Source organism: Dipteris shenzhenensis, chromosome 7 (assembly GCF_047967505.1).
Source record: "Dipteris shenzhenensis isolate YYH24624 ecotype China chromosome 7, Dip_SZ_1.0, whole genome shotgun sequence".
Lineage (NCBI taxonomy): Eukaryota > Viridiplantae > Streptophyta > Polypodiopsida > Gleicheniales > Dipteridaceae > Dipteris > Dipteris shenzhenensis.
This window is the reverse complement of record NC_141602.1, coordinates 41,018,011-41,090,099: the sequence shown is the minus strand read 5'-3', so window position 1 is coordinate 41,090,099 and position 72,089 is coordinate 41,018,011. Positions and strand designations below refer to the sequence as shown.

At 43.5% G+C, this 72,089-nt stretch overlaps 1 protein-coding gene across 4 annotated transcripts; it reads right to left on the bottom strand.

Moving 5' to 3' along the window:
• Positions 1-13,377: 13,377 nt before the first annotated feature.
• On the bottom strand, positions 13,378-63,035 carry LOC147900351 (transcription factor E2FB-like). 4 transcript variants are annotated; one of them, XM_087376794.1, is made up of 15 exons: positions 62,514-62,637; positions 60,992-61,145; positions 16,788-16,980; positions 16,604-16,663; positions 16,428-16,513; positions 16,093-16,181; positions 15,877-15,931; positions 15,670-15,722; positions 15,460-15,510; positions 15,236-15,284; positions 14,947-15,012; positions 14,710-14,786; positions 14,332-14,551; positions 14,176-14,242; positions 13,378-14,027 (listed from the first exon to the last, which is right to left on the bottom strand). In XM_087376794.1, exons 2-15 carry the CDS (start codon positions 61,055-61,057, stop codon positions 13,909-13,911), a joined length of 1,251 nt encoding a protein of 416 aa, XP_087232920.1. In that variant the 5' UTR covers positions 61,058-61,145; positions 62,514-62,637; the 3' UTR covers positions 13,378-13,908. The 4 variants fall into 4 exon arrangements, with proteins under 4 accessions (XP_087232920.1, XP_087232922.1, XP_087232918.1 ...); XM_087376796.1 differs by having other exon boundaries at positions 16,788-16,920; XM_087376792.1 differs by lacking the exon at positions 60,992-61,145 and having other exon boundaries at positions 62,514-63,035.
• Positions 63,036-72,089: the final 9,054 nt, after the last annotated feature.

Sequence of the window (72,089 nt, the reverse complement as noted above, 5' to 3'; positions counted from 1 at the left end):
GGCTTTCACAACTAAGAAGAGGAAAACTGTTTTCAGCCTCCACCTATGTGTGTATTCCCCCATTGTGTATGTGAGAAAGCCGCAAGTGAGACTCCTTCCCTCTCTCCCACTATCTTCACATGGTATCAGAGCCTTGTTCGTGGTAAGGAGCTCAAGAAAGCAAACCAAGTTCACGGTGTCCTGGTAAGAGGACCAGTGTTGCTTTCCTATTTCAAGTTTGGGAGCAAATCTCTGCAGGTAGCACAGCCAGAAATGCAAGAGTGCACTGTCTCAGATTGAGACACCCTTCGTGGTGTGGCAAGAGGGCAGTATATGCTATGGGACATTTCGGGGCCCATTTTGAAGGCGGAAGTTCTTCACAGGCACTTAGAAAAAGGCCCTGTTTTTGCTGTGCGACCACTGCTTGGCTGGTTGATGAAAAGTTGCCACAGAAATTGCATCGTATGCCTGTGTGCAGAGATGTTGGAAGTTGCAGAGTCATGCTTGTTGCTTGTTGATGCAAAATCGTCACTAGGAAGTGACTGTGTGGTCAAATACCACTTTCGTCAGTTTTGCAGTTCTGCCCGTGTGAGGCAAAAGCTGTGTTTTTCGTAGTGACAGAATATTTTGCAGTGTTTTGTAATGGAGTCTGATTCTCTTTCACAGATTGTCACAGAAAAGCTTGACAAGAACAGCTTCCAGGCATGGAATTTTAGAATGACGAATTTCCTTATGGGAAAGGCTATTGGGAGTTCATTATAGGAAATGAAGAAGAACTAGTTCTTCCTAATGTTCCCAATCAACAAGAAATGCAGGCATTTAAAGGATGGCATGAGAGAGCCAGAAAAGTTATGTATTGGCTGTCTATCAGTATTTCGAATTCTATGATTGTGCATATTCAGGATGCAAGTATGCCAAAGGAGGCATGGGATACTTTGGCAAAAATGTACAACACAAATACACAAGCCAGGAAAATGCAGCTCAAACAAGAGTTGCACAATGTGCAGAGAGAAAATTTGAGCATAAATGACTACCACATGAAGCTGAAGAAAATTGCAGATGCACTTGCTTCCATTGGGTCGCCAGTGGAAGATGATGATCTAGTTTCTGTGACCTTGAATGGTCTAGGAAAGGATTATGCAAAGTTTCGGACATCCATTGCCGTCCGTGAAAAATTTCATGATTTTGAAGTGTTGTTTGCTCTTCTAATTTCTGAAGAGCAGAGAAATGGGGGTGCATGTTCTTGAGAAGGAACTTCAAAAGAAACTGTCTTCTACTCAAATGCTGGAAGAGGTAGAGGCAGAGGTAGAGGAGGTCGATCTGCAGGCCATGGTAGAAATCAAAATTTACAGCAAACTCAAGAAAACCAGTCCTATGGAGGAGGACGTGGTAACTCTAGAGGCAGGGGGAGCAAAGAGGCCGTGGTGGATGGCAGAGAGGCCAAAATGCAAACAGCAATGTTGAATGCTACTACTGTGGTAAAATGGGACATATGGCTAAAGACTACTACAAAAAGCAGAATGACATTATGAATGGAAAATTGTAGCAAGGCAATTATGCATCTTCTAGTAGACAGGGGGATGACAGAAATGAGCATCTATTTATGGTGCAGCATATGACCAATTCTGTGACAAGTGCAGAAGAACGAAATGATGTGTGGTATGTTGACTCGGGTGCATCAAACCACATGACAGGTCATGCAGAACGGATGCAGGATGCAAGGAAAATGGAAAAACCAGGATTTGTGGAGACTGGTGATGATACTGCACATCCTATTGTGCAGATTGGTAAAATTCCTTTGTCTATGCAGGATGGGAAAAAGAAATACCTATCTGATGTATTTCATGTCCCAAACATCCCAAGAACCTGGTCTCTGTTGGTCAAATGGTTAAGCAGGGCTTGCAGGTCAGATTTAATCCTCATGGATGCTTTGTTGAGGATATGAAAAATAACGGTCGCTTGATAGCAAAAGGAAAGAAGAAGGGCAGGATGTTTACGTTGGATGCAGACATTCCTGAATTAAGTGCAACAATGTTTGCACATGGGACCGGTGTAGTTGCAGATATTGATATCTGGCATAAACGCATTGGTCATGTTAATATACAGCGACTTAAATCAATGCAAGCCCAAAATATTGTTGCAGGATTGCCTAAATTCAAGGTTGCAGAAATGCATAAGGTTTGTGAAGCCTGTCAATTTCGAAAACAGGCAAGGAAACCATTTCCTAGGCATGTTCAAGAGAGTAAAAAGCCATTGGAATTAATCCACTCTGATGTGTGGACTACTAAAGCTGCATCTATTGGAGGCTGTCACTATTTTGCCACTTTTATTGATGACTTCAGTAGAAAATTTTGGGTGTATTTTATGAAAAAGAAAAGTGAAGTTTTTGGGCACTTCAAAGCTTTTAAAGCTATGGTTGAAAAAGAAACAGGCCTACAAATAAAATGCCTAACGTTAGATCGAGGGGGAGAGTACCTCTCAAATGAGTTTGCAAGGTTCCTGCAGGAGCATGGGATAAAGTAGCAATATTCATGCAGTCATACCCCACAGCAAAATGGACTTGCAGAAAGGAAAAACAGGCATATTGGAGAGGTATCTCGGGCCATGCTAAATGAAAAAGATCTACCAGATTATTATTGGGTTGAAGCAGTTGCTACAGCAGTTTACATAATGAACAGGACTCCCACTGCAGCAATACATGGCATGATGCCAGAGGAGATGTACACTGGTAGGAAACCAGACATTTCTCATTTGAAAATTTTTGGGTGCATTGCCTATGTTCATGTGCCAGATGAGTTGAGGTCCAAGTTGGATCCAAAAGCTGAGAAGTGCATCTTTATTGGTTATTCTCTTTAGCAGAAAGCGTATCGATGCTATAACCCTTCTACTCGTAAGTTTACAGTGAGCAGAGATGTTGTTTTTTATGAGATGAGCAGCTGGTATAAACGAGTAAATGTGATGATTGACGTAGATGCACAAAATGGTAATGCTGCACAGAATTCAATGCAGCAGTCACAAAATATTAGTGGACCTGCAGTGTCCTCTAGTAGTGGTTCACATACTTCGCCATGGATAGGCAGATTGAGATCAAGAGAATCTCCTCAAAGCAATGCAGATAGTGGTACGCAGGTATCACGAAAAGGAAAAGAGAAGGTAGATCAGCCCATGTTTGATGTGAATGCAGGTCACTCTTATGTGGATGGTGAATCCAATGGCTCAGAATAGAGCATTGATGATGAGTTGGGCATTCCTTCTATTGTTACACCTGGAGTAAGGAACACCAAGGATGTTTTGAGAGCACCTAGAAGTGAGCCTATTTTGCGCAGGTCTACCAGAGCTAGGTATCCTATGGATAGGCTGAAATATGATGGATTTATAGCCATTCACTATGCCTATATGGTCAAAGTGATACAGGAACCAGAGCCGACTTGTTTTGAACAAGCCATGGAAAATGAAAAATGGGAGAAAGCCATGGATGAAGAAATGGATGCCTTGGAAGCTGCTACATGGGAATTGGTGCCTTTGCCTAAAGACAAGAATGCAATTGGCTCTAAGTGGGTTTATAAGATCAAGCACAATGCAGATGGTTCTGTGAATAGATACAAGGCAGATTAGTTGTCAAGGGGTATGCACAGAATATGGCATTGATTATGAAGAAACATTTAGTCTGGTTGCAAGGATGGCAACTGTAAGAGCAGTCATTGCTATGGCTGCATCAAAGGGATGGTCTTTACATCAGATGGATGTAAAGAATGCCTTCTTGCACGGTGATTTGCAAGAAGAGGTCTTTATGGAGTAGCCAGCAGGTTATGTTCATGCTATTCATCCTGAATTTGTAGCAGGTTGAAGAAAGCCTTGTTTGGCTTGAAGCAAGCACCTAGAGCATGGTCTAACAAGATAGGACAGTATCTTGTCACTATTGGCTTTCAGATTTCCAAGGCAAATTTCTCACTGTATGTGAGAAAAACAGAGAAAGGGATTATGCTGCTTGTCATTTATGTTGATGATTTGATCATCACAGGTGATAGTGATGAAGATATCCTTCATGTGAAAATGCTATTGAAGCAGAAGTTTGAGATGAAGGATTTGGGAGAGCTACGTTATTTCTTGGGCATTGAGGTGATTATATCACCAAGTGGGATACAGCTCTTGCAAAGGTAGTATGGATTGGACATGCTATCCAAATATGGGATGACAGGCTGTAAGCCTATTTCAGTTCCTTTGGAGCAGAATGTGAAGCTAAGCTCAGATGCAGGTGAGCTTTTGGAAGACCCTACTATGTACAGATGCATAGTAGGAAGTTTGATTTATATGACTATTACCAGGCCAAATTTAAGCTATGCTGTTGGATTGGTAAGTCAGTTTATGCAAGCTCCAAGGAAACTGCATTTGGATGCGGCTAGACGCATACTCAGGTATGTGAAGTCCACATTGCAGTATGGACTATTTTATGAGGCTGGGGTTCAGATACAGTTGCATGGATACACTGATGCTGATTGGGCTGGTAGTATTTCTGATAGACGATCTACCAGTGGATATGTGTTCTCTTTTGGGAGTGCTGCAGTCACTTGGAGCAGCAAGAAACAGCCTACAATTGCCTTGTCGAGCACAGAGGCTGAGTACAAGGGTGCAGCAATGGCTGCATTTGAGGTAGCTTGGTTGCATAAGCTACTCTATGATATGCATCAGTCTACAGATGGGCCAGTTGTCATTTATTGTGACAACATGAGTAGTATACACTCGGCAAATAACCCAGTCTATCATGCTAGAACAAAGCACATTGAGGTGCATTATCACTATGTGCGGGAGAAGATTTTACTAGGTCTTATTGATCTAGTTTATGTCAGCACAGAGGATCAGGTACCTGACATATTCACAAAAGCATTGGGTGCAGAGAAGCTGCGCAAGTTCAGAGACCTGCTTGGTGTGTAGGAATTGGGATTGAGCTTGAGGGGAAGTGTTGAGATATTGAGCTCCACTCGCGATATGCCAGGGTGACCGTTGTGCATTTATGTCACCAACTTGTTAGCTACAGATGCGGTTGGTACACCACCCATGAATAATAGCTGGATGATAGCTATCCTTATCTACACTAGTTCGTGGCTCAATTAGTATGCCACCTTAGTTAGTTGAGTTTGGTTTGAGACCCACATATAGGGTTCTTCTATTTCTTTGTACTAGAGTTCTTTTGGCTTTCACAACTAAGAAGAGGAAAACTGTTTTCAGCCTCCATCTGTGTGTGTATTCCCCCATTGTGTATGTGAGAAAGCCGCAAGTGAGACTCCTTCCCTCTCTCCCACTATCTTCACACAGGCAGCCCCTTCAGGTCCTTGTAGGACTAGGCAAAGACATCCACAAATTCTTTAAAGAGGTTGGTGACTACAGCTAGAAGATAGTCATGTTCCTAGACCCAAGTGGCTAACTTCAAATGCCAGGGTTGGTACTCAGTCTCAATGTTGAGATACCGCCAGTTTTGTGCCTCATCAACAGGGGCAATGCATTGGGATGTTGAGGTACTTGGTTCACCCATTCTCGGTCATGTATGTGCTGGAGTATCTTCAAGGGGAAAGTCCCCCTCCACTTCTCTCAACCAAGATGGGGGGTAAGTAACTGGGGGGTTCTTGGGCACTGACTGAGATGTAGAATCAGTAGATGTTGCAGATGTTCCATGCCTTCAACGCCTCAGTGGCTGTTTCAGCATGTCCCGGTAAGGTAAGCCTTCCACCTCATAAGTGGTTTTTGAAAGGTCTTGAACTGAGGGGTGGTCGGCGTCTGATAAGAAAAGGTCGAGCAAAGTGAGATCAGCCATGTCCTCATCTCCATATCCTGTATGCACCTTGGGTCCCCCCAAGACCTCAAGCTGTTGGTGGTGATTCTCCTCAAGTTCAGCAATGTCTATGTCACTTTCTTCTAAATCACTATCACCATTAGTTTCTTCTTCATTAGTGTTACTGTCTTCTGTATGACCATCATTGCACTTAGCAGTACCATGGTTGTACACCGTAGTACCATCATTGTACTCTGGAGTACCATTGGTGGGTTGGGCAATACCGGACTCGTATACAGTAGATCCATCATTGTATCCTAGAGTACTATCAACATCATTTTGACCAATGTCCTCCATGTCGGCTCTGCCACTGGACAATCCTCAATGTTCACTGCAATACCATCGTTGTCCTCAGTACGATTAGTGGTGTCCACTATAGTACCCCTAGTGACCATTCTCTTATACATGTGTGGACTATTGCAAAGTCCACAGGGCATCCTTTTGTAAACTAGTTCAACTAGACCTTGTGCATGTGGTTCTGGGTGGATTTCTAATATTGCAAGTAGGTGTTCTTCAGGATCTTCTTATTGGCATAGTTCCACCATGTTGATGGTTAAGGAGCCCAGGGCTCCCATCCAATCCAAAATGACAGCTTCCTCATCTTTCTTGATCAACCCGATCCAACAAGTCAAACTTTCAAATCCTTCCAGGGTTGTCTCCTCATTGTTTGATATCTTGGTCACCACCCATGGCCCAATCCCCACAAGCCCAATGCTCCTCTTCGGCTATTCTTCAAAATCCTCCTCTCCCAGTTCTATTGGTGTGTGCCTTGGCTATCTTGTGACCATATCTATTTCGAGGGATGTGGATCCTAAGGGCAATCGAACTTCATCAATTGACCAATCTTGAATGGCCTTTGTGGACCGCAACCATGGCCTACCAAGAAGTAGAGGGCAAGTCTGTTCATTTTCGGTCATATCAAGGACAACAAAATTGGAGAGAAAAGTTACTCCCCCAATCTTCATGTGAACACCTTTGACTGCACCCATTGGTTTTACTCTGCGTTGATCAGCCATGCATACTTGAAAGTGAACATCACTTGTCAACTTCAACCCCAATTTTTGGAGTGTACCTTTCGGCATAATGTTCACAGCCACCCCACCATCAAGGAAGACGTCCTTCAGCTCCACTCCATGGATCTCCACGGTGAGCTTGGGACTTTGTTCACAAGTGAGGGCAGCGTAGGCAGAGAAGTGGTCCGGTGTAGACCCATGCTGAGCTAGTAATGTCTCTAGTGTTGGCTCACTCGGAGTAGATCCCTTCTGTCAACCTCCTGGGAGGTGGTTAAGAAATGTGATGGTCTGATGCTTGATTTGGGGGGACAATAGACAAAGTTGTCATAGAGTGAGGTTGGGCTTGAAACTCATAATATCTTCAAACAAGAAGTAGTGGTGGACACTAGCATTAGCCTTCTGCAACCTCATCCTTCTAGCCTCTGGCCGAGGGTCGAAGCTTACACGAGGATGCGGATGTACATCTGAACTGTGAGTCATTGTCTCCCATGGTTTCTCTTCCATCACTCCTTTCCCTTTTTCCTGGGCAGGACTAGGTCTTGTCCCCATAGCCCCTTCTCTGTTGAGTGATGTTGGGGACAAAGTGGAAGGACCTACTTGTGCCTCATTATCCTGGTGTTGTCCGAGGGTTGTCACTTCTATTGCAAACCTCACAATTCTGGACTTGCGGGATGGAAACTGTGGTGTGCTACCTTCATCTTGAGAACTTGTTTGAAGATCTCTCATGACACTCTTTACCACCTCTTGATACCTCAAAGGCATAGAGTGATCACCCGAGGATGAGGCACTTCGAGAGTTAGTGGTTGCCCTTAATGGTTGTGTGCCCTTCGAGTTTGTTTCTGAATCACTACGAGAAGCAAGCATGGGTGGTCTATTCCTAGGCGTACTGTGTAACTTGGAGGGGGAGAATGACCTTGGTGGGGGAACACTTGTGAAACTGATTGGTGCTAAGGTCTCTGGTGCACTCTGAGTTGTCCGTACATTTGTCACCTTTTGTTTGTGACCATGTCACAGTGCCCAACACAGCGCCAATCAAATGGGGGCTGTTGCCCTCCCCCGCCACTACTACATCAACCATATTCAGTTGGGATGCGGGTTCCACTCTTCCATTGGGACAATCTCTGGTGTAGTGGTCGTTTGTGTTGCATTGTGTACAAGAGGGTCCCCCGAACGACTGTGTACAATCATCTTGGTAGTGGCCATACTCACCACATCTGTAACACATGATGGGTCTTCTAAAGTTTGTACCTCTACCTACACCTCCACGTCCACCTTGGAAACCACCCCTTTTACCACATTGATAAGGGGTTCCATAACCACCTCCAGACATACGTGGTTGGTACAGTGCATAATAAGGCTGAGGATAGAAATAAGGGGAACCAATTGAATTGGGCGCAGGAGCTTGGAGCAAAGGGGGATTCGGAAGCAATGGAGGTAGCATGATAGGAGGAGGAGGTGGCTTAGATGCTCGTGCAAGAGGGGGAGCAGGAGTACCTCTTGCTAGGCCAGAAGTTATGGGTACTATTCTGTTGACTGCAGCAACTTCCCCCGAGGTATCCTCTGGAAGAAGCTTTCTTAATCCTTTGAGGTACCTACACTCAGAGGCATCATGTCCATGGATCTCACAAAATGTACAAAATGAGGTAGAAGTAGGTACCTTATGCTTGGAGGGGCACTCCCAGCAACCATGGTTAGAACCCTTGCATTCTATGCACCAAAGAGCACTTCAAATCTTGGACTCAAAGGACGACTGGCCATCCACCTTTATTCTATCTTTCAAGCCTTCTTTGATTTCTTCTAACTCCTTGAGTTGCTGCCTCCTCTCTTGGGAGTTGGGTGGTCGTAGCCATGTGGATGATCCCTCCTCTCTTGGGAGTTGGGTGGTTGTAGCATAACATATGTGGTAGCAGCTTGTCCAGCAGAGGTCAAGGCAGAAGCAGATGGAGTCACCACTTCGACAAAAGAGGTGGTTGATGAAGACATCGTTGCAAGAGGAGGAGAGGGGCTGCCTTGACCTTGATGAGTCCCTGAGGAGCCCTCATCCTTAGTACCCTCTTCTTTCACTTGTTCTCCACTTTGCACTTCTTCTCCGAAGTCCGGATTTGACTACCATGGTTCCTATTGATCCAAGTCAATGAGAGTGTCGATGAAGTTACTTGCTCTGGCTACTGCTCCAATGGGCTCACTTTGTGCTCGAGTTGAGGACTTCACAAACTTACGTCGCACGTAATGCTTCTTATACCGAGTTTGGTCTGCCGGAAGTCTTTTCTCCACTCTCCTCAAGTACCTCCTAGTTCTCTCACTAGCTCCTTCAAATGTTTCAAAACTACTCGGCATAAGACCTCTCTCTAGGACCTTAGATCACCACTTCACTTGTGCTACTCAACACCAGCAGTGTCCCACCATGATCGCCACCATAAACTATCTGAGGGGAGGGGTTCCTATCCTTCCGGAGGTGTTACCGGAGGCCAAAGGCCGCTGATGTGAGAAGCATGAGTGTTGCAATGCTCTAATGCAATGGATCGCGCAGAGTGCACCGTGCAGTGGTGTGCGAGTGTCATATGCTATACTGCAGTGGACAACGACGTACACGAGTGCACTATGCTAAATGACAATCACCTGAGAACTCCACAACATAAGTAGAATAAGAAAATCTCGTCATACACTAGTGAACGTTCCCCATATCAGGAAGAGACAAGAAAAATGAGAAAGTGACCAAGATGGCCAAAGTACATATCACTGGACTAGTGTCTCCAGGTCACAAGTCGCAAGTCACAAGAACACACAAGTCTATCCCCATAGTAGACAGAGGGTACACACAAGTCTCTCCACACTCTCTCCTTAGTGCGCTCGTAGCTCCAGCCTCTATCTCTCCTCACACTCTCGCTCCAATGCCGAACGCTGAATGTCCCCTTGCTGAATGTCCAATACTCAATGTCCCCTCCCCTTCTCCACCTTCACCTTCATCCTCATCCCCCGCCTTGGAGGGTCCCTTCTTCGCTGAGAATCTCCCCCTTTCTTCCCATTGGTCATCCTCTTATCTCCTTAGCTGTTGAGGATAGCCGTTGTGCCACTAGCTCTCTTGATGGCTACGGTGACTTCCTGACTCCCTGATTCGCTAGCCTCTTCTAGTCAGGATGGTGTAAATTCTCCATGTGCAGGCGAGCTAGATCACCGCACCACTGAATCACTAAACCACTGTGTAAATGTAAATACTCCTAACTGCTCCATGTGCTAAGCTCACTCTCCATGTGCGCAGATCTCGATGAGATCGCCTTGGACATGATACTCCTAGTTGACCTGTGTCGACCTGTGGTTGACATGTGTTGATACATGGTTGCCTCAGATAGTACTCCTGGATAAACCCATGTGATTAACTCCTCATGTCGTGTGGCTGACTTGTGTTGACACATGGTCAACATGTGGTCAACACATGTCGTCATGTGGTCAACGCCTGTCGAGGATAGTACTCCTGGATGAACCCGTGTGATCAACTCCTCATGCCGTGTGGCTGACTTGTGTTGACACATGGTCAACATGTGGTCAACATGTCATGTGGTCAACGCATGTTGACAGGTGGTCAACGCCTGTCGTCATGTGGTCAGGGGTGTTTCTATTGTAACAATACTCTCTTCGTACCATAGCCCTTAATCAAGAGACCCTTCCTAAGCCAAGTGTTGAGCAATCCAAATATAAATTCTACCAGGTTAAGCTTTAGTACATGTTAAGCTTTGACAACTTCTACCTTTTTGATTTATCTTCTTTTCTTTGTGGTTCTTTTTGTGATCTCATGTGTCTTCTTACAGTAGAAGACATTTCTTTGCTTCTTGTTTTTACTTCCTTGTGGACAACAGAACTTCTTCAAGTATGTCCCAAAGTAGTCCTTTCCATTTCCTTAGAGTTTGCCATTGATGGAGTTTGCACCCTTTGCCAAAACTAGAAGTTACCACCTAACCATGTGCCTCATCCTTCTCCCTGTTGCACAATACTCAGCACCAAAACGTTCATAAATAGAAGCAAACTTGTGAATAAACCCTAGAAATCATATAAATAGCTCTTCTAGGGTCGAAAGCCAATTTCTAATCCTAATTTGCTAATCAACCACATGAAGTGTAGAGGTTTCTTGAGCCAAAGGTGTTTCACCTTGAAGACATTTCAATCTCATTTATCCAACCTTAATATACACAACATAACCCTTTAGTACTATTAACTACCTTTCATAAATCTCATTTTCTACCTCAAGCCTCCATTTGATTTCTTCAATTAGTCTTTGTAATGAACATGATTTTACATTTTTACTAACATTTTGGATGGTGCTATAACTCTCCCTTTAAGGGCTTTAATGTAGCCTCTTTTATCTCTTATATTTGGTCATCTTACGTTAATTCATGGAATTTTTTATCTACCAAATTTTTTTCTTCAAATAGGCCTTTTGTGATTGTTAAAGAATACAAATGCATGCAAGTACTCTTCCATTACATAAAACTACCCATGCTAGAGCACTTACATGTGCCTTTTCATAGCTTTGTTTCCAACATATACAATACTAAAGAGGCAAGGGATTGCAAAGAGGGGCTCAAGCTAGTGATTGTGGTGAACATGATTTCACATTTTTACTAACATTTTGGATGGTGCTATAGCTCTCCCTCTAAGGGCTTTAATGTACCCTCTTTTATCTCTTATATTTGGTCATCTTACTTGAATTCATGGAAAAGGCTTTGAATTATTTTATCTACCAAATTTTTTCCTTTTTTAATTATTTTATCTACCAAATTTTTTCCTTCAAATAGGCCTTTTGTGATTGTTAAAGAATACAGATGCATGCAAGTACTCTTCCATTACATAAAACTACCCATGCCACAACACTTACATGTACCTTTTCATAGCTTTGTTTCCAACATGTTCAGTACCAAAGAGGCAAGGGATTGCAAAAAGAGGCTCAAGCTAGTGATTGTGGTGACACTTTTTTTTTTTTAACCTCAAGGTTAACTTGTACAATCCAACCATGATAGCACTTTGTCAATATAATAAATTCTTATTTCCATTACTTTCATTTCATAAGTTCAATGAAAAGCTAAAGTAATTTCATAAGTTCCATGAAAAGCTGCATCCCCAAAAAAAATTTATCAAAATTATTTGCAATGCATTCGAATTGAAAAACATACTTTACATAAAATTAAGTCTTAATAGCTCTCGTGTAAATTGAGAATAGTTAATCAAATTCATAATACAATAGAAAATGCACAAATGTATTAGATGTAAAGAAACCCCCCAATATTGTAAATCAACCTTCTCTAAGGGACACTCTTGTGGGTAATCACTTAACCAAACCTAAGGGACGTTGAAATTGACCGTATTCAACAATAGAATCTCAGTTTACACTATTCAGCATAGAATGTAACTATCTAACATTGTGTTGACTAGTGAAACAAAATTATTAACTTCAACAACTTCAAGAATATTTCAAAATTACATATATTAACTAGTTAATTTCCTTTGGGTGCATGACTTTAATAAATAAACTATGACATCAACACGAGGTGAACAAGATGAACATGTCATTTACAAGGATGGATTGACATCAATACAAGAGGTGAACAAGATGAACGTGTCACTTACAAAGATGGATGACATGACCACGGATCAAACTCAAACGTTGATATATAACTTAAATGAGGAAATGACTCTAGCAATAAACATTCTTCAGAAAAATCAAGGTTCTAAGGCTTTTTATTTGATAAGAAGTCTAAGAGAAAAAAGCCTTACCAACAATGTTTGATAGCATCATTCACTAAGTTCAAAATCTTTTGCCAAAACCAAGTTGGGACAAGGTATCATCAATTCATACCAAGATATCAAGTCATACCATGAACTATAATATAATTACATGGCTAGTTCAATGAGGCAAACAAGCAAAGTCAATTATTGAAGTTTCGCCTTGGACCTACCGCTCTTCATATGGATCCACACATCGATTTTCCATCAACAGTTTGCAAGGTGCTCAAAATGATGTCACTACAAAAGTCACCTTACAAGAGTAAGACAATAGGATTATATAACTGTGCTACATAAGAGAATACTCTTCCAAAAGAAAATCTGTAGCATATATACAAAAAAGCATGTAGCTGGCAAACATTGAGACAGTCAAATATGAAGAGTATCAAAGGCTCAAGTACATCCTAGATATCCTAGACCTAAAGCATCAAAAGAATACATGAAATCAAACACACAACTAAAGAGTTCTCAAAATTTTAAAATCATCCAATCTAAGAACAAAGTACTGGTATAACGACAGGTTCTAGGCAGCCTCGTACTGCTTGGAGCAGAGGCAATTGGAAGAGTTGCCTAAGCTCTAAAATGTTATAGCTGATTAAAAAAAAGCTAGCCACCAGGCTTTTGGTTATGGGAAATAGCTTTATGTACACGAGCGAGAAAACAAACGATAGATACGTGTAGTGGACCGTTTGATTCAAGCACAAGTTGGCCAATTCATACAGCCACCTATTTGATTTTGTTTTGCAGAATAAAGAGTTACTAGCGATACAGTATACCCTTGAGTAAATAATAATATTTGGAAAATCTTTACATCTCAGTAGCAAGAATCACAAACAAGCAACAAGTTAGACAAATGGGTCGCTTTTTCGCGCCTTTTTAACCCTATCTATGATTACTGGGTCACTCATCTCTGTCAATCGCCTCACCTCATTTGCAAAGACCTCTCAAGCAACTCTGCTGCCTCACCAATGTAGACACATCCTTAACACAGCTTCTCTTTTGCAAAGCTGAAACTTCACTTGCGAGGTGCCACCTATGGCTCACCATTCTCAAATCGGTCGTTTCACTTGGTCACAAAGGCAAAACCCCTCCCACGTTTTTAGCCTCAATATTGTCAAATTTACTTTAAGAACAAGACGAGCTTTCCAAAGAGTTCCTTATTACCAGGAAAAAAATGTTGTACGCTGTAGAGGGGTGGAAGCAACTTTAGCAAAACCCCATGTCCACGTACAATATGATACAAAAACTTGGGGAATGTCGCCAAATTTCATCTGCAAGAAGGGCCCATATAGAAGCAAATGGAAACCTGCCACATTAGCTCACAGAAGTACGTTCCACTGAGCCAGGTGGTGTTTGTGGATGTGCCCCCTCATTATCAATGCCAAACTCAGCTGCATTCAGCTTCACCACCTCATCCCACATAGAATTAGGAGCTGTACATTGTCAAGATATTCGTCATCAACGAGTACAGCAATTTTAAATATAAAGAGGGAGCCTCGTAAACAGTCTAAAACACACACACACAATGCAGGACCTGAACTACACAAAAAATAACTAGGTATGATAAAACATTCAGGATACGATCTGTCCTCCACATATCAGTTACGCCAACACCTTCATCGGAGAGGAGCCAGTAATCGGCATCAGCCTGCAAATCCAGATTCGTTTTAAGAGTGATAGCAAGGTCAGGTATATTGAACATCATGCTAAAATTTTGACCAGCTCTCATATGCTTACATTCACATCTGCTGGCACAATTCTTAAGATACCGCCACTATCCTGAGGACTCGCAAGTTCAGAGCACAGAGATTGCCCTTCAAGTGTGTCCGTTTCCATTTCAGTTGTGTGGCCAGCTTCTGAAAGCAGTGGTACTGCACCACTAGAAGTCCCAGAGGGAGTGACCATCTCTAGAGGCACTTCAGCAGTATTCATCTCCTCAAATTTCTCTTCAAATCGACTTTTGAAATTGAGGTTGGAATTTGGAGAGCAGGACAGATATTTAGCTTCGAAAATATTTTGATAGCGTGGAATATTTTCTAGAAGAGTACAAAAACAGCAAAACCCACACCCCAAAAGCTGACTGGTCGGTGGTTACACAATATCAAAGGCCGGTACCTGACAAGGTAGACATCGATTGGACCCATAGCACTCTGTAGAAGAATCTGATAGCGCCTTTGAGGATACTCTACAGCCTGTAATTGTCGAAAACATGACCATGCACACCATAGGCTTAGCTCACTCTGTAATACTTTGCGACCATATTTTTTCTTAAAACTAAGCAACCAGCTTCTGTCCAACAAGTGCTGCCCTGAGGATATCATGTGCAGTTTTGAAACTAGATGCAAAAAGTACCTCATCAGGATCCGGAACTTCCAATGTGGTACCATGAGGTGCTTTGATTGCTATCAAAGTTTCATTCTATATCCACAAAAGAAAGGATTCCAACTTCTCAGCACTAGCATATTTTAGGCTTAGCATCGACCTTTTATACAGCTATGTTTTTGGATCGCCTCATTCATTCCAATAGTTAGTTCGAATCTTCATGAAACTAAGAATATTTGGAACAGACAGTCAGAACAAGGCTTTGGCAATTCTAAAAGTACGATCCCTTTGCCAAAGATAATGTGAGAAGAACCATCACCTGAAAGCATGGCAAGTTCTTTATGTCTTCTTCAGTGACATAAAGCCATCTGCAAAAGATGTTGATTAAGTCTCAACATCGCTTAAGATGCTTGTAACCAGCTTACCACAGCTCCCAATACATATAAACATTGAAACTTTCAAAATACAAATGACTGCTCTAAACATACGAGCCTCTTCCACACCAAGCAGGAGAAAATGATGACGCTGATTATTGGAGGATACTGCTTGTTGTTTTCATCCTCACTTATGATCCTCAGCCTCTCCCGTGCTTCCCTGTACAATCATTCTTGTAAGCCTTCGAATGTCGGTAAAAGTTCAACGCACCCGAGAGAGAGAGAGAGAGAGAGAGAGAGAGAGAGAGAGAGAGAAGTAATGGCCTATGATTTCAAAATACCATATTTAATGGACAAACAAAGCAGCTAAAACAAAAACCTGATGCAATTATCGAGCCTCCTCTCTTCGAAGCGTAAGCTTTCTAACTCTGCCTGCAGACATCAATTCATTTATTAAGCAGCCAGACAACATTCAAACCAACACAGGAGTTATTCACTGTTCTTAATTTCCTAAACTTTTTAAAACGTCTGCAACAAATGATGGACAGTTTAACTTGAATGCTAGCATAATCAATAACTGAAAGACCTGGAAGAATTCAGCTTCCTCACTCTCTTCACTTAACCTTGAAACACCCAGGCCCCTGTATCATTAGAAAAATACAGTCGTTTGTCCTTTAGCTCTCTCTAGAAAATTTAATGCGATAAAGTTTTAGTATTTATAGTAAAGAAATATTCAAAGAGAATTTTGGAAAACAGTATTAGAGCCTCAATCCTTGATTTCAGATAAGGATCAAGAGCTTACTTCCAGCGAATTCTGTTTTTAAGCTTCTTTTCAATCAATCCAATACCTTCAAGCACGTTTGTAATATCATAAATTCTGCGCTTCTGGACCTATATCATCAAAAAGAAGAGAGAACGAGTATTTTCAAGACCTTCAATCACTTTTTCCCACCAACTTGCATGAAAAGAATGAAAAGAAAGAAAAGAAAGCGGAGCCTCCACCTTTCCTTCTGAAAGGGATGAGAACAACTGGTAAGATTTCAAGCTGAACTGCAACATGGAGTACGATTATACAATCCTTTCAAAAATTATGGGAGAGAGATGGACAATGGATGTACAAGAATAAAATCAACATACGTGCAATGTATCAGCAGCTTTGTTAAGATCAAGAACTCCATCATCAGCTTGCTTTATAAGATCTATAAACTTTTTGGTAAGCAAACCTGAACAGCAGGAAACTATTAAGACCAAACTCCCTAAATAATGTAATTGTCTCAAAGCATAACTAGAGACATTTTCAAAAATGTCATTACCTAGAGAGCTGTCGTAGCGGCAAGTGCTCAAAGGAGTGCGGACCTTATTGGGAGGTGAGCCTGCACCATCCAGACGCTGAAATCAATTTATGGTACTGCAGCAAAATTGTGGGTACAATCCTCTAGACAATGAAGTCCATACTAAACATGAGCAACAATGCATTATCAATCCCTAAATATTTACCTATGTTTGGTCCCAGTGTCTGAGATCCAACTTTTACGTGTCTAGCAGCTCTAAGACGATTAGCTCTCCTCCCAACCTGTCCTGAGCCTGGAGTAGTCATAGGGCTCCCATCAGCTTCGGCATCAGCACGGCCCTGATCAGAAGGCCACTCAATTGATTCCATATCTTCATCCATCTTGAATGCTTGCTTCACCTGTAGATCCCAGCTCTTTTATCAAATGATTTTTAAATCAATTTTGAAACTGTAGAATAGTTTCCAATGTGAGCAAATCCGAGAGAGAAAGAAAGAAAGAAAGATGTATTTAACGTCTTCAGGAGGCCTCGCGAGCCTATGAGACAAAGTACAATCATAGGGTGACCCATACAAGCCACTATGGCTGAAGCAAGGGAGTCGCTAAGACCCCTGCCGAGTCCTCAAAAAGACTCAAATAAAATCATAACTCAAATACAATACATAGATACTCAAAATACTCAAAAAACATATCCTGGCGCCATGGTTGCTCTCATGTGAGATGCAAGGATATCTTGGAGCTTCGTCTGTCGTGTTGTCTCACACAATGGCGGAGGAGGGCTTTGCATCCGACGAGTCATGTCAAGAGTGACCCCCCGAATCTCACGCTCACCTCAGAGAAAGGCTGTGATAGGCCGGACCTCATAATGCGTGGTCTAGCCACTCTCTACTCTCTCGCTCCTCCCACTAGCCCACTTTTCCCTCATATCATCAATCTCCTCCTTCTCCACTCCGCCATGTCTTGGGGCCAACTCAAAGGCATAAAAATTTGTGACATGTGTCTAGGTTGCATCTATCTCTGGCTTGGGTAGTACTATTGGTGCAGGCTATCTAATCTGTCTCAAAAGGGTCTCTCTATGCTATCGCATATCCATCAGATAAAGACAGACACAGACCTAGTCTTGGAATTGGATCAAGCCAAAGAGTGGTCCAAAGCCAAGTCCCTCCCAGTAAAGGCAATGGTACCGCCCTCGAACCTCATAGTATGCCATACATATGCATAGAGAATTCTCCTCGGTCTCCACCCCCCCAAGTGTACAAAGTCTATATATCCGCTACTCCCTCAGTATGCCAGCAGCTCTACTTGCTTCTATCCCCAACTGCTGGGATGAGACTCTCATCTATCTGATGGCAATCCTCAACGAATGTGAGACACGTCTGTCCTCTAGATATGATGGCCAATCCATCCTCTGATATCCTAAGGAAGTGGTCGCGATAGAATTGGATCTTGGTGCGGAACGCTTGGTCCCCTCCCCAAGTCCTTATCATGTAGAGCTGTAATAGATCCAATCATATGATACGATTGATCTCATCTTGTGGGATCAGGAGGACAGGGCATCCAAGCTGTACCGAAAGGGCAAGAGTCGACTCATCTGGATCCCTTGGCTATCAAACATCTAGAGACACATGCATACCAAGATGTGCTGACCCCACTATTTGCAAGCCGTCGCGATGACTCTAGTACTAGTCTTGGCAATCTCCAGCTAGGCAGATCCCAAACCCTATGGATATATGTCAATGTCTGAAAGATAGCATCAATCTGAAGAGGTGTCATGGTGAACTCTGCCTAAATAATCTAACAAGGGACCGAGGGCTTAATTGTGATCATTTGGGGACCCATAATCACCTGTGGTCTCTCAAACCTTTTCCAGTCTGTCGTAAAGACGTCACCCCCCCATGCATGCCTATCGATCTCACGAGTGTATCAAAAAGACATCCCTTTGTATGAGGGTCCTCGAAGTGCGTTTGAAATCACTGTCGCTCTAGTCGAGCTAGAGCTACCTGGCCATGTGTGGGTCATGCTCTAGCTACGTTGACCATCCTTAAGACAAGGCCTAAGAAAATCGAGGCAAGCCCGTAGAGATTGCCTACACCTATCTCGAAGCGGTAGGTGAAACTATGTCGATGAAACACCCTCCCTGAGGTGTTGAAAATCATAACCTTGGTCTTCCCAAGGTTGATTCTCAGGTCTCTCCCTACAGAACACCTCTAGGGCTCAAGGTGCTTCTAGAGGCATCCTACGGAGGGGGAATAACACCCATGCTAAATGCTACATGCTACATAGCCATAAGAACATCAATATTACAGAGATATTCGTAACATCAATATGACCCTCCCCACCATCACCACAATCATCATATGTCATCAAAATACAAAGCAAAAATCCGGTCCAATATTGCAGATACAAGAGCCTCCCCTCTCAAGGAAGAAGATCATGGTGGACCCAGTAATTGATGGGGCAGTGGTAGTATAAAGTCAGAGAGAGAGAGAGAGAGAGGTTTATTAACATCTGCAAAGGATCAAAAAGCCTATGAGACCAAGAAGAACTGAAATCAACACAAGAATTCACCCCCCATGGGGGAGCTAGAGGTGTGTATCACACCTCCAATCAGCTACTACATAAAAAATAGAAAAAGACGACCCATGTGTCGAGGATGTCTCCTGTCATGTCAAGCCGTGTCCTATATCCATCGTGGGTCAATCTTCACATTGAAAAGTAAAGATTTTCTTTCTGGCAAGATGGGGTCTTTAAATCTGCAAAAAAACTACAGTTTCTCTGGGGTGCTTGGGTAAAAATAGGAACAAAGTCAAAGCAATACCATCAAGAGTATAATGGTATGAACAAAGTACCTAACTAGTGAAACTTTATCACAGATCTTGCTTCTTCCATAAGGCCTGCCGAATCAAACAACCTCATGCAGGTACTTTTCTGTTATTCATGTGAATAGAAAATGCGAGATTATCATGCAGAGATTGCTCCCCAGCGTTCTCCTCTTTACGCAACATTGTGCCTACTAAGGCTAACAAACACTGGTGCTTGTTGCGCCGAGAATGATATCTAAAAGAAGTGAAGATGAGATTATGCAATTGATCCTTTATGTCAGCAATCCTCCTTTTGAGCGTGATCGTCCAATATTACCTCTTCATACCTTCAAGTGTTCGCAAACAATATCATTGGTTGTTACATCGAAATCATGGTTCTTTGCCCATGCTTGGGCAGAGTGTCAAACTGGGTAAGCAGGATAAAAACAAAAACCAAGACTAACACAGCTGCACATGCACCTGTGGTGAGGGTTTTCTTCTATGCTACTGTGAAAAACTCAAGTATTTCCGATAAAGTCATGGTCTACTACCTTCCCAAATCTTGGTTCTTCTGAGGTAGTTCATAGCTCTCTAGCTTGCTTCCAAATTGATGGCTTTGGTGAGAACCAAAAATTGGGCTAACATTTCTTACAAGATTGATGATTTCGGCATCCTCTTCCTTGCAAATTTTGGCATTAAACGCTCACAGGTTTGCAATTTCACATATTAACTCATTCAATTATATAAAGGTGACTTGGAAAAGCTGTCAAACTTCTTCCACAGTTCAAAATAGCATCCAATGTTCACAGGAGTAACTACAATACAGCGTTCCTGGAAGCTTGGAACTTTGAACACAAAAGCAAAGGCCATGTGCCAAAGACTGCTTGGAGTAAAAACTAGCAGGACTCCATGGCGCAACAGCTCCGAAAATGACAACACCACTACCGATATCACCAACGACAAAATTAATGGTAATCTCAATGGCAAACAGAACAAGAACTAAAAGAAAAGACAAAAGGGGCTTTTTCCCTGGACAGAGACGTATGGAACAGGCACAATGGAGAAGGGCATCATTACTGCCACAAGCTTGGACATACCAACCATGACTGCCCTCATGGAAAAGTTAACAGCAGCAAATGTGGGAACAGACAACCAGCACCGTTGAATCAAGTACTCCAAAAATGATTTTATAGTTATCATAGAGGAGCTTGACAATCAGCACAAGGGTGACTCATCAATGAGTACCACCACATTCCACATGTTCCATTAAGTTTGGGGGACAAACTCCTCATATTGGTTACTTCTGGCATCACAACCACTATAGGTACAATGACCAAGGATATCTTTTAACGCCAAGGACCCTGCTTGATCGGGAGGTTCTCTCTGCTGTTTAGCTGAAACAAAAGCTTTACCGAGGAGCACACCAGCCTTTACAGCCTTGGATCCCATTTAAGACAAAAGTCTGCAAAACTATCATGCAGCCTAGTATCAAGTCCTTCAGCTTCTCAAAGACAACCCAACTCTAGATAAATGCCAAAAATTCCATCATTTAGTAGAGGAGATTCTTTTTTTAATTTACTGAGATGGTGTCTCAATAGGTGAGGAAAGAGTTGATGGCACTTGGAAGCTCTCAGTGTACAGAATATAATTCACCTTTGGAGACTGCAGCCTTTGTTTTAGATCAAGAATTTCAAGGGAAAGGGCGAGAATCGGATACAAGGTGGTGCAGGGATGGGAGAGACAACTTGTCTCAAATTGAGATGATAGAAGGAAAGTGTGGGAGGAGCTGTCATATTACAGGCAAAGAAAAGGGGTTGTTTGGTATAGAGGATGCACAGAATGACAGGTAAGATCTCCTCCATTTGAGGGTGAGAAGGCAAATGCTTATTCATGCAAACTTACGTTTGCTTAAGTAGTTTAGGGCAGAGTGCATTTTGAACCATATATTGGATTTCAACTTGAGTAGGAGGATGACAGATGCTCTGAGCATGAGGATGATGATGACGCCCAGGACTATGATGATGAGGCTCAAGAGGGGGAGGCTTCTATCTTCAAAGCATTAGGGCTGACTGCCTGACCCTCTCCTTCAAACTTTTAGGGCTGACTGCATGACCCTCTCCTTTTCTATAAGCCAATTTTCCCTATTTTCTAACCAAGGATTAAGGCCCAAGGTTGCAAGCATGGCCTCCTTTTCTTGTATTTTGCATAATTATAAGATCTCTGATCTATAGTATTCTACACCTCTATGGAATTATGCACTTTGCAAACATCTTCATCAATGTACATTTCAGTTTGGATTTTTGTATGCTTTTCAAAAGTTTAAAAGTGAATGGAAAGTTTAGAGCTGTTAAAAGTGATTTGTTTTAATATTTTGGTATATTTCCATGTGCTTTGATGGTGTGATATGACATGATGTTCCCATCTCCCATCCCAAAGTTACCACCTTTCGTAGAACCTTGGAAGCTAACACACCCTTGTGAAGTTTGGCATACCATTAATGCTAACAATCTCCCCATGAACTAAGAAAGATAAACGATAAAAAAACTGTCGGTACCTCAAAAATGCAAAAGGCATAATCTGCGTCTACATCAATAATCGGTGGTGGTTCTATTGAACCAGTCCTTAAAAATCTTCTCTCTGCTCTTCATCAACTAGACACACTTTAGAGAGAGCTTGGCACCTTAAGTGTGCATGCAAGGGTCACTGACAATTTCCAGAGGGAAACCATGATAGTTAAAGACATGCTCAATGAATTGCCAAGCAACCTGTGATGATGAATATCGGGTCTTAGGGGGTATGAAATGGGCCTGTTTTGTCATTCTATCCACCACAACAAAGATGATGTCCCATCCCATCTCTATAGAAGGCAATCTTGCGATGAAATCCATTGCTATGTGCATCCATTTGCCCTCTGGAATGGGTAATGGATGCAAGAGACCTGCCGGTAATTTGCTGTCCACTTTATTATGTTGGCAAAGCAAGCATTCAGCCACGTATTTAACCACATCTCTCCACATGCCTTCCCAAGTAAAGCTCTGCTTGATTCTTTCATATGTTTTAGTGATATCCGCATCTCCAGCCATGGGAAAGGAGTGCATTTCTTGCAAAACCAACTGTCTATATTTTGATTCTGGCACTAAATAAATCCTATCCTAACACCACAACAACCCATTATGCAATTTGAATTCCGGATACCCTGACTAGAAGGCTTCTGAAAATCTGAAAATGTGGGAGCTTCCTTAGAATTCTGCATATACTCTTCCTGAATGACATGAATCTACTCCTGATATATGGTAGAGATAGCAGACGAATTGCAAGCCCACATCCTGGACAAGGCATCTACAACCACATTTTTCTTCCCTTTTCTGTACTCAATGTAAAAATCATAGGATTGGACTGCAGCCAACCACCTCTTCTACTTATATGACAACTTTGGCTAGGTGAGGAAGAATCTGAGTATCCTATGATCTATTTTCACCTTAATTTTACTCCCGTACAGATAATGGTGCCATTTCTTGAAAGCATGCCAGATAGCCAACATCTCCTCATCATAAACATGGTAATTGAGTTCTTTCGCATCAAACTTTCTACTTTCAAAGGCTATTACCCCATGTTCTTAGAACAGCCCCCAATCCTTCGCCACTGGCATCTACCTCCACAATGAAAAGACGCAAAAAATCACAGCATACCAAGACAGGTGCATGAGTGAGAGCAAATTTCAGGTCTTCAAAGCTGGGCTGTGCTTCCTTTGACCACCGAAAAGCATTCTTCTTCAAGAGGTCAGTAAGATGAGCTTCCCTCTTGGCAAATTTGCGAATAAAGCGCCTCTAAAAAGAAGCAAGACCCAAAAATCCTCTCAACTGGGTGGGATTTTGTGGCTGTGGCCAAGCTTTGATGCATTTCACCTTTGTGGGATCCACCTGAATGCCACGTCTACTCACTATATGCCCCAGGTACTCAACCTCCTTTGCCATAAAAGTGCATTTGTTGGATTTGCATAAAGCTGATGCATCCTCAAAATTTCCAGCACCTGCTTCACATGCTTAATGTCTTTTCTATCCTTTCTGTAAATGAGGATATTATCAAAGAAAACCAGCACGCATCTGAAAAGAAGTGGCTGCAATGTCTTGTTCATCAACGCCTGGAAGATGGCCGGTGCATTAGTCAATCCAAAAGACATCACCTTGAATTCATATAAGCCCCATTCTGTGCGGAAGATTGTGCTCATCTCCTTCTTTCCCCCTGATTTGATGGTAACCAAACCTTAAATCTATCTTCGTGAAAAACTAAGCACCCTTGAGTTCAACCAACAGGTCATCTATCCTGGGGATTGGAAACCTGTTCTTGACAGTGGCCTTATTTAGATCCTTGTAATCAATGCACATGCAATACAATCCATCTTTCTCCTTCACCAAAAGCACCAGGGAGGCAAAAGGAGAAGTGCTATCAGAGATGAAGTCCTTCTCAAGCAAAACCTGCACCTGTACTGCCACTTCCTCCCGCTCAACCTTAGAGAGACAGTATGGGGCTTTGTTTATGGGCTTACTGCCAAGGTCTATAACAATGGCATGATCCACATCCCTCTTGGGAGGCAATTGGGATGCCATATCAGCAAATACATCAACAAACTCCGAGAGCATATGTTGCATATCACAATCCTCAACACGGGGAATGCTACCCCCCTGAGATATTGACACATTCAACGCATAGAGGGCATGCTTTTTCTGAGCTCTCTGGCGAATTGCCTTGCTGAAATGACCTGCAATTTAGGAGTGGCAATGCCATGCAATGCTACGGTACTACCCTTGTGGACAAAGCTGAGTGATAGAGCATTTAAATCCATGCTGATTTTACCCAAGGATTTTAGCCAATCACAGCTCAAGACAGCATCTATTGGGCCCATGTCCAATGTTACGCTCTAGCCGAGGTAGCATAACCTCGGAAGAATCAGTCGACATTTCCCTTAAAGAATCTATCTCTGTAATATATTTGTTTGCCCTTCATGTAAATGATCGGGAGGGAATTAATGTCAAGGTCATGGGTGAGGGTTGATAGCACCAGACTAGGTGGATCTTAGGCTAAGGGCCTAATGCAAAGAATGTGCCTAGGGGCAATGGATTTAATGCATCCCAAGAGAGGGGTGAAATGTTGCATTAGGAAGGCCCTATATGGATGACATGTGGCATCTAGATCCATCTAGGGAGATGGGGCTTGTTGAGGCTAGAGAGAGAAGAGAATAGTGATTTTCACGTATGTTTGATTCGGAATTCTGTCTGCTTGTTTTTTAGCTTCAACAAGGTTGGCTAGGAGGATATCCATGGTGCTGCTCCCGTGATCTGCAGTAGGAATAGATAGTTAGTGTATTACATTTGGTATCAGAGCCCAAGGCTAGGAATTAGAGAGGGGACGGACGAGCAAACAAGAGAGATGATCTGGGTCATCGAAGGACCTGAGCGCCAAATCAACGGAGAGTCCATGCGACGGGCAGACTGTGTTGATGCTACGACGTGACGACGATCTTCGTGGTGACTGAGCTCGAGTTGCAGGCCTAGAGCGTAGGTGGCAAGTCGACAGCTGGTAATCTGCGACGTGTTCCACGAATTAAGATAGGAGGCTGTTGGCGCTCCCATAACTACAACGGAAGGGGGGGATGTAACAAGAACTCGGAAATTAGGGAGAACCTTCGACGTTGATTGCCGTGAGCGGGGAGACCATTTGACACGAATAGACCAACAGACAAAGGAAGAGGCCTTCGATGATTCGGCAAAGGTGACGCAGAACAGCAGAGTTGTATTCGGGATTTGAACACGTAAGCTGTGACCTGGGAGCGCAAAGGTGACGCAACGGAAGCGTGGTGGCTCGTGTGCATCTTCGAGGAGATTTGGGGATGAGCAACTCGTAGCCAGAGAACATCTCGATCAGACATCTACACCTTGGCTGACAAAGGAAGAGGCCACGCAATCCAAGAAGGCTGTGGTGAAATCGTTGATGACCAAGGAGCTCTCTTTGACCTCCATCAATTTCGTGTTTTTTTTTCTTCCTGATTTAGTCGGGTGATGCTCTACTTTCATAGACAAGATCTCGTGAGTGATCAACCTGCATGAGGCTTTGATGTTGTAGCAGGGACAGATTATGCCTGTGCATATGCCTATGTGCTTCAGTAAGAGTCAGTTTGCAAGAATTTCCCTAGTATAGGGAAAAGCGTGGTTTGAGATACATGCCTGTGTTAAATGCCTAGTCAGTGTGCACGTGGGATTGCAGGTATTCCCTAGTATAGGGAATTGTGTCAGTCTGTTAGTACACTGAATTGTGTCAGCTTGTAAATACAGCTTTCTAGCGGTGTTTTTTTTTTTTTAATTTAACAAACAAATCAAAACAAAACAAAACAAAGCAAAACACCCATTGAACTAAATGAAAGCAGAAGAAGGGGCTTCCAAGAGGGACCCTGGTGAGTCACGAGTCCGACCGACCCAGCAGGTGTCGCGCCTAGTAGCTCACACTTTATCTGGCAGGATTGCATTGCTGGAGGATGCCTTGCAACAGTTGTTAGCGCAGCAATTACAAGCCAATGCAGGGCAGTCCGAACTTAGGAGAGCGATACACAGTATGTCTGCCAGACCTTCTCGAGAGGAGAAGGGAAAGGCTCCAATGAAACCGGAGTCTAGTGTCCATACGGTCGAGCCTAGGAAGGCTAAAGTGCCAAATATTGCCAATTACAGACCGAAAAAATATTCTGGTCGGATGAACGACCGTAGCTCCGATGTCATTGAGACCTGGTTACACAAATGTAATGAGGCGTTCGCCATTTGTGAAATCAGAAATGACATCAAGAAGATCCGTGAGGCCACCCACATGTTTAGTGAGGCAGCAGATCGGTGGTGGATTAAAAAAGATGGTATAGCATCCACTACCTGGGAGGGGTTTAAAAGAGAGTTTAGGAAACACTTCTTACCTCCTGACGAAGCATCCCAAGCTTGGGATCAATATAGGAACCTTCGTCAGAGAAATTTATCGATGGCAGAATACACTGATAAGTTTCGAGAGAGTGTAATGAAGGTTGACGAACCCCTACCTCAGTCAATCCAAATGAAAGATTTCATATTTGGATTGAATGATCGAATAAAAATGGAAGTTCGGGCTAAGTATGCGAACACCTTAGATGATGCAATAGCCATAGCCCTGAACTATAAAGATGCCAAGGGCAGCAAGCCAAGTGGGTTTGCACAGGTCGGAACCCAGTATGGGTATCCGAAGAAATCTGGGTTTAAGAAGAAATGGACTAGTAGAGGGAGTGGTTCTCAACCGAGTGGTCAAGCCAAGCAGGCGAAACCGGCTGAAACTCCTAAACCAAGTACCACCATTGGAGTGAAAAGGAAAGTAACCCCAATGGCAGCTCAGGCTTGGTCTAAATCTCCCTTAAACCCAGAACAAAGGAAAAAATCGAGGAGAGAAGGCTTATGTTTTGGTTGCCTTCAGCCTCATCAGTGGAAGGATTATCCACATAACAAAGATCGTCGGATGGCTGAGATGGTAATCTCAGAATGCGACGTGGAGATGGAGGGAAGTCCCAGAGCGGAAGAGATGCAAATTCAGCTAGCGGGATCTTCTCAAAGGTTAGTATCTTGTTTGTTATGTGTGTCTGTTACTAAGCTAGTGACCAGTGCACCTGATAACATCCTATCTAAGCCCGCAGCAACGAGGTATACAACCTTTAATGATACGGAGTTAATTAAAATGAAAGGGCAAGTGGCCAATCATGACGTCATTGTGTTGTTTGACTCGGCGTCAACTCACAATGTGATTAACTCCAAGCTCGTGAAGAGACTGAAATTAAAGACAAGTCCATCTAACTATGCGTATACAGTCAGGATGGCAGATGGAAGTTCAACTGAAGTATGGGACCAAAGGGTTATCCAGTTGGAGCTTCGGATTCAAGACTATGCTGAGAAGCTGGATTTTGAAATCACCAAGCTTGCTCATGCGGATATAGCCCTAGGTATGGCGTGGCATTCTACGAAGAATCCAACCATTGATTGGAAAAAGCACGTATATCAATTCAAGATGAATGATGTGCTTTATGTCTTGCGAGGTGAGAAAGATATACCTCAGGGACCGTTGGTTTCCGTGATGGAAATCCGAAAAGCTCAAGAAGAGTTTTTATTCCTTTGCACAACATCGGTAGAGCCGGTTGATGATTCTTTGGCTAGCACTGATGTTACGCAAAGTAGTGAGATGGCCAAGCTGGCTAATCTTATAACAGAGGAGTTCTCTGAATGTTTTAAGGATGAACTACCTTATGGGTTACCTCCAGGGCGGAAAGTTTAGCATAAGATTGAACTGGTCCCGGGGGCAGAACCTATAAATAGACCTCCCTATAGAATGAGTTTTACTGAAGAGACGGAGGTGCGTAGACAACTGGAAGAATACCTCAAGTTGGGGCAGATTCAACCAAGTTTCTCACCTTTTGCTTCGCCAGTGATATTAAAGAAGAAAAAGGATGATACGTTTCGCCTCTGTATAGATTATAGAGCATTGAATAATATCACTGTTAAGCACAGGTATCCGATGGCTCGGATTGATGATTTGCTAGATGCATTACATGGAGCCGTGATTTTCAGTAAGATAGATCTTAAGTATGGCTACCATCAGATCCGGATCGAAGATGTGCATAAAACCGCTTTCAGAAGCAAGTTTGGTCATTATGAGTTTTTGGTAATGCCCTTCGGACTTACCAATGCTCCAGCGACATTCGTCATGCTTATGAATGATTTACTACGTTCGTATATCGGAAAGTTCGTAGTACATTTTATCGACGATACTCTAATATTCAGTAAAAGTATTACTGAGCATCGTGAACACTTAAGAGTAGTGTTCAGTACTTTGAGGAAAGCCAGTCTGTATGTAAATAAAAAGAAAACTATACTGTGTATGGTTAGGCTTGAATATTTAGGATTCATAGTTACTCCAGAGGGGGTAGAAATGGATCCAAAAAAAGTGACTGCGATACTAACTTGGCCAATCCCTCAGAGTCTGACCGCGTGTTGCGATCATTCTTGGGATTTGTCCAGTTTTATAGAAGGCATATCAAAGGATATTCCGAAATAGTATCGCCATTGACTGATCTGACCTCAGATAAAGTACCTTTTATATGGGGACAGAATCAACAAGAAAGTTTTAACACCATAAAACAAGCTGTGGTCACAGGACCGGTGTTAAAAATAGTTGATCCCCAGAAACCATTGTTCCTGGAAACCGATGCAAGTGGCATTGCAGTAGGAGCAGTCCTCCTTCAAGAGGGAAGGCCAGTAGCCTTTGAAAGCAAGAAGCTTTCTCTCTCTCAAAGGAATTGGCCAACTCATGAATTGGAGTTGTATGTTGTTATCCATGCTTTGAAAACATGGAGGCATTATTTGTATGGTTCCGAGTTTTATGTGGATGTGGATCATGATACTCTGAAACATTTTTGTAAACAGCCTGACTTGAGGGGCCGCCAAGCTAGGTGAGCAGAGCTCATGCAGGAGTTTAATCTAACGATTCGGTACAGAAGAGGAAAAGACAATAAGGTTGCTGATGCGTTGTCTAGCATTATGCACAACCTGAGTTTCACGGTATTAGAGAGTGCTCTAATGACCGAGATTAGAGAAACTCAGAAAGTGGACGAGTTTGTCCAGAGCGTATGGCCTAAAGCTCATGTGTTAAAACCCGGGGAAAATGAAAAGGATGACCTGGCATCCAAAAAAGGCAAACATATGCAAGATATACCATAAGGGATGGTATGCTAGTAAGAAATGGCAAGGTTGTAGTACCTAGTCAGAATGATCTCAGGCAGAGAGTCATTCGACAATGCCATGATAGCCCGTGTGCGGGACACCCAGGAGTCAAGAAGACATGATCTCGTAAAGCGAGATTTCTTTTGGCCAAAGATGAAAAAGCATATTTATGAATATGTGACACGGTGTTTCTCGTGTCAAGTAAGGCCGAGCGGGTGATGCCACCCGGACTTTTACAACCCTTGGAAATACCAATAAGTAAGTGGGAGAGCATTTCCATGAACTTTATTGTAGGGCTGCCTACAACACAAGGAGGGTATGATTCTATCCTTGTGATGGTTGATCGTCTAACCAAGATGGCTCACTTCATTCCGACTGGAGAGTCTGTTAGTGCCCCGCAAGTGGCAGATTTGTTCATTAGACATATATTTCGTCTGCATGGATTGCCTAGATCCATAGTGTCAGACAGAGATGTCAGATTTACCAATCATTTTTGGACAACGGTATTTGAGACACTAAGGACTGAGTTGGGAATGAGTAGTGGGGATCATCCTGAGACGGATGGTCAGACAGAGAGAGTCAACCAGACTTTGAAGGATATGCTGAGAGCATATGTGTCATTGAGGCAACATACGTGGGACAAGTGGTTGCCATTGTTGGAGTTTGCCTACAATGATAGGAAACATTCATCTACTGGGTTCAGTCCGTTTGAGCTGAACTATGGTTATAGACCAGCAAATCCAACTGTAGTTGGAGTACCTCACAAAGTGCCTAGTGCCGCGAACTTTGTAGTTCAAATGCGGGAGATGCTAGCACTTGCGAGAGCTAATATCCGCCAGGCTATGGATAGAGCCAAGGTGTATGCGGATGAAAATCGGTCTATAAGAGTATTCAAGGAAGGAGAAAAAGTTTTTCTCAGAGTTCCTTCGCACTCGAAGTCGTTGACTTCAGGAGAGTGTGCTAAGTTATCACCTCGATACTGTGGGCCGTGATTAATTCTAAAGAGAATAGGCAAGGTAGCCTATAAATTAGAATTGCCACAGGGGTATAAGGTGCACCCGATTTTTCATGTTTCGCGCTTAAAGAAATTTTTACATACAGGTGACTCACTAATCGAAGGTGTGGTTTTGTTTCAAGAGATAGAGGATAATGCGAGGCGCAAACCAACAAGAATCCTGGACTAAGGAACAATGCAAATACAAAATCGGAAGATACCTACGGTGTGGTCAGCCTCTATCCGAAGCTACCTGGGAATCCGTATACCAGTTGTAGAGAGTGTTCCCAGATTTTATCATCGAGAACGCTGATGTCTGAAGAGGAAAGGAATGTTACGCTCTAGCCGAGGTAGCATGACCTCGGAAGAATCAGTCGACATTTCCCTTAAAGGATCTATCTCTGTAATATATTTGTTTGCCCTTCATGTAAATGATCGGGAGGGAATTAATGTCAAGGTCCTGGGTGAGGGTTGATAGCACCAGACTAGGTGGATCTTAGGCTAAGGGCCTAATGCAAAGAATGTGCCTAGGGGCAATGGATTTAATGCATCCCAAGAGAGGGGTGAAATGTTGCATTAGGAAGGCCCTATATGGATGACATGTGGCATCTAGATCCATCTAGGGAGATGGGGCTTCTTGCTTTGGGTAGAAGCAGAACCAGCTTCATAAGCCACTTCTCTAGCTCATTAGGTGTCGTGTGTACCCTTTGAACTTATGCTCTGTGAGTTTGTCCTTCACATCCTTGGCTACATAATTCCTATGTACGTAACCTCCAAAAATGCGGGCATCATCACGCTTGAGGTTCACATAATCAGAGAAGAACATCTCAAGTTTGATGGCCTCAGGTAGGGCCTTATATGAACGCAAGGAATCTACTTGCATTTGATCGAAATTAACCTGCTACCCACAACTAACCCCCTATTGCGTAGTAGTTGTTAAACCTCCTTCGTAAAAGACAACAAAGACACTCTCATTTGCTCTCCCTCTCTCAACAGATACACTAGGGCCCAAGACAATCGTCGGGCTGGACCCCCCCCAAGGTTTTTATTCATCAGAGAGAAAATGGAGTACATGAGTTCAACGTGAAAGCTGTTCATACATAATCAAAACGTGAATGAATCATTACATGAGCTCTTAGGCTCTCTTTCTTGGCAACAAGCCACTTGTCAAACTCTACATAACTTTCCTAATTACATGCCACTAAGGGCAACTCTGGAGTCTTTGAAACACTTGGTCACGCGAACCGCCTCCTAGACTCTTGTTAGGCTTCATTGCACTTAGGAAAATAACTCTTCCTAGTACCTGCAACAATTAATTAAAGCACACCACCATGACATCCATTAATTGTTAGTGTTTTGCATGCAAATAATACACTGTGGACTAATTCTAGTCACGGTGGGCTGAACACATGTGCACACATAACAAATATAAAAATATATTTATTCTCAGGTTGACCAGAGTCAATGCTCTTGATCATAATTAAGGAGCTTTGACCAAGGGTCGAGGCACCTTAATTATAGTCAAGTCACTCCAACCGAAGTTGGCACAACTCTCCAACCGACACATCTTAGTTAACCGCAATTAACCTTCTTGGTATAAACCAAGTCTTCCTGACCAAGATCAAGCTTACTTCACCGAAGTCAAGGATCTTTTACTGTAGTCAATTCTTTGACCAATAGAAAAACTCTTTTGACCATAATTAACCCAGATGGGAAACTCTTTAATTATGATCAAATAAATGGTCAACTGTACTTTGACTTAGGATATTTACATTGTAGTGACATACCCTCGGCTTCTATTCACTTGACCTGAACTGAAAAGCTTCCTTGTAAACATTCAAAAGTTGTGGATGATCGGACAACATGTCTTCATCCATCCACTTGGCATCCAATGCCATATAATTCTTGAATTTTACAAGGTACCTATAAATTTCCTTGCCCTGAGGGCCTTTGCGTACAAAATATGGTACACAATCTGATCTGGCTGAAGGACCTACTCCAGCTCATCCACTTCTTTTGTGGACCCTCTGATATTACCTCTGTACGCTCTGGCCCCTAAAATTTCTTTAGAAGACTCACATGGAATGCATTGTGAATCCTCCAATGCTCTGGTAATGCTAGCCTGTAGCAACCTCATTTATTCTTTCTACAACTCTGAAAGGGCCATAATATCTCGGAGATAGCTTTGCATACACTTTTTGTTTGCGTTTAAACTTGCGGAGCCTAGCTTTCTCGAACTTTAAAAGTACCTAATCTCCTTCCTTGAGATCCAACTGTCTCCGATGCTTATCTGCAACTCTTTTATGCTTCTCTTGAGACCTTTCAATTGCTGTCCGGACTTGACTATAAGTTGTCTCGAGGTCTCTCACACTGATCATCTACAAATATTTCATCCTTGGTCCTCAAGATAGGTGGCAGAATCACCTTTCCATAGATGACCTCAAAGGGGGCTTTTCCTGTAGAGCTGTGTACTGTACTATTGTAAGCAAACTCTACCAATGATAGGTACTTTTCCCAGTCTGAACCTCAATCACCCACGTAGCATTTCAGCATATCCAATGCTGTAGAATTTGCTACTTCACTTTGACCATCTGTCTGGGGATGGAAAGAAGAAGAAAAATTCAGATTCGTCCCCATGTTATCAAAAATAGCTTTCCAGAATAGACTGGTCATTCTGGGATCTCGATCACTGAAAATGGACTTAGGCATACCATGGTGCTTAAGGATCTATGCCATGAAAAGCTTAGCCATATGATCTGCCTTTATGGTTTTGCAAACCGGAATGAAATGAGCTTGCTTGCTGAATCTATCAATGATAGTCCAAATCCCGTCATTTCCTGACTTTGATCTTGGCAAATCAAAAATAAAGTCCATTGTAATACTTTCCCACGGTGCCTGAGGCACTAGAAGAGACATAAGTAAGCCAGGTTCCTTCCGTCTATCATACCTCACTTTCTGACACTTACAGCATTCAGTAACAAACTTATGTATATCTTTCCGCATCCCTGGCCAAAAGAAATACCTCTCTAGTGCTAGAGTTATTGCTGTAATTCCTCTATGTCCACCATAGGGAGGTGCATGGCATTCTTCTAAAATCTTTTTCCTCATCTCCTGGGTGATGCATAGGCAGTCATCTTTCATTAGATACCCATCTTTCAAGGAATAGTGACTGGTGGACTGCCCCTCTTGCATTTTCTGTAAAATCTCACCAAAATTTGCATCATTAGCATATTGCTCCCTCATGTCTTCTAGATCCTGATGATAAGCAATGGTCACATGGTTGACCTAGGATCTTCGGAACAAGGCATCTGCCACTCTGTTCCAAATTCCTGGAGTATGGACAGTCTGAAAATGATACATTGACAGCATATTTGCCCATTTCATATGCTTCTCGGAGAGTTTTGTCTGAGTTAGAAAATATCTCAGACTTTGGTGATTTGTTTTAAGAATAAAATCTGCACCCAAAAGATAATGCTTCCATATGTTCGCAGCATGAACTACAGCCACCCAGACATCTTTCAACATCACGCAATCTTCAGCTCTCGTAAGCTACTACATGTCCATTCTGATGTAATACAACCCCAACACACTCTCCACAGGCATCGCAATCAACATCAAAAGATTGATACAGATCCGAGACTACAAGAATAGGCTCTGTAGTCAACTTCTCCTTGAGTGTATTGAATGCTTTCTTCTGTGACATTCCCCATGTGAAGGCTGCATTTTTCTTAGTAAGGTCATGTAGTGGAGCTATGATATCAGCAAAATGCATGATGAATCTCCTATAGTAGAAGCAAAGTCCCAAAAAACTACAGACTTCATGCACAATTTTCAGCTCAAGCCATTCTTGGATGGCTTGGATCTTTGCAGGATCCATCTATATCCCATTCTTGGATATTATATGCCCCAGATAATGGATCTCTTCCAAAAAGAATTCACTTTTCTTGCTATTGGCAAAAAGCTGAGGATTTCGAAGTTCTTAAAATACCAAATCAAGATGTTCCCTATGCTCTTCTTCTGTCTTTGAAAAGACTAGGATATCATCAAAGAAAGTACTCGTGAAATGCATGTACTTTCGAGAGATGCGATCCATCGTTCTATTGAATGTGACTGGAGCATTTGTCAACCCAAAAGGCATCACTAAGTATTCATACAACCCGAATGTAGTGCGAAAAGCTGTCTTATGCAGATCTTGTGGTTGTATTTTGACTTGATGATAGCCACTCTTCAAGTCTATCCTACTGAAAACTCTTGCTCCTCTGAGCTGGTCAAGCACATCATCTATGCGTGGTATCGGAGATCTATTTTTGATGGTCATCTTATTCAATGCACGATAATCAATGCACATTCGAAAAGAACCATCTTTCTTTTGTATTAAAAGTACTAGTGAGCAAAAGGAGATAAACTGGGCTGCATCAACCCTTTGGACAACAAGTCCTGCACCTGAGCCATAATCTCCTCTCTCTGTCGCACTAACTCTATAAGATGGTCTATTTGGAGGCTCACTATCATGCATTAACTCTATCTGATGATCTTCTGGTCTCTCTGGAGGTAACTACCCTGGCAAAGCATCAAAAAAGCAATCTTTAAAGTTTACAAGAAACTGAAATTTATTTTTGTCTGCATCATTCATTTCAGCATGCATATCATTCTCTTTTCCTTTTACAAAAACCATGTACACAGAAATTGCAAACTTTATTGCTTTACCACATGTAACATCAGATACAATGGGGATAGTCTCCCCTTTATTCCTGGCAACTAAACGTTGGTTTTTTCCCATATGGATAAAACTCAACACCCTCTCACGGTATTCTATTGTTACTTCCTTTCAATGGAACCACGGTGTACCAAGTACAACATCATGATGCTTGAAAGAAGAGATTAAGAAGTCCTCCTGATCTACATAGCTTTGCACATGGACACGAAGCTTTCCAAAAAGGAGCAACTTGCACTGGATTTCCTTGGAACATTTGATCAACATCAAGAGCTTTGCCTAGCTCTTTAGTTTTAATCCCTAATCTCAAGGCTAAATCTTCCGATATAAGATTGTCTGTAGACCCTGGATCAAATAGGATTAATGCTTGCTGATCTCTTATCTTTTCCCATTATAGCAAAAGCTCTTTTTCCTTTGGGTCTGATGGACTACCCAGAACATCTGAGACTGCTCCTACCATTGGCCTCGATGGTAACTTGTGGCTTTTTCTACTCCTTAGAACCTGAAGGCTTCTCAGGGCACTGGGCAGCCGTATGCCCCCCTTTCCCAAATCTAAAGCATTTCCCATCTCTGTGGAATTCAGCTATCTGTTCAGGAGTGAATGGGGATTTGCCTTTATATGACTTTGTAAACTGAGTACCCCTCGGCTTCCAAGGCTGAAACCCTTTCTTTCCAACCTTGGGATACTCTTTCTTTTCTAATTTTGAAAAATCAGTTTTCTTCCTTTCAGCACCTCCTACAACCTCCGTCGTAAAACACAGCAAAGACACTCTCATTTCTTTATGCAATCGCTAGCTCTCTCATGGAACCTCACGCTTAGAAGTTACTGCAAAAACACTCATAAGAGCTCTCTCTCTCTCTCTCTCTCTCTCTCTCTCTCTCTCTCTCTGTGCTAGGGCCCACGACAACATGTCGGGTTGGACCCCCCCGAAGGTATTTCATTTCTTGAAGAGAGAATCTGTTACAAAAGTTCAACGTAGAGCTGCCTGATACATGATCCAATGTGAATCCATATTACAAGAGCTTCAAGCTCATTTCAAATTGGCAACATGCCACTTGTCTAAAATCTAGACTAAGTCCTATTACATGCCACTAAGGGCAACTTTGGAGTCTTCGAAGCACTTGGTCACACGAACCGCCTCCTAGATGCTTGTTAGGCTCCCGTAGCGCTTAGGAAAATAACTCTTCCTAGTACCTGCAACAATTAATTGAAGCGCACCACCATGGCATCCATTCATTGTTAGCGCTTTGCATGCAAATAACACACTATGGACTAATTCTAGTCACGGTAGGCGTCCCCACTGAACACATGTGCACACATAACAAATATAAAAATATATATTTATTCTCTGGTTGACCGAAGTCAACGCTCTTGATCATAATTAAGGAGCTTTGCCCAAGGGTCGAGGCGCCTTAATTATAACCAAGTCTCTCCAACCGAAGTTGGCACAACTCTCCAACCGAAGTCGGCACATCTTGGTTGTTATGCTCTAGCCAAGATAGCATGACCTCGGAAAGATCGGTGGGCATTTTCTCTTAGATGACCGACTTTTGTAATATTTTATGTGCGTAAAATAAAATGGTCGGAAAGTAACTGCCAAGGTCCTAGGTGAGGGTGTATTGGCATCGACTAGGTGGTTCTGAGTGCTCACGCCTAGGTGCACCTAAATGTGTAATAATGCCAAGGGGCAAATGTTTTAATTGTGCCCCAAGAGAGAGGTAAATGGTATACCAAGCTAAAGGTCTAGAATGATGACATGTGGCAGAAGGAACCATCTAGGGAACTAAGGGCTTGTGGATATGCATGAAAAGAAATTGAATTACGTATCTTTTATACATGCGATCCATGAGATAGGCTGGGTGGATATTCGGGATGCCGGCACCTGTGATTTTGGATTAGCTAGTGAATCAACGACAAGCTGAGAGTTAGAAAGTGTTTGTAAAATTTGGTATCAGAGCTCAGGTGGACGAGGCGATTACATATGAAGGGAGCGCGGGATACGTGTAACGTGACGACAAAACAGCCAAGCTCCGGGCTTACAAGCTGTCGCAGGAGCGGAGGGTTCCCGTAAGGCAGGTTGACGAAAAAGTTTGTTGAGGAGCGTATCAACAAAAATACAGAGGCGATACGTGGAGCTGGGTGAAAGATCTATGAAACAAATAGTGAATTAGCCCGTGAATTGACGAAGAGCAAGGTCAAGGACGCCACCTCCACACGGCCACACATCGGCTGTCTTCGTGAACCCGTTGGTTTACAGTTAGCTTGGAGCCAGGGAACGGTGACGCATGAGGCTAACGAGCGGCTGATCAATCCGAAACAGAGAGCAAGCTTCAACGGATGGGTGACAGACGGGATTGTCGAAGGCACGTCAGGGGGTGTTTGTGAACAAAGCAGCTCCTCAAGACGATAAATCAAGGTAGCGCAGGGTTCGCGTGCACAGGTTGCTTACGAGATTAACTTTTTTTTTTTTAAAAGCTCCCATAGCTCAACGATGTGGGAATTTCGTCATCGAACTGGCCAAGACTAATACATCACACAGAGTACACAGTTGGGCAGCGATTCGACAATTTTATTGAAGCGACAGGGCTTGGGAGAAATAGATTGACGGGAACTCGAATTACGTGGAGCTTCCAAGGAGCATTATTTTTTCCTGTGATATAAATTTTAATTTTCAGTTTGCAGTCGATTTGTTCCTGTACAGCAGAGTTTGCAATCGATTTATTCCTGTACAGCAGAAGGAAATTCTAAGTGAAAAAAAAAACTATTTTCCCTTTTTGAAAGAATGGAGGCAGAGGGACAAGATTCTAGGGTAAATCCTTGTGAATCTAGAGCGCGATCTACGCAAGAAATGTCCCATCACACAACACCTACTTTGGTGGGTAGGATTTTTGTACTAAAAGATGCTTTACAGCAGATCATGAACCAGCAGCTTCAAGTAAACGCTGGTCAAAATGAAATAAGGGAAATGGTGCAAGCCTTGTCGGCTAGACCATCTAGAAATGAAAAGGGCAAAGCTCCAGCACAGCCAGAGCCCAATATACACTCATCAGAACGTGCGAAGATCAAGGTACCTAATATTACCAACTATAGACCGAAGAAGTACGCTAGTCGGATGACCGAGCGCAGTTCTGATGTGATCGAGATTTGGTTACACAAGTGGAAAGAAGCCTTCGCCATTTGTGAAATCAGATCTGATCTAAAGAAAATCCGCGAGACCACTCACCTGTTTATTGAGGCAACGGATAGATGGTGGATTAAGCAACAGAAAGATTAAGTTGCCCCTACCACCTGGGAAGGGTTTAAGGCTGAATTTAAGAAACAACTGGAAGAATACCTCAAGCTGCGGCACATTCAATCCAATTTTTCACCTTTTGCTTCGCCAGTGATATTAAAGAGGAAGAAAGATGATACTTTTCGTCTCTGTATAGCTTACAAAGCATTGAATAATATCACTGTTAAGCACAGGTATCCGATGGCTCGGATCGATGATTTGCTAGATGCATTACATGGGGCCATAATTTTCAGTAAGATAGATCTTAAGTGTGGCTACCATCAGATCCGCATTAGAGCCGAGGATGTGCATAAAACCGCTTTTAGAAGCAGGTTTGGTCATTATGAGTTTTTGGTAATGCCCTTCGGACTTACCAATGCTCCAGCTACATTCGTCATGCTTATGAACGATTTACTACATCTATATATCGGAAAGTTTATAGTACATTTTATTGACGATATTTTGATATTCAGTCCGCATTAGAGCCGAGGATGTGCATAAAACCGCTTTTAGAAGCAGGTTTGGTCATTATGAGTTTTTGGTAATGCCCTTTGGACTTACCAATGCTCCAAACGATTTACTACATCCGTATATCGGAAAGTTTGTAGTACATTTTATTGACGATATTCTGGTATTCAGTAAAAGTATTACTGAGCATCGCGAACACTTAAGAATAGTGTTCAGTACTTTGAGGAAAGCCAGTCTTTATGTAAATAAGAAGAAACTATACTGTGTATGGTTAGACTTGAATACTTAGGATTCATAATTACTCCAGAGGAGGTAGAAATGGATCCAAAGAAAGTGGCTGCGATACTGACTTGGCCAATCCCTCAGAGTCGCATCTAATGCCGTATAATTCTTGAATTTTACAAGATACATGTAAAACTCCTTGCCTTGAGGGCCTTTGCGTACAGTATGATACACAATATGCTCTGGCTGAAGGACCTCCTCCAACTCATCGACTTTTGGTGGATCCTCTGATACTGGCTCTGTAGTATCTGGCCCCTGGAATTTCTTTAGAAGACTCACATGGAATGCATTGTGAATCCTCCAATGCTCTGGCAATGATAACCTGTATGCAACCTCATTTCTTCTTTCTGTAACCCTGAAAGGGCCAAGTATCTAGGAGATAGCTTTGCATTCACTTTTAAACTTGCAGAGCCTAGCTTTTTCAAACTTCAAAAGTACCCAAACCCCTTCCTTGAGATCTAACTCTCTTCTATGCTTATCTGCAGCTCTTTTATGCTTCTCTTGAGACCTTTCAATTGCTGTGGAGACTTGGCTGTAAGCTGTCTGGAGGTCTCTCACAAACTGATCAGCTGCAAATATTTCATCCTTGGTCCTCAGGATAGGTGGCAAAATCACTTTCCCATAAATGACCTCAAAGGGGGCTTTCCCTGTAGAGCTGTGTACTGTATTATTATAAGCAAACTCTACCAATGGTAGGTACTTTTCCCAGTCTGAACCTTAGTCACCCACGTAGCATTTCAGCATATCCAATGCTATAGAATTTGCTACTTCACTTTGACCATCTGTCTGGGGATGGAAAGAAGAAGAAATCGGATTCGTCCCCATGTTATCAAAAATAGCTTTCCAGAATAGACTGGTCATTCTGGGATCTCGATCACTGAAAATGGACTTAGGCATACCATGGTGCTTAAGGATCTGTGCCATGAAAAGCTTAGCCATATGATCTGCCTTTATGGTTTTGCAAACCGGAATGAAATGAGCTTGCTTACTGAATCTATCAATGATAGTCCAAATCCCATCATTCCCTGACTTTGATCTTGGCAAATCAAAAATAAAGTCCATTGTAATACTTTCCCATGGTGCCTGAGGCACGGGAAGAGGCATAAGTAGGCCAGGTGCCTTCTGTCTATCAGACTTCACTTTCCGACACGTAAGGCATTCGGTAACAAACTAATGTATATCTTTCCGCATCCCTGGCCAAAAGAAATACCTCTCTAGTGCTAGAGTTGTTGCTGTAATTCCTCTGTGTCCAGCATAGGGAGGTGCATGGCATTCCTCCAAAATCTTTTTCCTCATCTCCTGGGTGATGCATAGGCAATCATCTTTCATTAGATACCCATCTTTCACGGAATAGTGACTGGTGGATTGCCCCTCTTGCATTTGCTGTAAAATCTCACTAAAATATGCATCACTAGCATATTGCTCCCTCATGTCTTCTAGGTCCTACTAATAAGCGATAGTCACATTATTGACCTGGGGTCTTCAAGACAAGGCATCTGCCACTCTGTTCCGAATTCCTGGGCTATGGACAATCTGAAAATGATACATTGACAGCATGTTTGCCCATTTCATATGCTTCTCGGAAAGCTTGGTTTGAGTCAAAAAGCATCTCAAACTTTGGTGGTCTGTTTTAACAGTAAAATCTGCACCCAAAAGATAGTGCTTCCATGTATGGATGGCATGAATTACAGCCAATAACTCTTTCTCATAGATTCCCAGATATCTCTCTGCATGCCGGAGTCTCCTACTCTCATAAGCCACTACATGACCATTCTGATGCAATGCAGCTCCAACACATTCCCCACAAGCATCACAATCCACATCAAATGGTTGATACAAATCTCGAACGATTAAGATTGGCTCTCTAGTCAGCCTCTCCTTGAGTGTGGTGAAAGCTGTCTTTTGAGGAATTCCCCACCTGAAAGCTGCATTTTTCTTAGTGAGATCGTGAAGTGGAGCGGCTATATCCGCAAAATGCCTGATAAACCTTCTGTAGTAAAAACACAAGCCTGGGAAACTTCGAACTTCATGCACAGTTTTCAACTCTGGCCATTCTTGAATGGCACGGATCTTTGCTGGATCCATTTGTATCCCATTCTTGGATATTATATGCCCCAGATAATGGATTTCTTCCATAAAGAATTCACTTTTCTTGCTATTTGCATAGAGCTGATGATTTCTCAGCTCTTGAAACACTATAGCAAGATGTTCCTTGTGCTCTTCTTCGGACTTAGAAAAGACAATTATGTCATCAAAGAAGGTACCAGTGAATTGTCTATAGGGTCGGAAGATACAATCCATCATCCTATTGAAGGTAGCTGGTGCATTGGTCAATCCAAAAGGCATCACCAGATATTCATACAACCCAAAAGTAGTGCGGAACGCTGTCTTGTGCACATCTTGAGGTTGTATCCTCACTTGGTGATAGCCACTCTTTAAGTCTATCTTTAAGTCTATCCTGCTGAAAATTGAAGCTCCATTTAACTGATCCAGCACATCATCAATGCGCGGAATAGGGAATCTATTCTTGATTATCATTTTGTTCAATGCGCGATAATCAACGCACATACGGAATGAGCCATCTTTCTTCTGTACTAGCAGTGGAGGGAAACAAAAAGGAGAAGAACTGGGCTGAATAACCCCTTGGACAACAAGTCCTGCACCTGAGTCATAATCTCTTCTCACTGAGTTGCACTAACTCTGTATGGGGGCCTATTGGGTGGCTCGCTTCCAAGAATGAGTTCTATGGCATGATCTTCAGGTCTCTCAGGGGGTAACTCCCCTGGCAAAGCGTCAGAAAAGCAATCTTTAAAATTTTCAATAAACTCAAATTTATTCTGATCTGCCTCACTTCATTCAGCATACATTTCCACATCTCTCTCTTTTACAAAAATCAGGTAAGCTGAAACTACAGACTTTATTTCTTTCCCAACACAACTATTTGATACAATGGAAATAGTTTCCCCTCTATTCCTAGCAACCACACAATATTCTTTGCCCCTATGTACAAACTCCAGTACTCTTTCAAGAAGAGTCAACTACACTGCCTTGCGATGAAACCAAGGCATACCCAAGACTACATCATGATGTTTCAGTGGAGAAATGAAGAAGTCTTCCTGATCCACATAACTCTGTATATGAAGACGGAGCTTCCCTATCAAGGGGGTGACTGGCACAAGGTTTCCACAGAACATCTGATCGGCATCCAAAGCCCTGCCCAACTTTTCCGTCTTTATTCCCAACCTCAAGGCTAGGTCCTCTGATATGAAATTATCAGTAGCCCCTGGATCAAATAAAATCAGCACTTGCTGGTCTCTGACTTTGCCCCATGATAGCAACAATTCTCGTTTTTTTGGGTTTGAAACATGACCCAGTATGTCAGGAATTCGTCTTGCCATTGGCTTTTGCGGTCCTCGTGGCTTCTCTGCCTCTTTTTCCTTCGAAGTTGAAGGCTTTTCTGGGCACTGGGCAGCCACATGCCCCTCTTTGCCGCACTTGAAGCATTTCCCATCTCTACCGAATTCAGCTATCTATTCAGGGGTGAATGGAGATTTGTCTTTATATGACTTTGAAAACTGAGTACCCCTTGGCTTCTAAGGCTGAAACCCTTTCTTTTCAACCTTGGGATACTCTTTCTTTTCTAATTTTGAAAAATCAGTTTTCTTTCTTTCGGCACGTCCTACATGCAAGGGTAGTACCATAGATGGATCTTGTAATGGCACAAGACTAGCTACTGAAGCTGAATGCATAAGGTCTTGAATGTTCTTTGCCCCCAAAGCATTCACTACTACCTCGATTCTTGGACTGAGACCTGCTCTGTACTTTCTCATTTGGGTTCCTTTGGAGATCTTTTTGCAAGGTGCAACCTGCAAATAAGCATCCCAAAACTTTTGGTTGTACACATCCACTGTATCTCCTGCATCCATATGCAAACTGTCCCAATCTTGAAGAACATGATCTCTAAACTGTTTAGGCATAAATTGCTGGTAGAAGGCTTTCTTGAAGTCCTTCCACTTCTTTGGGGCTGACCCATCTGTAGTCTGTGCACTCCACCATGCACTTGTTGAGACTGGCATCTCCAGGAGTGGCTGGCCGACCAGCTCCCACGCAGCAAGGGGGGCCAGAGGGGGTAGGCTGGCCGACCAGCCCCTGGCTGACCAGGCTTTGGCCGACCAGCTGGTCGGCCCAGTTGGCTGACCGACTAGGCTGGTCGATCTAGGCCATCTGGCCGACCCCCCCCTGGCCTTCCCTATAAAAGGGACTCCCTCCCTTTCACATCCCTCACTTCTCCCTGCAGCTCCTCAAGGCTCATGTATACAGCCTGCTCCTGACCATCCCCATCAGAGCCTCCTCTCAGCTGCTCAATTGGCTGCCCATGCTCCCGCAGCAGATCTTCCCTCTTCGGGGCTCCTGCCTCCTCGCTCCAGGCCTCTACAGTTCCCTTTGTTCCAAGGTTCCTGCCTCTTCGCCCAGGCTCCTTCAGCCTCCTCTTTTCTAGGCTCCTGCCTCCTCGGTTCAGGCTCCTCTAGCCTCTTCGTTCCCAGGCCCCTGCCTCTTCGCTTCAGGCTTCTCCTGCCTCCATGCTCTCAGGCTGCAGCCTTCTTGTGCCCCTTTCTTCTGCTTCAGCTCAGCCCCTTCTGCAGCCTCCTTGTGCTCCCTTTCCTCTGCTTCAGTACAGCCTCTCCTGCAGCTCCTGTTTCTTATCTTATTCAAGATACCTTGTATTTCAGTTGCTGCCCTGGTTTAGGGGCTGGGTTACAGCAGATCAGTTGTGGCACATTTTGTTATCTCTAGTGTTCTCTGTGTGGTTCTATAGTTTCAGTTTGTTTGCATCTTCCGCTGCCATTTTTAATATGGTATCAGAGCACCAGAATACTCTCTGATCTTGGAAATCCTGTATTGATGAAGTTGAAGAAGCTTGTCCTCGTCAGCAACTCTCTTTCCCACTGACTACAAAGCTCTCTTCTTCCCCCCCCTTTTTTTTTTTTTTTTTGGCTGCCTGTCGGCAGCCCTGTTCTAGACTTTGATCTCTCTTCAGCCCTTGGTTGCTGTCCACTCCCTGGTTTCAGTTATGGCTGATGAAACAAAGGATTCTACTCCGGATCTTCGCGTTCCCCCTATGTCCAGTTTCTTTCAAGAGTCTGACAAGCCTGTACGTATTCCCACTCTTCCTACATTTCCAAATGCTCGGCAGTTAGATGGGACCAACTATTCTCTTTGGAAAATTCAGATGGCGTCTGTATTGGAATCTTATGATCTTGCTGAGTTTGTTGATCCCGGGATCCCTCGTCCGTCACCTGAGGAGGAGCCACATGCTTCTCTTATATGGGATAAATTGAATGCTCGTGTACGCTCGTTCATCTTTCTCAATTGTCAACCAAGGGTTCTCAATCATATCAAGCACCTTACTTCTGCACGTGCTATTTGGGAATTTCTTGATGGCATGTATCTTCGCGTCACTCCCATGAAACGTATCTCCTTGGAAGTTCAGCTTCGTCGCCTCGATCCGGCTACTTCCCCTTCCATACGGGACCACATCAATAAAATGCAGAGCATGCATCAGGACATCCTCCATGCAGGCAAGGCTATCTCCTTCGAAGATATGGCTATTACTCTCTTATCTCATGTTATTACTGACAGTCGATATGCAGCATTCTATTCTTCTCTTATTACCTCTGGCCGCCTCAGCACCATCACTTGGGAGGAACTTGTCCCCATGATGATGGATCAGGAGGAACAGTTCATTAAAACCTCTGATGGTTCTTCTGAGGCTCTTGTGGCCCACCGTCCCAAATCTCGATCCAAGAAGGCCCCGTCCTCTGCCAATAACTCATCTCCTTCAAATCCCTCCAGTGACCGTCCTGCTCCCAAAGGTAATTGCAATCACTGTGGCACTCCTGGCCATTATTGGCGCAATTGTCCCTACCGCAAACACAAACGAGCTGACGCACCCCTGGCCGCTGCGGCTGATGCCTCCCTTACCCCCACTCCTGCATTTGTTCACCTTGAGCTCTTGAATTCGGTACCCCTTCCTGTAGTAGAGTCATTGGCTCTCCATAGCTCCGATGCTCGTGAATGGATTGTTGATAGTGGGGCCTCTCGACATATGACCCCCTCCTCCTAGCTGCTCCAGGATCTCACCCCTCATTCTGGTCGTGTCTGCATCGGCGATAAGCACTCTATTCCTGTTCATTCAGAGGGCTCTCTTGATATTATTCCTGATGGCAAAGGGGGTAAACACTCTTCTCGTGTTCTTTATGTTCCGTCTCTCGACTTTCATCTCCTTTCGGTTCATCAGATTTGTCAAAACAATATGAAGGTTGAGTTTGAAGCGGCCTCTGTTACCATCCGCGATCGTGCTACCGGACAGCCGGTTTGGACCGGTCATTCTACTAATGGTATCTACAAGCTTGTCGCCCTTCCCTCCCTTACAGGAACCTCTCTTGGCGACCTTTGGCATTATCGATTTGGTCATCTACACATTGATGCTCTCCATAGTGCTTTCCGTGATCAACTTGTCCTCGGCCTCCCTAACGTCGGCACTCGCCAAGGTCTCTGTCCCTCTTGTATATTGGGCAAACAACATCGCGAGCCGTTCGCCCATCATGCCTCTCGCCGTGCCACCGTTCCGCTTGGTCTTGTTTACCTCGACCTATGTGGCCCTATGCAGATTATGTCACTAGGGGGAGCCTCGTACTACATGCTCCTTGTTGATGACTTCAGTCGCTATTCTTGGATCTATTTTCTTTCCCACAAGGATCTGGCTTTCAGTCGTTTCCAGACCTGGCTAGCCATGGTGGAAAAAGAATCCAACCACTCCCTCAAAATTCTTCGTGTTGATAAGGGTGGTGAGTTCACCTCTCTCGAGTTTGATCAGTTCTTGAGTAGTCATGGTGTCAAACGGGAATTTGCCAACACAGGTACCCCTTCTGATAATGGCCTGGTTGAACGTAAACATCGTACCGGCGTTGAAATGGCTCGGACCATGCTAACTCACAGTCAACTCCCTCAGTCTCTCTGGGCCGAGGCCATGATGACCGCCATCCATACTCTTAACCGCTCTCCGACATCAGCAGTCCCAGGCATGACCCCTTATCAGGCTTACTATGGATCTAAGCCCGATGTTTCCCATTTTAGGGTATTTGGCTGTGATGCTTATGTTCATATTCCTAAATCTGATCGTGGAAAGCTTGATCCTAAGTCCCACAAGCTCTTGTTCGTAGGCTACAACTCCGTCTCCACTAGATATCGCCTATATGATCCTCGCCGCCGCATTATCTCCGTGAGCAAGGATGTCCTTTTCGACGAGCAGGTCCTTCCGCCATCCTCCGACTCTCCTGTTCTTGGAGATCCGTCCGATGCCCCGGAGCCCTCTCTCCCTCCACCTGCCTCGTCCCCCGTTACATCACCTCCTATTCTCTCTCCTCCGCCTCCTTCTCCGGCTCCACCCTCGTCTGCTCCTCCTTTGGAACCCCGCTCGGTACGTGTTCCGCGATGGCTCATTGATACTCTCCGCTCCTCCGGTCTTGAGGATCCCTACTCCGACCCACACCCTGATGATGGGCCTCGTCGCTCTCATCGCCATCCCCCACCGTCCTCTTCTAATCCCCTCCATGTCAATTACGCCCTTATGTCTCGCATCCTCGCCACTCGCGAGCCCACTACCGTTCCTCACGCTCTGGCCCAACCTCATTGGAAACAGGCTATGGAAGCGGAAATTCATGCTCTTCTTCGGAACCACACCTGGGACCTTGTTCCTCGTCCCTCACACCGTTCCGTAATTCGTGTCCGGTGGATATTCAAAACAAAATACGCCTCTGATGGTTCTGTCGACAAGTATAAAGCTCGGCTGGTGGCTAAAGGCTATGCCCAACGACCCGGCATCGACTATGGGGAGACCTTTGCACCTACCGCCCGGATGAGCACCATCCGAACGATCCTTGCTCTTGCAGCCCACCATCAGTGGCCCATCTTTCAAATGGACGTCAAATCTGCATTTTTGAATGGTGATCTTCATGAAGAGGTATATGTGGATCAGCCACCCGGCTTCATTGATTCTCGTTCTCCTTCCATGGTCTGTCGCCTTCGCAAGACCCTCTATGGTCTCAAGCAAGCTCCTAGGGCCTGGAATCAGCGTATTGATACCTTCCTCTGCCGCCAAGGACTTCATCGCTCTCTGGCTGATCCCAATCTTTATCTTTTTCATAAAGGACAGCTTCATACCTTCATCATTCTTTATGTGGATGATCTAATCCTTACTGGGAGTCATACCAATCATATCGTTGCCATTAAAGTTACTCTTCAAACTGAATTTGAGATGACGGATATGGGCCTTCTCCATTTTTTCTTGGGTCTTGAGATTTGGCAGACTAAGAGGGGGTATTTTGTCTCTCAGCAACGCTATGTTCACGAGCTCCTCGAAACTTTCCACATGGCTGACTGTCGGCCCATCACTTCTCCCATGGATCCCAACTCTAAACTCTCTGCTTCTGGGTCCACTGCTTATCCTGATGCCTCCCTCTACCGCCAGCTTGTTGGTTCTCTTCTCTGGCTACTTAACACTCGACTGGATCTCGGCTTCTCTGTCGGCACCCTCAGTACCTTCATGCAAACCCCTTCGCTTTCTCATTGGCAAGCTGCTCGACGTCTCCTCCGCTATCTTCAGGGGACCTCTACTTTCGAGCTCCTATATACTGCCGGTGGTTCCTCTCCTTCCCCGCTCACTCTCCGAGGTTGGAGTGACTCCGATTGGGCTGGCGACCCCGATTCTCGCCGCTCTACCACGGGCTATGTTTTCTCCTTTGGCTCTGCGGCTATCTCCTGGTCCAGTAAACGCCAACCCACGGTCGCCCTATCTTCCACCGAGGCTGAGTATCGGGCTATGTGTAGTGCCACCTGTGAGGCTGTGTGGCTTCGGCGCCTTCTTCTCGATTGTGGTTTTCAGCAATCCGCTCCTACCACACTTTTTTGTGACAATCAAAGCTGTATTGCCCTTGCTCGCAATCCGGTTTTCCATGCTCGGACAAAACACATCGAAATTCAGTACCACTACACGCGAGAGAAGGTTCTTGACGGTACCATTTTGCTCCTCTTCAGCACCACTTCCGACAACGTCGCCGACATATTTACCAAACCTGTTTCCCCTCCCCTTCTCCAACGTCATACCAGCTCTCTGGGTCTTGTGCGACACCCTTGAGCTGAGAGGGGGTGTTGAGACTGGCATCTCCAGGGGTGGCTGGCCGACCAGCTCCCACGCAGCAAGGGGGACCAGAGGGGGTAGGCTGGCCGACCAACCCCTGGCCGACCAGGCTTTGGCCGACCAGCTAGTCGGCCCAGTTGGCTGACCGACCAGGCTAGTCGGTCTAGGCCATCTGGCCGACCCCCCCCTGGCCTTCCCTATAAAAGGGACTCCCTCCCTTTCACATCCCTCACTTCTCCCTGCAGCTCCTCAAGGCTCATGTATACAGCCTGCTCCTGACCATCCCCATCAGAGCCTCCTCTCAGTTGCTCAGTTGGCTGCCCATGCTCCCGCAGCAGATCTTCCCTCTTCGGGGCTCCTGCCTCCTCGCTCCAGGCCTCTACAGTTCCCTTTGTTCCAAGGTTCCTGCCTCTTCGCCCAGGCTCCTTCAGCCTCCTCTTTTCTAGGCTCCTGCCTCCTCGGTTCAGGCTCCTCTAGCCTCTTCGCTCCCAGGCCCCTGCCTCTTCGCTTCAGGCTTCTCCTGCCTCCGTGCTCTCAGGCTGCAGCCTTCTTGTGCCCCTTTCTTCTGCTTCAGCTCAGCCCCTTCTGCAGCCTCCTTGTGCTCCCTTTCCTCTGCTTCAGTACAGCCTCTCCTGCAGCTCCTGTTTCTTATCTTATTCAAGATACCTTGTATTTCAGTTGCTGCCCTAGTTTAGGGGCTGAGTTACAGCAGATCAGTTGTGGCACATTTTGTTATCTCTAGTGTTCTCTGTGTGGTTCTATAGTTTCAGTTTGTTTGCATCTTCCGCTGCCATTTTTAATAGCACTAACTATCGCTGTCAAGTGCAAACTGATCATTCTTAACTTGGAGGATTCTGAAAACTTTTATGTACCGAGTGCACCATCAAACTGCCTGATGAACTCCAATGCTTTGTCTGTACGACCATATTGTCCATTGTAGGTCATAAACTTGACAGATTTACCTCCCTCTTTTAATTCCTTGGTCTCTCCGGAAGACTTGCTCTTCCTGGACTTCTTGTGTTTCCTTCTTTTTCTGGATGGTTTAACTGATAAAGAAGAAGATACAAAAGTCGAACTCGAGGTAGACGGTAATGGACTAGGAGATTAGTGATGATGCCTCGATCTCTTCCTGCTATGAGACCGTCCCCTATGAGATCTCTCTTTCTCTGGCTGTACACGAGAGTATGCCTCTGGCATTGGCACGTCATATACTGCATTAGGCATAGCTTCTGCTTGAAACAAATGCTGAGCCCTTGGATCCTTTCTGAGATTTTCCATCTCTTGTATACGAGTGCGTACCATCTGCTCAAATTCTTGCTGAGTTTGCTGCACACTTCTCTGTCTTGGATGTACATCCCTATCTTGTGAATCCCACTGGATAGGTGATTGAGCCATTTTCTTACAACTCGTCTGAGATCTGCACGTTTCTCACACACACTGTATGCAACTGATGCACGCTGTCTTTGCTTTTCAAAGGGAAAAATTACCTCAACAAGAGGTGTCTTGCATTCACAACCTATGCCAGTGCCGGGCTGTCAACTCAAGGTATAAACTCAAAGCTGTGTGCCCCTTTTCTGGCTGCTGCAAATGACTTCAAAAAGCATCTGTTTTCCCCATTTTTCACTGCTCAAAGGCATGCATTCCTTTACTTGTGCAAATCTTTGATTTCTCTGCTTTTCTGACAGTAAAAGTCTGACAGGTACGTGAAATCTGCTGGCAGAAACAGTCTCTGTAACTTTTTTTTTTCCTCTGGGCGACAATAACTAGATGGGTAACCAGCTGGTTACTCTAACCGGATGGTTACTGTCTGGTCAAACTGACCAGACTGGTTCTGTTCTGGTCTGGTTTGGTTGGGCCAACTAACTAGACCTTTGACCAAGGTTAACTAACCAGAGTTAACTTAACCACTGGCCTGCCAGGCTGGCTGCCATGTGTTTGCTCTTTGCACATGCTTGTGCCATGTCAGCATGCCACGTGTCACTGCCACATCAATCACACGTGATGCCACGTGTAAGCGCCACGTCAGCTCTGTGCATACTTGCCACATCAGCCGGTGTCCTCTGCCACGTCACCTACTGACACGTGTTTGCCGCATCAACTTGGCTGGTTGGTCGGCGTCACGCGTCGTGCCAGTGCACTGATCTCTTCTGGCTTCTGCAACACCTAGTGCCCGCTCATAGAATTGACGACGGAACTTGGAAATCCCGTTAGAAAATCTCCAAAATCACCTTTCGTAGGTCACGTGAAGCTCACGCCTTCCGGATTAGCGTTCGTCATTTGAGCGCCTCAATTCGTCCGTCAGCGCACGTCTATATCTCCATCAAAACACATGGGCCTGCGCCATGTATCCCCGTGAAGGCATCTCTTCGTCAATAAATCCAAAGCCGCCAAATGGAGAATCACCCATAGTACAAACGGAAAATCCCACGCTCACTCCCACTTGCTTCTAAGCTCTTCCAACCGTTTAAATCCCACGCTCACTCCCGCTTGCTTCTGATGCCAACGCAAGCTCTTCCAACCGTTTCCTTGATAGTACAACTATGCTCCTGAAAAAGATGTAAAGAACAGAAGCGTGTAACTCCCCAATCCTTTCGTCCGATTTACACACTAATCCATCCCCGCTCTTCAGACACGTCAAGCATTCTCAATTAACTTGGATCCTCAGCCTCTTAAGAAAGGGCTTGATCTGAGCTCTGATACCAATGCAACCTCCGTCGTAAAATACAGCAAAGACGCTCTCATTTCTTTATGCAATCGCTAGCTCTCTCGTGGAACCTCACGCTTATAACTTACTGCAGAAACACTCATAAGAGCTCTCTCTCTCTCTCTCTCTCTCTCTCTCTCTCTCTCTCTCTCTCTCTCTCTCTACACACAGCTAGGGCCCAAGACAACATGTCGGGCTGGACCCCCCCCAAGGTATTTTATTTCTTGAAGAGAGAATATGTTACAAAAGTTCAGCGTAGAGCTACCTGATACATGATCCAACGTGAATCCATATTACAAGAGCTTCAAGCTCATTTCAAATTGACAACATGCCACTTGTCTAAAATCTAGACTAAGTCCTATTGCATGCCACTAAGGGCAACTCTGGAGTCTTTGAAGCACTTGGTCACGCGAACCGCCTCCTAGATGCTTGTTAGGCTCCCGTAGCGCTTAGGAAAATAACTCTTCCTAGTACCTGCAACAATTAATTAAAGCGCACCACCATGGCACCCATTAATTGTTAGCGCTTTGCATGCAAATAACACACTGTGGACTGATTCTAGTCACGGTGGGCATCCCCACTGAACACGTGCACACATAACAAATATAAAAATATATATTTATTCTCTGGTTGACCGAAGTCAACACTCTTGATCGTAATTAAGGAGCTTTGACCAAGGGTCGAGGCGCCTTAATTACAGCCTAAGTCTCTCCAACCGAAGTTGGCACAACTCTCCAACCGAAGTTGGCACATCTTGGTTAACCGTGGTTAACCCTCTTGGCGCATGCCAAGTCTCGTTGACCAAAGTCAACACTCTCTGACCGTAGTCAACTCTATAGTTCTCTCGTTAACCATAGTTAACCCTCTTGGTAATAAACCAAGTCTCCCCGACCGAAGTCAAGTATCTTTGACCGTAGTCAATTCTTTGACCATTAAAAGAACTCTTTGACCATAATTAACACATATAAAACTCTTTAATTATGATCAAATAAATGGTCAACTATACTTTGACTTAGGATATTTACATGGTGGTGACACCTCCTGCATGCAAGGATAGCACTGTGGATGGATCTTGTAACGGCACGAGACTAGCAACTGAAGCTGAATGCATAATGTCCTGGATGTTCTTTACCCCCAAAGCATTCACCACCACCTAAATTTTTGGACTGAGACCTGCTTTGTACTTCCTCATTTGGGTTCTTTTGGAGATCTTTTTGAAAGGTGCAACCTGCAAATAAGCATTCCCAAAACTTTTGGTTGTACACATCCACTATATCTCCTGCATCCATATGCAAACTGTCCCAATCTTGAAGAACATGATCTCTAAACTGTTTAGGCATGAACTGCTGGTAGAAGGCTTTCTTGAAGCCCTTCCACCTCTTTGGGGCTGACCTATCTGTGGTCTATGCACTCCACCATGCACTAGATGCCGTTATCAAGTGCAAACCGACCATTCTTAACTTAGAGGATTCTGAAAACTTTTCTGTAGCGAATGCAAAATCAAACTGTCTGATGAACTACAATGCTTTGTCTGTATGACCATATTGTCCATTATAGGTCATAAACTTGACAAATTTAGCTCCATCTTTGAATTCCTTGGTCTCTCTGAAAGACTTGCTCTTCCTAGACTTCTTATGTTTCCTTCTTTTCCTAGATGGTTTATCTGATAAAGAAGAAGATACAGAAGTCGAGCTCGAGGTAGACGGTGAAGGACTTGGAGATTGGTGCACCCTAGAGCATAGAAGCAAGGATATCCAAAAACTATGTCTGCATTGCTTGCGCTTCTCGAGATGCAAGAGAGATAGGTTGGGTTGTAAGGATCTCTATACCACCAATGGATGCACCCACTGTGGAAGGCAATTGCTCATGCTAAGCAGCCTCATCACTATCAGGCAATGTATCTCGAGGGGCACGCTTGGATGGCATGGTGATTGTCCGAGAGAGAGGAGCTCGAATGCAGACAAGGAAAACCTTGTTGTAATGAGTACCTGATATAGTGTGTAGAACCACTAAAAAAAAGTCGATGGCAAAGCTCAGAAAGACAATCGATGAAGAGGCTTCAAAATGGAGTCGAAAATGGCTCGAAACTAGTCTATGAAAGGCCCCTTAAAGAGGCTGGAAATTTTGGCTCTTTTCTTTTTTTTTTAAGGGGGGGTGGGGTTTCCTAAGTCACCTAGGACAGTTAGTCCACTACCTTAAAGACCTCTAGGACAATTAGAAAATGTAGTTAGTCTAACCTAACCTAACCATGACTTAATCTCACCCTAGTTAAGTTGATCTACCCTGACTCAAACTATCTAAATTGACCCAAATTAACGAAGCCTAACCAAACCTAAACCACACCCTAACTACTAACCTAACCAACCACTAACCCCCTGTTAGTCTAACCTAGGAGGCAAACCTTGTAGACTAAGGTTTGCAAGGCGGAGGAAAAAAGAACAGGCGACGGCGAGGGTGTGACAAGCGACAGGTGATCACGGAGACAAGCAACTAGCAGGGGTTGATTGGCTCGAAAGGTGGCGGCCTCAACAAGAACTGCAAATAGGTAAGCGGCACCGGAAACCTGCTCTGAGGCTGTAAGCTCCATCACCATAGCCAACAATCTGAGCTCTCAAGCTCAGCTTGATTCATCCTGATTCAGGACCTTCTAATGGAAAGGCTGGTTCGTCCATAATTTAGTTTTGACGAGGTTGTCTTTATTCGCAATGATTGGGGCTAAAACGTCTGACACTCACTGCTAGCAATCGGTTTTGGTTATTACAGGTCAACAAACTTGGCAAGGAGCAACAATTCATCAACCCACTCGTTATATGTCTGCTTCACCGCGGTTATCTGTTGAAGCAATATCCATATCATCTGATGATTCGACGGCTCCACACTGAAACAAAGGTGCTAAGGCCCAAGGAAGGTGCTCTGAAGGGGACAAGGGCTGACTTGGTGAAGGGCCAAAGATGGCAGATAAGGGGGAAGAGGAGAGGGGAGAGGAGAGAGGGGAGAGAGAGAGAGAGAGAGAGAGAGAGAGAGATGAGGGAAAGGGGTAGAAGGGGAGGAAGAGAGAGAATAGGGGTGAGGGGAGAGAGATAGAGAGAGATGAGGGAAAGGGGTAGAGGGGGAGGAAGAGAGAGAATAGGGGTGAGGGGAGAGAGATAGAGAGAGATTGGGATAGATAGTGTAGGCAGCACGTAAGAAGGTGGGAGTAGATAGGATTAGATGTCACATCAAAGAAGTGTACAGTAGGGGGTGGATGGGGACTAGTCCCTCCACATTTTCCACCTAAAAGGCCTCTAAAGGGCTCTAAGTTGGCCCTTTTTTCCCTTCATTACACTCTGTAAGATCACTCAACACATAGATGAACAACCTGGTTGTTGACAATAGAGGGTATATGCAACAAAAGACTAATAAAGCCCAAGAACCCACACATTGGTGTACTAAGTGGAATCAAAACTTCTTTCCTTACGTGTAGTTAACGTAGATGTGCAGCACGTAAATGGACAACTACAGCCAAAATAGATCTACTCTATAGAACAGAAATCCATACACAAGAAACTCCAAAAGTGTGCCACCCCTTGCAACAAACATACGCTAACATCTAGCACCTACACGAGCTCTGTGTTTGTTGAACCCTCTACAATTGGAACCCCTCCTAGTGTTGGAAAGGTCACCTCCCCATCTGTAAGCCCGCATATGAGGAGAGCATGGGGGAGGGAGACCTAGGGCATGTGCCCAAAAGAAAAGAAGAGAGGGGGCTGCTACATGGGCAGCACCTCACAAGGAAAAGGGCTGAAAGGGCTGACACATGTGGAGAGCAAACAGCAGCGTGGCAAAGGTGCATCATGGCGTGGATATGCGGGCTGGAACAGGCCTCTGATAGAGGCGCGCAGGAGGCAGAAAAGGCCTGGCAGATGGCACAGCATGGCAAGCCAAAAGGTGCCTGCAAAGGGCAGGCTATGGGCCTGCAAAAGAGCTGTGGCAGAGGCGCATTAATGGCAGGAGAACCAGCAGGAGTGTCGGCCATCTTGGAGGGGCTGGTTGGGCTGGTTGGAGCCAGCCAACCAAGCCTTATATAGGCAGACAGAAGGGGCTGGGACCCTGCCTTGAAAGGAGGGCTAAAGCCCTTGGAGTGTGGGCCAAAGGCCCTGGAAAAGAGAGCCCCAAAGGGGCCTTTTGTGGCAGACCAAGTCGGCCAGGGAGGGGCTGACTGAGTCGGCTATTTGCCCCTCCCCTGGTCGGTTTTTGCAGCAAGCCTTGGGCCTATAAAAGGAGAGGCGCTGGGCCTCATAATTCATCCAACAGATCAGCCATCAGAGGAGCAGCAGGAGCAGCTACACTCACACCCTCAAGCCTACATCCAGGAGGCAAAGGAGACTAGGAGTTGCTGCAGACAGAGCTCATCTAGGGCTGGACCTTGGCTGTCTTCTAGGGCAGCAAGGTGTTTGGATCTGGACAGAAAGTCTACAGAAGGTCGAGGTGGAGCACGCGGGCTCGAGTCTAGAGACCGGCAGATATGGAGAAGGACCTTGTGGTAAGATCAGAGGACCACACCATGGGTGGGACTCTAGATCTATCTCTTTTGTATTGTGTCCATACCTTTGGTAAGTTTAAGAAGTTTGTAATTCCACACCCCACACCACACTGTGTGAGCTCCTGGGCTATTCTATCAGTCGAGCTCTGCTTGTCGCCACTCACATGCACTCTCCTACATGTAGCCAGTAGGTGTGTGCATTATAGAGCCCAATACCAATACTGGGAAAGGGCTATTTTTTGCAACACCGATTTAACAATTGCCCCCACAATGGTGCCTTTTATAGGGTTGAGTAGCCCTCTGACTGGACAACCCAATCAGCCAACCAATCAAACCAGCTCAAGTCTTAACCCGACCTGCCATAGATTGTGCACCGACCCAATCTGTTCTGTAGCTGTCCGACTTTGCCACATGGCATCCAGCCAGTGGCCCCCCTCAGTCTGCAGCACTGCAAACCTGCTGTTTGACCTGTCAATCTGTTCCAGACTCTGCTGACATGTAGACACCTCCCTGGTACGAGACCTACCCACCGTACGGGCTTGTACCAAGGCCTGTGCAGCCCTGCATAGCAACCCGTGTGAACTAACAACTGCCCCCACAATGGGGCCTTTTATAGGGCTGGTTAGACTGGCCAACCCAGTCAGCCAATCAGCTGACCCAGATCAGGTCTAACCCAACCTGCCACAAACTGGGTCAACCCGTCTGCTGTTGTCCAACTTTTCCAAGCCACTAGCTGCAACTAAGCAGAAGATGAAGTATTTCTGGCTGCTAACTGAGCAGTTGAACAGCATGATCTGGGCGGGGGAGTGGTATGTAGGAGTAGCGAGGCCGGACGAGGTGAAGAAGGGTGGCTGACTGAGAGGTAGAGGTGATACGAGGGGAAAGTACTGTGGAGACGTGGCCGATGGGGCCAGTGGTGAGGCTATTGGAGAGAAGACATGTGATGATGATGCAAGAGAGGGGGAGGAGAGAGGTGGCGTAGATGATGAGGCAAATGATGGTGGTGAAAGAGTGGTGGTAACCATAGAGGTCAAGGATGTGGTGGGCGGCATGGACTTCGGGTGGGCCCCTTTCTTTTGAGCCGCGGTGTTGTCTATTGTCAAACCGCTCCGGTTGTTGAAGTCCTCTAGATTGAGTTGCTTTCGTGTTTTTGCCTTGTCACCATTTCCCTTTCCCATCTCCATGCGTATGCAAATTCGGACCGAAGGGTCTCCCGCTTAGTCTCCTGTCCTCATCCCCCTGTTCCCTTCATTATGGGGGAGGCAACAGCGGGCAAAGAAGGGATTGCAATAGGTCGGAGCTGTTGGAGAACCCCCGCTCGCAGCTCCGACCCTTTTTTTTTTTAATTAAAAAAATTAAAAAACGATTGGGGGGGCCTGAGCGAGGGGTAACGAGGGGGTAGCAAAGGGGTAGCGGGGGTAGCAAAGGGGGTAGCGGGGGGTAGCAGAGGGGTAGCGGGGGGATAGCGGGAGAGAGAGGGGTAGCGAGGGGGTAGCGAGGAGGTACGGAGGGGTAGCGGAGGGGGTAGCGAGGGGGTAGCAGAGAGAGCAGGGGGTAGCGGGAGAGAGAGAGAGAGAGCAGGGGGTAGCGAGGGGTAGCAGAGGGGGTAGCGAGGGGGTACGGAGGGGTAGCGGAGGGGGTAGCGCGGGGTAGCAAAGAGAGCAAGGGGTAGCAGGAGAGGGAGCAGGGGGTAGCACAAGGGTAGCGCAGGGAGAGAGCAGGGGGTAGCGCAGGGGGTAGCAGGAGATAGAGAGGGGGGTAGCGGGAGATAGAGAGAGGGTAGCGCAGGGGGTAGTGCAGGGGGGGGGGGGAGAGAGAGAGAGAGAGAGAGAGAGAGAGATCAAAAGGGTAAACACCAAACATCAGTTATAGACTAAGAGTCTCTTGGGAGTGCATATACCACTTCCAAAGTTATCATATAGATAAGCTACATTATACTAGGTGAGATAGTCAGCCTGTATTACATCAGTTTAAGACTGAGAGTCCTTGGCTTTGGATATAAAATCTTTGATAAGTGCTTTTCTATCTCTGTAGACAGCCCATTTCCCTTCTTTGCGAGCATCCTTCACTTTGTTCAGTTCTGTGGACTTCATCTTGAGCTGAATCGGGGTGAGCTCCTCTGATATCCATACCTTGGTGCCTCTCAACTTAATTGTTTGCATGAGAGAGAGCTCCATGTAGGCATTGAAGGCCTGCAAGAGCTGCGAGGGAGGAGCAAGAAAGAAAGAAAGAACAATTTAATAACATCTATGGAAGGCCGAAAAAGCCTATGAGAGGGAAGAACACAAGTTTGAGGGAATACTCAAAAGCTGGAGGAAGCTCCCAAACCCATGGGAGAGAGCTGCAACCAATGCAAGGTAGGTCTCCCTAATTTTATATCCCTAAGGGTGGGTCCAGTCCCCCCCCAAAAAGTGAGGTGAGATCTTCCTAAGGAGGAATGTAGGGGCTCAAATAGAAGGTGGACCTGTTTGGGTGGGCTATGGCCCAGAGAAGCTTACAGTTCTAATCTGGAGGGTCAGAATTTTGGTGACGCTTGGTCCATCCAATGTCGAGTGCACATTTGGAAGGCCTGTGGCATCTTGCCACACATACCTTGCCATGTCATGCCACAGCCATGTGTACCCTGCCATGTTATATGGCTGCCACGTGTACACCATGTCACATGGCAATTGCTGATGTGACAGTCCATGCCACATGTCAATTTGCTGGTGTGCCAGTCCAATTTCTGGTTTATGCCATGTGTTTAAATACATGGACTAAAGTTTTCTACCCCCTTTAATCTATCAAAGTTATAGAGAAATCAATAATGCGTAATTGTTCAATACTTCTTGGATTTCAGTTTTGTTTTCACCATGGGTTTCCTCATGAGCCCATTCAATAGTGCTAGTGGGAGACTAGTTTTCTAAAATTTGACTTTGTGAAATCATAAGCCTCACACACATGTTCCTAGGAAGTAATTTGACCATCAAGATCAATTTGTGTGACCCTCTTCATCTTTGACTTAACCAGACATAAAAAGAGACTCACAAGGTCCACCGATAGACAAGGGTCCCTACAAAAAAGGATCACATGCTTCTTCCACAGAGAGTCCTTTTGAAGCAACCAATGGACCTACAACGGCCCTCAAACTTAACACATCCATCAATAACAAGCACACAATCTCTCTCTCCAAAGTGGACATGCAATCATTGTATCATTGCTTCTCACTTCCAAGTTTAACAATGTACTACACATCTCTACTTCTGTCACACTATAAACATACGTAGTGGTCTCATAGGCTCCTTTGCCTTTTGCAAACATTAATAAACCCTTCTTTATATTTTTCTTCCTTAGATCAAAATTGTTGTAAAGCAACATCATATGTCAAATGCTTGTTACTCTCCTCGCAAAGAATTTGCCCTGTGAGGAAATCAGTAATGGAATGCGAGTATGGCTGCGATCCATTGGTTGGGCAAGCTATTAACATCTCAATGGCACATCAAGAGAGTATCAAGGTCTTAGCTTGTGAAGGATCGTGCTTGCCAACTACCTCCTTCCTATTGGGTAATTGTTGTACTTTTGTGTAAAAGTACAATGCTGGCCAAGAACAAAAAGAGAGTATAAGTGAAACTCAAGTGATGAAGATGGTATCTTGGTCTCCAAAATGCCAATACTCCTCTTGAAAGTCTCTTCCACCCTCCTAGAATGTTGCTCCATCACCTCATTGCAAATGTAAATGGGGGGCCCTATTTCTACAAGCCTTTCAATGGATGCCAACCTAGATTAATGTGTTATATGTTTAGTTTTTTTCACTAGGGCTATTTTTTAAATCTATTGGTGCATTGTGGTCGAGCTTATGGGAGTTATGGCCACATTTTGTGGGGTTGTTGAGCCTTGCTTAGAGTCTAGAAAAGTATGTCCTAGAGTTACTACAATTGTAGGACCCTTTTTCCTTTAATAAGGCTCACAAAGCCATAGATATATTCCTTTGTGATAGTTGATCACAATCTCCTACTCTCTCAAGATTTCTGAGTTTTGTCTCCTAGTTCTTGAGTTCTTTAGCTCAATATAACACGCAACAACGGCCATTAGCGCGCCCTCGCCTGAATCCATAGTGGCTTGTATGAGTTACTTTTTTTATTGTACCTCGCCTCATAGGCCCGTGAGGTCTCTCTCTCTCTCTCTCTCTCTCTCTCTCTCCTTCCCACCACCTTTGACTACCTTTTATAAATCAAGCCCCTTCACCTAATCCGTCCTAGCAGCAGCCAAGGTAGGCTTTGTCTACCTCTTTGGTATGCTAGAGGATACCCTTGGTCTAGGCTACAACAAATCAACCCTTTGTGTCCTTGGACCACACACCAATCAATAATCCTATATGATGCTTGAATTGCTTTAAACAAGGAGAAGAACGTGCTAGGAGTGAGCTGTGGCCTCTACAAAGGATAGACCTCCCACGTGAATAAGCACAAGGGTCATGCTATCAACAACAAGCCAAGGAAGAACACGAACCTCCACAAAAGCTCAACAATGATGAGGCTACTGCATTTTATAGTTATGGACCTTGTTCCCCATGTACTAAAGACTTTTTTGCTACAATAGCCAGAGACTAAATTTCCAGTGTCTGAACAGCAGCCAATGCCACACTGAAGTCGATCTTCCTCTACTGAATAATGCTCCTTTGGATCTAAAGCTGACTGACACATGCTCCCAACAACAGGATCCATTGATGGAGCAGCCACAAATAACACAAGGAGTGGTGTAAAAAGTGTTCAACTATCATATCCATGACCATGTGGTAACCAAACCGACATGTGCATTGATCATCCAAGTAACGACCAAATTGAAGAGTGACCTGATGATCCAAGAGGCTGTGAGGCCTAGGAGTAGTAACGCAGTCCAACCACTCTAAAAAACTCCCACAACATGAGTCATCCTTATTAATTCAACCAGTCTATTGAGTGCAAAATATGAATTGAAACCGTTGATTTCAACCTATAACAAACCATCCTTAGTGAGAGCTACTTCTGCAACTAGGAGGATAAACCTTCGAGAAATTACCAAGCATTGCTTGGAATTTATTGTCAGGATAGATGGAGGTAAGCTTCAACAAATGTGGATGTACAATCATGGAGGTAAACTTCAACAGTTGCCTGAAAGAAGCATGGAGATATGGATATACAAGCAAAGAAATAGATAACCCGAACAAGATCATGATACAAGGCTGACCAATTGCTTAGAGCACAAGGGGAGGAAAAGGAAGGGAGCCCATATAGAAAAGCTGCTGATTTCAAGCACAACAGCACAACAATCTTTTGTAAACTCACATATACTATCATCAGTGATAACACTTGAAGCAGCTTGATTTTTCAACCAATCACAACCACAATAGATCTATGAATCTCACATACTTGATCTTTCAATTACATGATTTTGAAAGACTTGGATGTCAGCTCAAAATGCAGAGCATGTCGGCCAATGATGATAAACACAAATATCGCTAAGCAAAAAAAATTACCCCACGAGTTCTATAATGAATCCACATAGAGGAGCAACTTATGCACATGCAGCAATGCAGCTAAATTGCACCATCCATTGGACTGTGATATGGCACTGGTTAGTGGGCCAATAACTGTTCTTTGTGCAATTACAGGTGATTCCAATCAGCAGGGACCAGGCAGGACCAACGCAACATGATTCAACTTCTCACTTGTGGATCTTCAAATGATCTGATAGGCCTTCTTTGAACATTGAGAACAGCATCGTCCAAACTCATAATGTCAAAATTGAATCATCGCTGCTTGAAAACACCATCAAGATTAAGACCACCCCTTATAAGCATTTTCTGACCCTGGCCCTCCTAACTGCCACAACACATGCGTGGTTATCAACACCTCCTGAACATAGATTCTTGCCCAGCAAATTGAACAGTGATACTGTAATAAATCTCATATCGTCCCTGAATTTATTTACCAATTGCAACAAGTAATTTACATTCCTTGATGGAGGTTTGGATCTTAAAATGGATGAATTCCACCCTTTCACGCAGATGTAAAAACATAATACAAATGTACAAACATGAATGGTGGCGATACATTAGTTTTGCCCCACACTGCTGTCTGATATGATGAATCATAACATACATTCCCAATGCCAATATCTTGCAAGTAGATACTTTGCTAACATACAACATGAACTAAAGTGTGATATTAAACTTTCGTGTGCTCACAGCTCATTTTCCACAGTGATTCACATCAGTGTGCAAATAATCCCAGCAATGCTTCTTTCAGCAATGTCACCTTCTAAATGAGTTCTCTGAGAGCAACCTACACCATGAGTTCTAAGCTCTCTAGCCTTGCTACGTATAACTTTAAATTTTCTTCCATGTACTGGTGGAAAAGCGATGGACAGTCCAGTGAAACACAAGGACAAGATAGAACGGTCGAGGAACACTCACTTTCAACCTCTCAAGTACATCAACACGGTGCTGGGCACCAGGTTAATTGCTAGGCGAATCCCTCATGTAAGAGATTTGCATAAAAAAGACGAAAGTGGGAGATACCACCAAGGACCTCCATTTTAAAAAGCTTAGGCAACAACCACTACGCTATATTGCAGATGACATCTCGAAGAGTAATCTATGAATGTATTTGGTTGCTCAAAATCAGCAGCACTTTTTCCAAAAATTGTGCACATTAGGGCACATAAAGTCCACAGAAAGTTTCCCAATAAATTGCACCATATAACCAAAGGTAGCTCATCATCTGTATGCAAACAATGCTCTCTCTCTCTCTCTCTCTCTCTCTCTCTCTCTCTCTCTCTCTCTCTCTCTGTGTGCTTGTCAAAATTTTACTATTCACAAACGGAAAATTTTGCTTTTGCTACATACAAGCTTTCAATTGTAAGCATTCTATTCTCAGAGTCCCAACTGCACTGTCCATGGGGGTGGAATACATACTTAGACTGATGTTCACTTGAAGATTTCAAAAATAAGCAGGTCATAAGGATTATAGCTGATTAGTCTTTTTTAATGAAATTATAGCTCATTAGTCTTTAAAATTATACACGTCAAAATACATATGCTGGCACTCGAATTTTGCATCATCCGAGTTAGAATTACAAATAAACCCAATTCAGAAGTACGAACAACAAAGCGTTCCCGTGGAAACAAGCTCAGCGCCACATAAATCTCCCCCCTAACAAACCATCTGAGGTGTGATTAGCCAACATACTGAGAATTTGGTGACGAACTTGTCCACCTCATATTTCTGGGTGCTGCCGCCTCGAGAGAGCGTGTCTACAGACGTTCCTGGCTCAACAAAATGATGATAGTCCTGGGGCGATGCGAAGGCTGGACGAGAAGAGGTGAAGGGACTAAAGGACCTTTGGGAAGGATGCTGAATTGGGTTGACAGGAGTGGAACCAACCGACCGAGAAGGCATAGGATCCTTGGGGAGAGAGTGCAAAGCACGACGGTCGCCAGCGACGATGTAGACCATCGCTGAGTCGGAGAAGGGGGGGCATAACCCAGATCTGGGGGGAAAGGAAAGGATGAAGGGGGGTTAGGGAGAGGGAGGGGGCAATGCGGGGTAATCGATGGAGGAGGCAAAGACCCAACAAAGGAATAGTTGATAGGAGGAGCTGGGGATGGAGGATAAATGCAGGGATTTTGTGTGAGAGAGAGAGAGAGATGGGGTTTACGGGGGTTTGTATTTGAGCCACATTATCATATAAAAGAGAAAATTATGTTTTGAATGAAGAACTCGCGCCTCTTCTTCCCGGCGCCAACTTTGCCCACTTTGCAATTTCCCCCTTAACTTATAGAAAAGAAAAAAAAACCCATAAAAGTAGCATCGCCTCCAAACATAACAATACAACGCCCCCCAAAAAAAACACTTTTTGTCCTCCTCCATCCCCCTTGCCTTTTGATGCCTCCAGCCCCCGCCCGAGAGTAGGAAGGAGCATGGTGTGTCTTGGTGGACAAGTGGCGCTGCATGATTCGTCGCCAAAAACTAGAATGCTTGGCCAACTGCTCAGTATATTGTAGGTAGCTAATAATAGGCATGTTGATCTAACGACTTAGAATGTGCCACATGGCTTCGTAGGATTTTAAAGTTACTCCGCCAAGTAAAAAAGGAAAGGATCGTGGTATGTCGTGGCAAATAAGTGGTGCTGTGTGATTCATCACGCAAAAAAAGAGGTGGACATAATCGTGGGCAACTAGCCTCCCTCGCCCAAACAGCACTGATCGTGGTGTGTCGTGGCGGACAAGTGGCACTGTGTGATTCATCGCGCACAAAAAAGAGGCGGACATAATCGTGGGCAACTACCCTCCCCCACCCAAACAGCGCCGAAGATCTGACACTAGGATTCAAACCTGCAACTTCCAATCATGCAAAAGCTAGCCTAAACCACGTAGGTATTTCCACATGCTTGTCATCAAAGGTGGACTCTTTCAATATAGTTTGTCCAGTAGGTGTATAACACACACACACTACTCAAGCCTGCCCTCGCTTGGGCGGGCTTTGGGTAGTGGTAATCGGCCAAAGGCAAGCTTCACACCAACCAATGCCCATCCTCAAAAAGATAGTGTGAAGGATTGCCGTCCTACTCGGCCCAATAGGTGGGACAAGCTTGGACATTGACACAAAAAAAACTGTCTCAAGTACCTCAAGGCTACCCAACTCCATGGTTGGTTGTCATAACTCCCCACAAACTGTAATTGGGTATTGGAACTCACGCCAAGGGACCTCAACATTCTGCCTCAACCATTGCACCAATTACACTTGGGGGCAATACATCATGGATGTCGAGTGGTGTGAACCATAGCACCTAGCGAACCTCTGTGCAAGCATTTCAGACGACATGGGCATTGGGTGGTTTGAAGCCACCCTCAAATGTTATGGGTATCAAAACCAATTACCTTCTCTTGAGAGAGATGCTTCCACTTCCTCAAGGTGCTTTGCTGAGATTTCACAATGGTAGGTACATAGGGTGGGAGCACATTGTGTGGGCAACTAGGTAGAAAAAGAAACGTGTTATGGGTATCAGCACTAGGTACCTTTTCTAGAGAGATACTTCCTCAAGGTGCTTTGCAAAGATTCCACAATGGTAAGTACACAGGATGGGAACAACTAGGTATAAAAAGAAACACAATAAATACCCTTTAAAGCGTTAACAATGCTACACAAAGAGCACCTCCAAAGGTCCTTAATTACTTGAAAGAGATTTACTTATGCCTCTTGAGAGCAAGCCAGTGAGTGGCCATGTAAAGTGGACATGTACGAGATGCTAATTGTGACGATGAATGTATGGATAAATAAGACGATAACCAATATATTAAAAAACCCAATCAAAAGCTCTCATAGCATCATGTCCCACTCCAATTATATCATTGCATTATATCAATCACCTCAAATTCGCTTTGTGCATAAATCATGCAAATGGCAAGTATGCATGATGGTACTAGTTAGTCATTTTAATTCTCTCAATCATTTGTGAAGGTGATTCTAGCTTTGATCTACATGGTCTTGGCCACAGTAAATAGAGATCTTGATAGTCTCCTCCTTTCAAAAGTATCATACGATCAAGGTGTAGTTGCCATGCCTTTATTACCCCATCTTGCATTAGCATGTTCTCAATGCTTTGCTCATGTCATCTAGCAGTATCCATATAATTAATTAGTTGTCTCCCTCAAGAGTCGACTCATATAAATATTTCATTGAAATAGACCAGACAATTGAGTCCAAAGTTATGTTTCCCAAATGTGGACGAAGGTCATTACCATCGATGTGATGACATTTGCACATGCTTTACTATGTTTTTAGTCCCACATTAGGCCTAATATTGTGACCCACGAGGCTAAGCCTTTAAAACTGCTTTCATATGTGTACCTTTTTTAAAGATCCTTGTGCATCCTTTCGGCAAGGGATTTTGGGACTTTTTGGACTTACTAATGTTCCATGGGATTGTATTTTATTTTATGCCATGTCCATTAGCCTAGCTACTCAATGTGGACTTACGGACGTGTTTACTTTTAGTTAAGGATATATTTAGAGGTTTGATTAGGATTTTGTTAGGGTTTTTCAAGGTCAGCTCTAATATGTATGGCCTTTTTCACTTATGGTTGGCTCCCTCTTGGTGGCAACCTTTGCCATCATGATGTGGCTCACCCCCTCATCATTGCTTCTCTATTCTCATCTTTCGCCTTCTCTACCCCTTTCCATGCTAGTTCCATGACCATCTACAAGCTCATTCATAGCCTTTGTCTTCTTCATCTTGTGTGCTATCTACTCTTGGTTGCCTAGATGATTTTAAAACCATGTTTCTTCAATAACCTATCGCACTCCTCTTTTGGGTTTGTATCATGCTTGTTTCCACCAGCTATAGATTGATTTCTCCATCTCTATATTTTCAATTCTTCCATTACTAGTCTCATAGGTGCTTTGAAAGCATCACTAAATAGATTGTTCTTTGTCACCCCCTAGACATCGAGATTCTCCATCGAATCACTAATAGATTGTTTTTCGTCACCGCCTAAACATCGAGATTCTCCGTATGATCCTTCCATTACTAGTTGTAGGTGTTTTGAAAGCATCATAGGTAGATCATTCTACAAGTGCTCGTGCCACTCTTGAAATTTACATATTTATTTACTTCCCTATCATGTGTCATGCTTCATAATGAGTATTCTTTGCAAGGGAGAAATTTCGGTCAATTGGAAATGGGGTTTGTCTTTTAGCTAATTCCTACCTACCTTGAAGATACATTTGTGTTATGATTCAAATGTATTGTCTTTAATGTCAAACTTTGTTGATGATGGCAATGTTCTCTTTTGTTGCTTCCTTAGTGGAAGGTACACTTGTACCCACATCTCCTCTAACAAGATAATCTATCTTGCTTGAATTTGAGGTTGCAAGTTTATGTTAGTTTCTTTAGCTTTCATTAATGTCTAGAAAATCTATTCTAGTTGTGATAGCTTTCAATAATCCATCTTACTTTGATTCAAAGTTGCAAGTTTATGTTGGTTTCTTTTGATTTTTTAATGACTAGAAAATCTATTGTGAATAATTTTGATGTAGATGATGTTAAAGGTCCTTAGGTCTAAGCTCATCTTAACTCTGTGTGTGATAGTTGCCTTACTTTTTAGTTTTTATTTATAGCTTGTAATTCAACTTAGTGCTTCTTGTTTACAGCTTGTGATTCAACTCAATGCTTTTGATTCAACTAAGAGCTTTTTATTTGATTTTTAGTATCTATTTGTAGCTTGTGATTCAATTTAGCTCTTCTTTTGCATGCTAGCATTCCATGATCTATGGACGTTGTTTGTTAATTTTTGTATCTATAGTTGGCTTAGTTGATTGAGAGTCGATACATGTTGACTCATATATGATGGTATGATATATGTTAAGTCATATATGAAGGTATGATATCAATCTTTTGACATATGATAGGCTCAGCTCTGTTGGGGCATATACATATTTTTCCTACTTATTAGAGTTTATCAATTATTTTGCGCCCAACTTATATCCTATTTTGTAGCACATCTCATGTGTGAGCGCTCTTCTTTGAGGAAGTATTTATTTAAAAATTCCCTAGTTCTATGCTAATATGGGAGTGTTTTGCTTTGACTAAGCACCGTTTGACTAAGTACCAGGACATGTTCAAGCGGTAAGTGGTGCTTGTTAAAGTCTGGTTTGTAGAAAACATAATGCAAGCAAGAGGCAAGCTTAAAGGTGGATCTATTTGAGATTTAAATATAAATTGCCTATTATAAGTCAATTCTAAATACAATTAGTCAATACAAGATATTGGTTAATGTTGAAACATGACAGGTTGTCAATGCGAGATGTTGTCTAATGATAAAAAGTGAGGCAATGTACTTTGATACTTTATTAACATAAGCTACTGCAACCTAATTTGTCATTCTATCTATTAGTATGAGATGTTGTTTCAAGATACTAAAACCAAGCAATAGTGTGCATTGATTTATTTTTGGCTAGAGATTTCACATCTAATAGGCGATTCTAGTTGCTATTGAAGTTGAAGTTGTGAAACTATTGCTTGCTACGAGATCTATTGCATAGAACTTGATTAAGGACTATTGCAACTTTGTTAATGGTCCCTTAAGTTTATTAGTCAATGCTACTATATTTAGGTGTCTTACGTTATTGCTGTGTGTTGTATTATTTGGACTAGGGAGAGTATAATAGTTTGACAAATTTATCCAGTATTTAACTCATTAAAACTTAAAGATAAGCTTCATGGGACCAAGTATTTATCCACCAAGACTTCAATGATGTGCTAGCTTACTTGTAGCTTAGCAATATTGCTAATTTTTTTTAGAAGGAAATCTTTTTTTAAATGCTTTGAGACATCATTGATAAGCAGCATTGGAAAGTGCAAGGTTATACAAATCAATTCTTGCAAAAATTATATCATACAATAAAAAGGGTAGTCATTTCAATGAGTTTGCAAAGTATTTGTTAATTGTCAATAGCATGTTTAAATTACCACATTATCTTATCTATAACGCATGTACACAATTATGTTGCACAAAATTTGATATAATCTTGAAGTCAAATGTATTTTTCTAGATATTATGGTGAATCTTTAAAAAATGGAATTTTGTCCTTTGATGCTATTTTATGTAGCAATAATAATTCTATTTTCTAGCAAATAAGCTCTTTCATTTTTTGAGTTTTGGCTACTTTAAGTTCTCCTTGTAACTCTATTTGAAGACAAGCTTAGAAAATTCATATGAAGCTTGCCACTTTTCCTTCCAAGATTAAAATGAGGGAGAAGGGTCAGAAGACTAAAAAATAAACTCCTAAGGATGAGAGTTCCATAATTCCAAGGCATGAGAGGCCTAATTTTTGAAATATATAAAACCAATAGTTGTACAAGACCCTAATCAATAAGAGGGAAGGAAGTTAGTTGCCCTTGGCAACCTTATAATTGAGGTAGGAAGACAAATAAATTTGTCCTAATGATTAGGTAATTATTAGTTTCAATTATATTCTTGCTTTGGGTACTTAAGATGAGATATAAGGGGCATTGTGAGAGACCTAATTTTTGTTGGTAGGCATGAAGGAGGTACCCACCACAAGTAGGGTGGTAGAACATCTCAGATGCAATCCAACAAGGGAGTTTGAAGATGAGAAAGTAGCAGGTATGCAAGATTAACAATGCAAAACACTCGCAAGTTGCTACCTCAAATTGCAGTTAAGCCTTTTTAGAGTTTAGATTCATATATCTGGGTAAGAAGCCATAGGCGATTGTTGGAAAGCAAGCAAAAAGAAAAGGTTACAATAACGTTTATAAGAGAAACCAAGGGACTGTAAGTGGCCATTGGAATATTTCTTCAACTTACAATAACGTTGATAAGAAAAACCAGGGGACTGTAAGTGATAAGAAAAACCACTATAATAGCTCTTCAACTCACGAACATAATAAGAGCATCATACTTGAGCCCATATTTCATAAGTCTCTCAATCGCTTACAACAATCCATGCTCTTTAAATTGTGCTATGCTCGAAACATAATATTCACAAACATAATATAGGGAATGCTTCAAGTTGACTTCCCATAAAGACAAGCATGTAGAATGTCTACAAGAGGATTATCACTGATGTTAGGTAGCACTTCTCCCATAGTCTAATCTTTGCTACAATATAGGAGCAACGTGTTAATACAAAACCAATCACCTACCATATTCTCTATTTGTAACCCTCTCTTTTGAGGATTTTGGCTCCTAATTCTTCTAAAAAGTTATCTCCATCAATCTCAACTTCGCATTGATAATTAAAACTCCCAAATCCAAGTTATGGATCTAAAGTTATTGCAAAAATAGTGATTGTTGTTGGTGTAATTGCTTTTTTTAGCTACATGCTCTTTACTCACTCCTCCACAGGCCTATCAACCGTGACTTCCACAATCAACGATCACTTTCTATCATCATTTCAAATAAACATCTAGTCCTAGCAAGCAAAACATGACCTAACATGTACAATAGCATCAGTTTTGCGTAGTTCCTACCACTAATAATTCAAAATTGGGGTCCTCAAAATTCGCCTATCATTTTTTCCCACCTCTCAACTATGGACATACATCTCTAGTAGTCTCCTTTTGCTTTGCCTTGTTATCCTCTCATATCAAAAGGAAGTAAACCCTTCCTTCCATATTGGTCACATTGCCTTGAGCCACCTGCATCCAAGCATATTTGAGTCTCTTGTCCTTGTGTCTTCAAAGTCTACTGGCCATGTTTGAATGGCTCCAATATGCATGCCATCTTCAAATCCATTGATTCCTCAAATCCAGAATCAAGAACCTCCTATTTGTCAATGGTTTGTGCATGCACGTCTCTATTTGGAAACTCGACATAAGATGCATCATGCATTGAGTCATGTCACGTGCTACCTTATCCAAGATTCCTTCATTGCACATGATCTGGAAAGATAAATTTATGTCAAAGGCATCTAACTCACATGCCTGCACTTGCAATACATCCATTTCATCAAGCGGCATATCCCTACGAGAACCTTCAAACCTCTACTCTTGCATTGGAATTGCTACAATAGGCTTTCTATCAAACACATCAATATCAGAGAGTGCCTCCCTGTTCTCATGCTCTTCATTATCATCCTCATTGTCCTCACACCTTACTAGCACTACCCCTACACCAATATGGAGTTGATATGGCTCACACCCATCCTCTTGTCTACCTATAGCTTGTGTGGAGACTTTTTCTTATGAATTGGCCATCATTGTCTCTGCCTCATGGACTAGCTAGATAAATGCATCCTAAGCATCTACCTCTCCATCATGCTGAGCATCTGTCACATTCAAACGATCTTCTTTCTAGTTGGAAAATAAATCACCTACTTATCCTCTTCTCCAGCATAAACATCTTCCTTATTTTCAACATGCATGCTTGGTTCTTCTCTGGAGGCCTTAGATCCTCTTCTAATTAAGCCTTAGATCACTAGAGCTCTCTGCTTCTTCTTCATCTCATCATCTTTGGCTCCACATCATTGGCCTCTGTTAAATATGATTCCTTGTTTATGATATGAGAGTCCGAAGGTCACATCAAGCACTCCTTCATCACCTTCTATAAACGACTTTGTAGCACATATCATTGGCGATGGCAAAAGGAAATTATCACATCCCATCTCATCATTGTTCTCCTCTGATTTCATTACATAGTATCCAATTGCTATTGACATTACCAACCTGTGGAAGTGATACATCGGAAAGAAATCCACTGCTTGGCATTTCAGGCAACATAGACACATCCAATGAAGACTTTACAAGCTTTAATGCATAAGACCACTTCCCTTGTAAACTGGACAAATTGTTCAAACCCAACTGATACATTTTTCACTGCTTGGCATGTGCAACTATATCAAACCAACGAGGATTCTTCAAATCCACCTTCAACCTAATATTTGGCATGAGCCTAGCAACAAATTTATTGATCTGCAGTACTTCGCATAGGACTTTAGGATGCAAAGAACCCTCCCAATCCTACCACAACTCAACAAAGCAGTTCAAGTAGTGGTCCACTTCTTGATTGGGTGCTTGCTTGTGGTTACAAAACTCTTCTAGATTTGATTAGGATCCCTTCTCTATACATACTCAACCAAAAATGCAACTCTTACCAGGATCTTACCTCCTTGTATTCAACATTATGGTGCTATGTTTGCAACACATCTTCAACAAAACTATGAAACCATATCCTCATTTCACCTTACAAACAATAGCATAGGATTTGAATATAACTCGTGAGTCTATCTTTGCTTTTTGATATCGCCATGAACTCCAGGTCTTCAATAAATCGAGAAGAATCCTCATTAGGCAACCCAAGAAACTTAGGGAAACCTTGGGCCATCTTGCTCTTGCAACAATAGCTATATATGTGACATGAGTGCCACTCCTTCATCACAAGAAATTCCTGAGAAAAATCCTCAACAGGGGCTCCCAAAAAATGATAAAGAAAGTGAGGGATTGTAATTGACCATGATAACAGCTCTTCAACTCACAAACATAACAAGAGCATCATAGTTGAACCCAAAACCTGTATATTTCATCAACCTACAATCGCCTGCAACAACCCATGCTCTTTAGACTGTGTTATGTTGGAAACATAATATCAGCAATCCTTCCAGTTGATTTTTCTTTAGCTTGAACCGTGACCCATTGTGAGGCATTCAACTTGAAATCCTTTATTATACAAGCATGAAGGGGTTTTCCTAATGCGGCAACAAATACTCTGCGCCACTTTGGATTCATCAACAATCAATTAATTATTAGACTCAAGTCTTGATAAAGGTAGCCAACCTCCCATTCTTGGGTCCCAAATCCATCTAAAAACCTTTAGTCCCTTAAAATAAAGTGCTTTGACAAATTTTGGATGGGAAAAAACAAAATCTAAGCCACTCGAGAAAGCCCAATTAGATAGCCATAAAGACCTACCCGACAACTATCACCATAAAGTGATGTTTGTCCATTCCAACCACACCCTCTGGCCTTAACCTTCCAAATATGTAGAATCAGTAAGGAACTCCAAAATATGGAGCCTTTACAACAACATCCAATAGTACAATGTTACGGAAATTATATTTCTGATATATCTTGCTTTGGACATTATTATTTTAGTCAAGTGCGACTATGGCAAAGTACTCCATAGGAGCGCATCGGATGCGGCAGGGGTCCTAGTGGATACTTTGTGTGGTTAGTTGGGGACACCTGACTAGCTGGTGTTTTGCCATGCTAGATGGTTAGTATTGTGGGTGATTCCATGTCAATAC

Coding starts and splice junctions, on each gene's coding strand:
- LOC147900351 (XM_087376792.1), bottom strand. CDS start 62,780: ATGGTCTACATCGTCGCTGGCGACCGTCGTGCTTTGCACTCTCTCCCC. Junction 16,664..16,787: donor GACACTGGGACCAAACATAG/GTAAATATTTAG, acceptor TGGATGGTGCAG/GCTCACCTCCCAATAAGGTC. Junction 14,552..14,709: donor ATCGATGTCTACCTTGTCAG/GTACCGGCCTTT, acceptor CAATTTCAAAAG/TCGATTTGAAGAGAAATTTG.